The following is a 72089-nucleotide window of genomic DNA, read 5'->3' on the forward strand; positions in this document are numbered from 1 at the left end:
AGTGCTTTATGCCAAATTGATGGCTGAATCTAGTTAGTTCCTTACATCAAGTATCCCTGTTAATTCTAACTCTTCATAAAACTGATGCCATAACACTTAGTTCGCTGTACCTTATTATAACAAAGATCCATACAAAATTTCAGACGAATTGGTTCACTAGTTTTTGAGAAAAAGTGGAACAGACAGACAGATAGACTCAAAGATATATATATATATATATATATATATATATATATATATATATATATATATATATAAGGAACTTTGTGTGTATGTGCATGTGTGCGTGTGAGAGAGAGAGAGTTCCCTATGAACACTTAAAAGGCTGAGTTGAATTTTTTTTAAATTTCACATAGATGTACTTTATGTGCCTGGCAGTGTTCTTATACAGGTTTTGTATCAAAATGTCTTCAATAAATATTGATATGTCGCAAAGATTGAAGTTGATGAACGTTCACATTCAGTATTTATAACATTACCAAAATGTATATCGCTATTATTATATAAAAGGAACTGTGTGTGTGTGTGTGTGTGTGAGTTTGTTCCCTATGGACTCGAAAACGGCTGGGTCAATTTTTATGAAATTTCACACAAAGGTACTTTATGTGCCTGCAGTGTTCTTAGATAAGCTTTGTATCAGAATGTCTCCAGTAAGTACTGATAATTGATAATCAAAATAATCCATTGAAAGAAGGAACAGGCGATTTTGACTAAATTTAACGCCTTATGCAGTCTAACACGACAAGTGCATTTGAGAACTTTTATTACCACATAAGCAGAAAGGCACAGCATATGAAATAAACTGTAAGTTCTTCGATATGACAGGGGCATATTTATAGGAATCACGGCGGAGTCACCACTTATAGGATGTGAGATCGGTAGAATAACCAATTTATAATCGGGATTTATCAATTTTTAGGACCGTGGTTGCATGTGTTGCAATCTATTGAAATCAAAAGTAGGAGTGTATCAGCGGGATCACTAAAGGTAAATTTAACAGGATCACCAATTAATAGAAAGGATTTACCAATCCACATCCTTACATAAAAATAAAAATTAAATCCGGAAAATGACAACACTCGACAAAGAACACAAAATCACATTATTAACACAAAATAAAGATTATTAACACAAAATAAACATTATTAACACGAAATAAACATTATTAACACAAAATAAAGATTATTAACACAAAATCACATTATTAACACGAAATAAACATTATTAACACGAAATCACATTATTAACACGAAATTACATTATTAACATAAAATAAACATCATTAACACAAAATCACATTATTAACACGAAATAAGCATTATTAACCCGAAATAAACATTGTTGACACAAAATCACAGTATTAACACAAAATCACAGTATTAACACAAAATCATATCATTAACACAAAATCACATTATTAACACGAAATCACATTATTGACACGAAATAAACATTATTAACCCGAAATCACATTATTAACACAAAATAAACATTATTAACACAAAATCACATTATTAACCCGAAATAAACATTATTAACACAAAATCACATTATTAACACAAAATCACATTAATAACACGAAATAAACTTTATTAACACAAAATCACATTATTAACACGAAATCACACTATTAACACGAAATAAACGACATTTATTTACGTGTTAGGAATATTAGAAATTAATTTAAATTGTTTCAACATAAATGTTTTCTTGTGTTGAATGTTCATAATGAAGGATTAATGAAGTGAGGATTTTGTGAGATTAGCACGAGGCTTGAAATGACTGTTTTTTTATGATAAGAGTGCCGTATGAGGGCTTAAAATTCACACGATTATTTTTGACAAACACAGTCCATAAATCCATATAAGCGAATATGTGTGTGTGTGTTTGTATCATTAGAACAGTAATTTGAAATAAGATTGTTTAAAAGGAGATTTAAATCTTCGCTCAATGTGGTAAATTTCCATATTGGATATTAAAGATTATGCCTATCGCGCATAAAATCATGATGAGGGTTTACTTAAACACGTGTTGAACTTGTGAAATTGAAGACAAAAACTGATTTGATTTTGGCAGGTGAAACCTTATATCCAGGGTTTCTCGAACGTTCCCACCTGTTTACTGTATTCATACACGAGAGAGCATAACATAGTTCCTTTTCTTTTATGTGTGCGGTGGTTACATCACAACATCATGTTCCTACACGTTTTTTATACGTGTGGGTGTTTCAAAGCAATAATCACTGTGAAAGGTTTCGGACGGGCATAGCCGGTTCTACATCACTCCCCTCCTAGATGAGAAGTCGATAATAAAGAGAAAGAATAAAAATATTACAAATATTTCACTGGGTGTATGAGGTTTGAAATTACTGATTATTTTATGATCAAAATGTCACATGTGGCTTAAAGTTAATGTGGTTATTTTCTGAGAATAACATAAATCATATAAGTGAATGCGTGTGCATGTGTGTGTGTGTGCGCATGTGTGTGTGTATGCGTATCATGAAAACACTTTTGGAAATAAAATTGGTTAAAGGAAGATTTAAATTCTCGTTCAATGTGGTAACTTTCCATGATGGGAATTAAAGAACATGTGCATTGCGTGCAAATTCAGGATGGGGAATTTTAACATCTCCCAGTGAAGGAGTTATTCTAAACATGCGCGGTTCTTGAGAAATCAAGAGGAAAAACTGATTTGATTTTTCGTGGGCAAATCTTTATATGCAGGCCTTCTCGAACGTTCGAACCTGTTTACTCTGTTTCTACGTGAGGAAGCGTAACATAGTTCCTTTTGCTTTATGTGTGCGGTGGTCGCATCAAGACATTGTGTTCTGTCAGAATTTTATTTTTTATCAACGTAGTTGTAGTCGCCTTTAGCGGTGCAAAGGGAAGTTGAGGGGGAAGCATTTTTGGTTAACCTATAGCATTCATCTTACCCCGTCCCTTCTCATCTTGCCCCGTTGTACAGCAGTCATATGTACAGAGAGACCTTTTCAGCTCTCTCTCTCTCTCTCTCTCTCTCTCTCTCTCTCTCTTTCTCTCTCCCTTTTTGTCATATAAGTTCTCACGGACATTGCTTTTTCTCTCTCTCTTTGTTTAGTGTCTTTCCTTTTTCTTAGTAGTATCGATCATCATTATTTAATGGTGATTGGCTGCTGTGAAAACAATCCCAGATATCCCTTTCTTGCGCCCTTTTTCAAATCAGTTCCAGAAAAGATTTATTGAGAGAAAGACTCATTTTTCGGGCTCTGTCAACGAACCGATGTAAATTGGAGTGGTTGGAAAGTGGTGTTCTAAAATACACCATTTATTTGAAAAGAAAGAGTGGCAGAGCCTGTCACCATTCTTATTTCAAGCTGTTGACTGAGAGACTCGGCAACATTGATTCATTTTCTTCGTCCCCTTTCAAGCAAATGAATATTTCAAGAAAAGGAATATTATTTCTGGAGAAAGAAGAAGAAGAAGAAGAAAATGAAGAAGAAGAAGAAGTAGAAGAAGAAGAAGAAACCTGATAACCTTTTCTGAGAAAAGGAATTTTATTTCAGACATTCTATTCTTCGAAGAATAAAGAAGAAAAAACAGAAGATGAAGAAGACTACCCTTTTCTGAGAAAATTAATTATATTTTGGACACTCCATACTACAAAGAGAGAGAGAGAGAGAGAGAGAGAGAGAGAGAGAGAGAGAGAGAGAGAGAGAGAGAGAGAGAAACTTTTACAGAAACCCTTTTAAGGTTTCGTTAGTTTCAAGAAAGAAAAAAAAAAGGAACAGGACAGAAGAAGGAAAAAAAAAAAAATTTAAAAGAACTTTGCAACTCAGCCTTGCATATTTTCTTTCCTGAAAAAATAAAATAAAAGACCTTTTGTTGAAAGACTGAATTTAAAGACTTGAAAGAACTATTTTCTGTTTTTTTTTTCTTTTTCTTTCAGCGTTTCTTTCAAGTAAGAATTGTTGCTTTCCTATATTTATTTATTTTTATTTCATATGTTACCTTAAGGGTTTTTTGGGGGTTTTTTTTAACCCAAGCTTTGCAAAATAAAAGCAATCATAACGTTTTCTTTTGCTTCCCATTCCCGGAAAATTTGCTTTACATGTTTATTTTTTCTCTTTTAATTTGCCCCCCCCCCCCCAAAAAAACGGATTTTGGTGACAACAAAATTCTGTCAGTTCTTACGCGTTCTTCATACACGTGGGCATGAAGCGGTGATTGTTATGAAATGTTCCTGCCAAGGATTTGTTTCTGTCGAACACAGCAGTTGCTGCTACACGTTCGAAATGAATGTTACTAAAGGCAAAATATGTTACTTTTCTATGTACCGTGAAAGGTTTTTAGTGTTTCAACTTATTTTAAAGCATTTATTTTGTTTGAAACACAAGTAGTGGCGAGTTGCTAAGTTAGAACGACAGCAAGGTGGCGTAAGCTGTAATCTTTGAAATTTCGATAATTGCTCAAAAATCAAAAATCAAATAAAATATTGATGGAAATCCACGCAGTAAAGCTCACGGTGACATCTTGTTGGCATTCTAACTTAAGCACTCGCCACTACTTTTGTTTCGAACTTAATAAACTTCTTAAAATAAGTTAAAACAATAAACATCAATGGCTTATCCAGGTAGATAGAAGAGTAACTTATCTGGCCTTTGGTAATATTTATTTACCTCTTCACCACTTTTTCGGTTTGTTGTCTCTATTAATAAATGTTCGAAAAAATACAGAATGTTGAATAGATAACTAGACACGATATTGCGCTTTTATTTTACAACGAGGCATCATAAATAAATAAAAGAAATTAATGGTATTCTTTACATAAGGAACAATATAATTCTTACACCGTTCGGTGATTGTCTATTTTTGGTTCTTCTTGTAATCAAACGATAACTTATAACTGTTTCGATTTTGATATTCCTTAGAAACTGGACGAAGTCGGTAGAAATTGTTTAGATTGATTGAGAAAAGCTAAAAAAAAAAAAAAATGTGAGAAAACATTTTGGACTTAAACTTAAACAAAAAAGGTTTTCCCTTTTCGTTTTTTTTTTTCAAGGAATATCTTGGTACTAATTTTTTTTTTCAGGAATACAAAAAAAAATAAAAATAATAATAAGGTAAGTTAAAATGTTTTAAATATTTTATTTATTTTTTTTTTGACAAAAAAACATTCAATACAACTTAAATTGACTTTTAATGGTCCTGTAAACGATAACTTAATGGTCTCATTAGTAATGGCTGTAATGAGACTCATTACAGCCATATCGTGTGCAACTTTTCAATTAAAAAAAAAAAATTTTGTATACCTATGCAGGAAGGCATCGTACTATTCTTTAAGTGCTTATTAAGATTGGCACTTATGGCGGCAATTAAAAGCAAAGAAAATACAGAAAAAAAAGAAAAAAAAGAAAAAAAAGCGTGAACTCGAATTAGTAGAAAAAAAAAATATTTTTCTTGTAGATTTCGGTGTGTTGAAAAAGAATCTGAAAACTGTATCCGTCGCAAATTAAGAGTTCTGGAGATATTAATATTTATCTAAGGGATTATTTTCTTTGTATAATCAGCTATACTAGCGTAAGTCGGCTGACTGCACATGTGCACAGACCGAAGAGAGATCATAATTTTCTTTTTAACAATTAGCATTTTATTAGTTTCCGTAATTCAAAAGTAAATAAAACAATGCATCATTTTATTTCGGTAATATTTTCTGATCTGGTGCGTTTGCGTGCGCACGGGCGTAGTAAAGTGACTTGTCAGATCGCGGAGGAATCTTTAGTGGGCATTTGAAATAACAAGAAATTTTTGTGTGTTACATAATTTTTAATGCTTTTTAATTGATCTAAATAATTAAGTTTTCAAGTTTTCATGAGCGGTTTCCAAAAACATTTCTATGTTTTTCGTTCTTTTTTTTTTTGTGTGTGTGTGGGGGGGGGTATTCAATTATTGAACTTGTATAGCTGAACAAGAGCTTCTGCAGTTTAATTAACCATTTATTCGTAAGTAACGCGTGAACATTTATTGAGCAGGGTACTGTTTAACATTTCACAAAATTCTGTTTAAATTTGGGGGGGGGGGCCTCTGCCACAACACTGCCACCAAATGTAAACAATTTTTGTGAAATGTTAAACAGTGCTCTGCTTGATAAATGTTGGCGCGTTACTTGCGGAAAAATGGTTAATTAAACTGCAGAAGCACCTGTTAAGCTATACATGTTCTTTAATTGAATACCCCCCCCAAAAAAAACAATGAAAAACATAAAATATGTTTATGTAAACCACTTGTTTTCATGAGCAAAGATTGAACGTTTACCATCTCTGATGATTGCGACATATCATGAGCATCAATTGGTGGGATAGAATCACCAACGAAGAGGTGGTAAGACATGCCGGCAGCTGCTCCTTGTTCCAGACACTCAAGATCCGATGATCGAGTTGGCTTGGACACCTGCGCAGAATGCTCGATGACCGTCTCCCTACAGCAAACTGGCAAATGGAACAAGAAGCCGTGGTCGCCTGGTGCTGCACTTTAAAGACGTGGCCAAACGGGATCTGATCACTCTTGGCATCGATGTGAATGTGTGGGAGGAGCTAGCTGAAGATGACCAGCATGGAGTCGTGCCTTGAGTAAGGGTGGTGAAGGACTTGAGAACGTTTGGTTCGAGAGGCTGGCGCAGAGAAGACAAAACTAGTGACTACGTTTACTGTTGCTTGCATTAATCTTTCGTAGATTGCTTGCCATTATAAACCGCTTGTTAAAACTTAATTATTTAGATCAATTAAAAAGCATTAAAAACTGTCATACACACAAAAAAATTAACATCTTTTTCATAACTTTCTTATTTCAAATTTCTGCTAAAAATTCCTCCGTGATGTGACAAGTCATTTTACTATGCTCGTGCGCATGTGAACGCATAATGTAAGAAAATATTACCACACATTCGTGTGTAGCGTAAACAAAGGCAGTGAAATGGCAGAATATAGTCCCAGGATTCAGGGGTTAATACCACACAAATGATAAATTTGTGACAGAAACAGTTATTATTCTTTTTAAGCACACCGAAATCTAAAAGAAAAATATATTTTTTTCTACTAGTTCGCGATCACGCTTTTTCTAAAATAATACCGAAAAGTCTATGGTATATGTACTTGTTACAGAACGAAGATGTCATATTCCAAAAATTACATAAATTGATCAAGTGTTTTTATTTAACACTAAGAGAATCAAACTTTACGATTTTTAGCGATTTTACTACGACACTGCATTAGGCCCTATTGCAGTTTAGATAAACAAAAATATGAGGGAAATACTGGGACATATTTTGGGATACACCCTCTGTAAAAATGCAATTTGATTGATGCAGAATTTTTTATTAAATGATTTTTTAAATACAGAAACAGACAAATAAACATAATGCAAAAAAAATATAAGAGGGGTGATGCTTACATTGGATGAGTCCATCCATCAGGGGATAAAGAAACCAACATATGCAAACTTTTCTTACTATTACTAGACCCGGTTGGGGGTGTCGCTAAAAGAGTATTTAGTTTTTGTAACCCTGACGTTTGCCTGCTCGCCTTGGAGTGTCGCCCTTTGGCCCATTTTTTTTCCGACATTAGAAATTACATTGTTTTTTGATAGAAATTAACATACAAGGATGTTGCATATGTTGCATTTTCGATTTTTTTTTAATTATTTATTAAATCGATATTTAATGAGAGATACTGAATTTTTCTAACTTTAAATTAAATTAAAATGTTTAATTTTCAATAGACAGTTAAATTGCATTACTTAAATATGACTTTTTAAAAACTTTTTCAAAATTTAAAATAAAAATTATATTTTTATAATAATATTTATTAAATAATTAATAATTAAACAATAACTGAATTCTTTTACAATAATTTAAATTAAAAAAAATTGTTTGACAATAATTATGTAAATTTCAATAGCCAATCAAATTGCATCCTTATAGGTGGTGTCCCAGTACTTGCCTCATATTTTTGTTTATCTAAATTGCAAGAGAGCCCTGCATTGAATGTAAGGCTGAGTTTTCACCTCTCGACTTTGATTTAAATTATCTCCCCTTTTTTATTTCATTGGATGAAATCATGACTGATGAAAACACTATGACTCTTTTAGTCGTAAAACTTGATTGTCTTGAATAAAAACAATAAACTACTTCATCAAATTATATGATTTTTCGAGTATTTCATCTTTGTTCCGTGACTGGTACATACATCATACAGACTTTTCTGTATTTTCTTTACTTTTAATTGCCGTCATAAGTGCCAATCTAAATAAGTACTGTATTTTTAAGTTAAATTCAAGTTTTACGGTATCTTATGTTTAATAAATTGTTAGGTGAAAGTACAGAATAGTAATAAAGCACCCTCCTTCCCCATGTGAGGAATGAGTTTCTAAATAACGACCTTCTCTGTATAAGTACCTTTAGCAGACGTTTTTCTTTTTCTTTTTTCACGTTAATCTGATTGATTACAAACTTTCAGATTAAAAAAAAAAAATTGAAGAAATATATCTTTTATGAATTTTATCGTCGGGGATCAATTTTCAATTATAACGTTGTATTAAATTGAACACATTGTGACCATCACTGGTGTTTATTCCCGTCTAAAAAAGCAAGGGGGGTGGGGTAGAGTAAATTTTTACTTTCTTTCCAACGATGACGACTTTCACAGGTTTTCGAGTATGCTGTAAATGGATATCACATTAATGTCCTATTTTTGCATTGGAAAAAATTTCCAAAAATATTCAATTCAAACGAAATTGGATATAATGTTTAATTGTATAAAAATAAAACACATTTTTGGGGTATAGAAATAAAAACATCTGACAATTCAATGGGTCTAACTTTACTGTAACACATTTTCTGTAAAATTTTGCAAAAGGTCCATTCATGGAATGCGCATTTTCTTATAGTTGAGATTCTTTCAAGCAAGACGACGCAGATGAAATAGATGAGAGAGTGGGGGTTGGTAGAAGGGTTAAGCAAGTTCCCTTCCAAATCCTTCCCTTTTTTAGACGGGAATAAGCAGTCGCAATATTTTTCTCGGTGATGATCACAAAGTATGTGTTCAATTTAGTAGAACGTTATAAATGAAAACTGATCTCCGATGATAAGCTATATATATTTTTTGTAATCTATGCGATTAACGTGAAAAAAGAAAAAATGTGTAAATTGTGGAATTTATAGGTGGGGGTCAATTTCCTAAATGTCCGCCGTACCTTTTATTTATTTATTTATTTATTTATTTTGGCACAAGTGTAGTTTAGCATACCTAGACAAAATATTTAGTTCCATTCGAGATAAAGGAAGAAAATCACAGAATTTATTAAAGTTATTTTGGCACAAGTTCAGAATTGGACCTAATTTAAAAAATCAAAATACAGAAAAATCATTATGATGTATGACACCCATCACAGACTGAAACTGTCATGTTCCCCAAATCACCTAAATTGATCAAGTAGTCTTTTTTTATTTATTGAAAATTAATTTTTTACAAGTTTTAGTGACCTTTAGTGGCGCAATGGTTAGAGTACTTAGAAAAATCAAGTGTAAAAGGTTGAAGGTTCAATCCTCAGTGTGGGCAATTGAAAAATACAATTGCGAATTACTTAGGACCTCTATCCAGTCACGGCTGACATAACAAGAGCACACTTCCCAGTAAAGTAAATAAAGGGTTCTGATCAAAATTCCCGAGTTCGACAAGATACACCTGAAGAAGGTCAGAGGTTACATCGACTGAAATGTTGTGAAAAATCATACTCAAGATGAGAACAGTAGTCCGATGAATTCAAATAATACGAATAACCAATCCTCATCTCAAAAATTCAGAAACAATGCATTTCAGGTGAAAACATTACATAATTACATGTCATGGTGAAATTAGTATAAATTATGAAAGTGATTTAGTATAAAATTAAAAACAGAATTTATCATATATTTTAATGTATAAAATTTGTGTGACCAATTCAGTATGACAAAAAGGGAGATAATCCTTGGCTTAAATAAGTGTCTGCTATTTTTAAACCAACATATTCCAGAATGTAATTGTGGATGATTTTTATTTAAAATACTTCTAGAATTTTTTAATCATTTTTTTCATTTTCATAATTACTGGATCATTTTTTCATAGTTTTTGGAATTTATACTAACTTTGCCATGACACATAAATGCTTAATAATTTATAATGTGTTGGCTTAAAAGATCACCCATGTAAACAAGCACTGTCAGTTTGTATAGTCATAAGGTCTGCACTTTTAATTAAAATCGTTTAATAAAACTTATTGCAGAATATTTTTTACTTTATTATTTTAAAAATATGCAATAGTTTGACTTCATTCATGTAGTTTAACAAAAGAATATAACAAAAGAAATTAGCATGAGATAAAAATCTTTATTACAATATAATGAAAATGAAATGGCCAGATACACGTGTCTGTGACATTCTAAACTTTTGATCAGTGTATTGAATGCATATGGCCAGTGCATTGCATATTTGACATTCTTGTTGTTCAGCATTAAATAAACTGAAAAAAATTGATATGCCATAAAACAAATCAACCAAACTTTTTAAAATGATGAATAAAAGAATTAAATTCAAAGAAAAAAGAAAGAATGTTATGTCTAACAGCTCTTATCTACATAATAATAATAATAATAAACCAATTTCATTGTAGGATCACTAGAAATATTCCTAAAAACATGACTAAAATACTAGGAGTTAAGAGTTGAAATTGATGTTTTAAATTGGTGAATATCGTTTTGTGCACAAAAAAGTTTGTTCTTTTTTTCACACTGATGCGTGAAAAAATAACTTGAGTGAGCAAAGCAATCTTCTCTTCCTGTCTACTCTCTTCTTCTTCACAAAATCACAATTACATTTCATTGCTCTCACAAAAAAACCCGTCCTTATGTGTAGACTTTAAATGGTTCTTGTGCACATCCTATTTTGTAACCTCAGTAGAACCAACAGAGTGTTGTTCAGTTCTGCTACAAGGAGAAATCAGAATCAAAGGAAAGACTGAAACTATACAACAGAGAGCATTGCTGAAAACAGCTGAAATCTTAAGGAAAGCACTTGAATGTGGAAACTAACACACATGAAGTACAAATGCTAACTGGCCATATGGAAACTGTAACAGAAGTAAAACAAAAAGATAGTGGAACCTACATAGAACCAGGAAAGTTAAAACTGGAAAATTGTAAGTTTACTACAACTCCCCCCCCCCCAAAAAAAAATTGTAGTGTCAGCACTGACTGGTGCTACACCAAATAGTTGTAAACGATCAAGGAGCAAGGAGGATGGAAAGAACAAGGAGAGAAAGCACTAATCACACCTCTGCTAGATGACTGTGTAAAGAACTGGGACATTGGGGGGTGCCATTCAAATTCAAGTAAAGTCAATGATCATTGCCTTCAAGCAGTCAATGATAAATTGCTGTTGTGATAATGCAAATTTATTTGCCAAGGTTATCAAAAAAGGGTGGAGCAAATTGAAAATCTGGAGAGACTTATTGTCACTTAGACTCCAGAAAAGACCACGGTTATTGTCAGTAATCTCTGATGATGATCTGTGTAAGAACTAGTGAGTATAAATAATAATAATAATAAAAATAATAATAATAAAAATAATAATAATATAAATAATAATAATATAAATAATAATAATAATAATAATATAAATAATAATAATAATATAAATAATAATAATAATAATAATAATAATATAAATAATAATAATAATATAAATAATAATAATAATATAAATAATAATAATAATAAAAATAATAATAATATAAATAATAATAATAATATAAATAATAATAATATAAATAATAATAATAATAATAATATAAATAATAATAATAATAATATAAATAATAATAATATAAATAATAATAATAATATAAATAATAATAATAATAATATAAATAATAATAATAATATAAATAATAATAATATAAATAATAATAATAATATAAATAATAATATAAATAATATAAATAATAATAATATAAATAATAATAATAATAATAATAATAATAATAATAATATGAAAAATTCAGTTTTTAAAAAGTTTTATTTTATATTTTCAGATTCTCCAGCTGGAAAAAATGAATTCCAATTAAGTTTTGAATTTTAATGGATCTTCACTTTTTTTCATCACATAACAAAAAGATGTGAAAAGTATCAGAACATTTTTAATGCAAGTAACTCTAACTTGGAAATTTTCTAAGGAGAGAAATTCTATTATTGGAAACTGCAAATCTTCTTTGGCATCGAGTATAATTTGCTGAAAACTTATTCTTCTAGTTTCAGTTCTGCTTGGCAGAAATTGACAACGAAAACAAAATTATGACTACTTACTAGACACCCCCTCTGGTGTCTTCAGTCTCTCTGTACAGTGGTTTGTCAGAACACCCTCACCTTTAGATTGCCTCTTTTGCTTTTATCAAATCGTCACAATTTTATAATTTTTTTTAGAAATATAACTCTATGCTTTGTGTAAATTCATCCAACAACATAACTAAAGATGCTACTACACAATTCCAAATTTCATCAGAACTTAAAACCACAATTATCTGATCAGATGGCCCAATTGCTATAACATGATCATCAATATAACTGACATCAAACTTATTAATTCTATTGAACATCTTAGACTTTCTCATGTACTAATAAGTTACCATATATCAAGACATAAAGTCTACTCGAGGATAAAGGTTAATAAGATTTTCAGGTGGATAGTTTTACCACACTGTGAGGATTGGTAGTGAGGGTTGAAACTGAGCAAAACTTTATTATTTAAGAGGAATACCTAAAAAGAATTTGTTTACATCGGACTTGAAAATGGCCATTAAGTTCTGCCCAGTAAAAATTGAAAAAAGAAAAACTTTGAATACCCACTAGACATTACTTTCTAGTCTTCGATCTCTCTATACAGGGGTTTGTTATTTAAAAAAAATAACAGATTATTCGAAGCTCAAGTAAAATTCTTTCAGTAGGGCAATTCACTGTCTTATTCTAAGGAATAGTTCAAAGTCCAAGACAAATAAACTGTAACATTGAGTTAGGAAAGAAAATCTCTCGTTTTATTCAAGGTTTAAGAAATATAAAGGATTATTAAATGAACATGCAGATATCTGTGTGATGGTATAATTACGTTGAGACATCAGTTCTCATTGGACCACCAATTTTAAGCAACATTGAGTCTGGTCGGTACAAGATGGGTGACCATTTCGAAATACCAGGCGCTGTATGTAGAAGGATGTTGACAGCTCTCTACAAGAGCTGCAATAACCTAATGTCTAACAGAGCTGTGTATGCAACTGAGGACCACTTGTGAATTTAATACTACCATGAAACTTCCTCTTTTAGAGGAAATGAGTCAATTTGCCTAGGGTGAGTACTGCTTCAGTAAAGTACATAAAGAAATAAAATGTTAGTCCCAGAAAGGGAGCTGTTGATTTATGAGAACTAACTGAACCAAAATAAAAATAAACTAATTTGTTAGGATTTTTATATAAAACTTCATTTCTAAGTTATAATTGTACAAACGCAATAATGATAACTTATTACTTCAAGAAAAATTATATAGAAATCAGTTTTAAGGAAATACATGCTTTTGAACAAATATATAATGTGTTCCTCTATTGTATTTAGGTATGTCTTTATAAATACTTAATGAACTGGAATTGGGTAATTTGAATGCTTCAAAATTTTGAAACTGATATGATGGAAAACTGCGCAGAATAAATTTTGGGTAAAAAATTTTCTGAGAGTTTAGTTTAAAAAAAAAACAGAACTCCAAAACTCATTTTTATACAAAATTTAATTTCTCAGTTATATTTATACAAACGCAATAAATTAACTTATATATGTTCCTGTATAGTATATATATTAATAAATACTCCATGTTCTAACTATATGTATATGTATTAATAAATACTTAATTAACTGGAATTGGGTAATTTGAATGCTTCAAAACTGTATAACGAACAAATATGGAAAACTGCACAGAAAAAATTTCGGAGCCAGAATTTTGTCGGAGTTCAGTTTTGAAAAAGAACTCTAAGACTCTCACAGGAAAGAAGTCTAATCCTTGTGAAGTATGTGGATGTTTGTTGTCGGTGAACAATCGGACGCATCACATGAGAATACACACTCGACGGAAGCCATATTCCTGTGAAGTATGTGGTGCTTGTTTTTCTAGGAACTCCCATGTGGTGGAACACATGAGAACTCACACTGGAGAAAAACCATATTCTTGTGAAATATGTGGATCTACTTTCTCAAAGAGGTCATCCGTCACTGTGCATATGCGGAACCACACAGGAGAGAAACCATATTCTTGTGAAGTGTGTGGCTCTTCTTTCTCGCAGAAATCAGCGTTGACCGAACATATCAGAACACACACTGGAGAGAAGCCATTTTCCTGCGATCTCTGCGATTCATCTTTTCCAAAAAAATTTTCACTTGTGGCACACATGCGAACACATACTGGAGAGAAACCATATTCTTGTGAAATATGTAGCCGTTCTTTCACATCGAAAGCAAGCATGTTGAACCACACCAAAAGACACAAAATGAAAACCTAAATAAACTTTTAAAGTCTATTGCTTTTTTATTACCATGAAATAAAGGCATTCCAGCATATATCTCGACACATTTTGTTCTTGCATTACTTCCTGTTTTCTAGATGGTCTTAGCTGATTTGTCATCCCCAACGAAAAATCTTCCAACAGATATTTTAACTGAAGAAATTTATCACATTCTTAGACCAATTATTAGTATTAGTAAGAATGATACTTCTCTGTAAAAAGCTTTACTTTTAGAATATTTCATGTAAGAAAAGAAAGTTAACAGTTACAACAAATAAATATAACACATTTTTTAAATAGAAGTAAGAATTGTTAACATTAAAATATTAATAATAAATTATAAAAAGTAATATTATATTACTTATATAGTATAATACATAACATCTACTGGAAGATGTATTTTCAGGGACGGCCAATTGTCTATCACGTTTAGAAAATGGGAAGTAATGCAAAACTTAAATATCTCGAGATATATGCCAAAATGCCAAAATAAATATGCCATGAAAAAAAAACATTTGCTTTAACAATAGCGTGCTTTTAGATATACCATCTAAATTCATGTTTAACAATTCTTATGCAGAATATGACCCTTGCTATTGTCGAAATTTTCAGGGCAGTTTACATAAAATGCTGGAAAGTGTTGAAGGACTGAACCAATGAAATTGAAATAGCAAATATTTTCTTTTATTTTCATTTGTTTATTATTAAAATTTGAACAAGAGAAATTTTTTTTTAAAAGTCAAAAGATTTTGTTTGCTATCATTTGTTATTCAAAGAATAAGTAGTAGTTTATGAAATTTACTTTACAATAAGTGTTTTTTCTTGATTTGAATTTTATTTTTGAAGTTTTGTAAAAATTGTCCAATTATTGTATTTTCTTCATAACAGCAAAATAATTTTTTTATTTGTTTATTATTTGTTCATTGAATTATCTTTGTTATAACAGAACTAATAAATTTTCATTTAAAAAATTTGCCAGCATTAGCGTGAAATAAAATCAGGAAATTTCATTCAACGCCTTCAGGCATTTTATGTATAGAAAATTTTGATGATAGCACAATTATTTTGCAAACTTGTAAAGTGTTTTGCTTTTCTCCCACCATAAAATGAGATATTACCTGGCATAAATGTTTTTAGATGTGTCATAGACTGAACAATGAAGATACATCTAAACTAAGATTGTATCACTATTTTCTATTCTAATTTTAAAGAATATATTTACTTATTTTATTCTGTTAAATTATTTACGATTTATGAAGTAAATATCCTCCAAACCAATAAAGTCACTTATGGAAATGTTATTTAAATTTGTAAATCTGTTTTAATCGACAGGACGATAGAATTTAATTTTGAAACAAGTTATTTTTAAATGGGTGAAGTCGAAATTGTTTAACTTAGTGACAGTAGATCAATCACCATTTTTTATCTCATTTTTAAGCATGCAACAAGAGATAGCATGCCTACAAACATGAAATACCTTAACGTCTTATTAGGTTGGTGTAAGAATAGTTGTCGTTTTTGATGTTGAAATTCAAAAGATCATAACTCCTTTCATAATAAACTTTATTAACTGAAATAAGAATCATTAGAATGATACAGCTTTGCCAACGAGAAACAAGTTTATTTATCTCATTAGCATAAAAATCTGGAAGTTTGGGAGCGATAAACTCATTGAAGGCCAATTCAGCATCATCTTGGTTTTTGAAACATTTTTTATGCAGGAAGTTGTCGAGATGCTTGAAAAAAGTGATAATCGGTGGTTGAGAGGTCCGGTGAATATGGTGGATGAGGCAGAGTCTCATAGTCCAATTCGTACAGCTTCTGCAGGGTCAGTTAAACAACATGTGAGTGAGCATTGTCATGGAGGAGAATTGGTCGTTTCATATTGACCAATCTCGGGCACATATGTTGGAGCTGCTGGTGTATTTCATCAATTTATCAGAAGTACTTCTCCGCCGTAATCGTTTCACCCGGATTCAAGAAGCTGTGACGGATAAGACCGACCGCAAACCACCAAACAGTCACCATAACCTTTTTTTGGTGCAATTTCGACTTCGGGAAGTGTTGTGGAGCTTCTCCAGCATCTGACCACTGTGTCGAACGTCGCTGGTTGTCATAGAAGATCCACTTCTCATCATATGTAATAATCCACTCGAGAAATGGGTTGTTTTTGTTGTGCCGAAAGAGCATAGAAGACATTTCAAAATGATTTTTTGATTATTGTGCAGTTCATGTGGCACCCATTTTATCCAACATTTTTTACATCCCTATTTGCTATGACGAACGACTATTGAGTTGTCAACCTCGAGTTCAACAGCAACTTCTCGTGTGGTTTTGTGAGAATCGGCTTCAATTAAGGCTTTCAAATGTTCGCTATCAACTGCAATCGGCCGGCCGCGACCATCTTTATCTTTGAGGCTCTTGTCACCATTGTGAAATTTCTTGAACCACCGTTGTGTCACACATTCATTAGTAGTTCCTGTGCTAAATACATCATTGATATCACGAGCTGTCTGGGCAGCTTTTCGGCCTAGTTTGAACTGAAACAAGAAAATCGTACGGATTTGAATTTTGTCCATGCTGTCAAAAAGCCTGGAAAAAAATGAATGTAGAGATTAAGAATGGTAACGAATAACACGATTCAATAGAGCAAAAAATTCGCTTCAAAATGATGTATAACATGACTATTAATTCATTGATATCAATGAATTAATTCAGAAATCATATGTAAAAGTAACATGGGAGAAAACGATATTGTTTTTGCATCAACCTAATAGATAGAGGCCACAAGTCACTGTTAATGAGCTGTGTGAAAACTCCTACTAAGTTGTTGATAACTAGCTGAACCATATCGCAAGGTGCTTACTGTATTAATGTGTAATTTACTTTTAATAAAAATATTCTTTTTGAGATAATGACTTTCAGTGTTAATACTATTAGAAAAATATGACTTCTTCTGTAAAAATAATTGTCTTTGTCAGCTAAATATTATCTAAATAAATAAAACGAATACGTATCTTCCCCATTTATTTAAATTTCGAAGGAATTATTTTTAAAACTATAAATATTCTGTCTTCTTACCGTAAATAGAATTTTCAGCTAAATGTTATAAAATCAATAAAACAAATGTCACTTTTGAAAATGCATTTTAAAAATTGTACGAGTTGGGTTGACAGGACAACATAAATTGATTTGGGAACAATTCATTTTAAAAGTCGGAATTGTTTAGCTTAGCGGCATCAGATAAATCAATCACAACCTCATTTTTTTGTTAAGTGTGCCTGAAAACTGATAATGTATGTACGAACCTGAAGTTGTTTACTTCTTTCCCACTGCATTCCTCGGTAAGGGCGCCTCAGGCGATTAGCAATAAACTAACCTCTAATCAAAGAGAGAAGGCAATGCCTGAGAGGGTGGGCCTCCTAGAACTGCACAGAACTAAACTCCTACTGCAAAATCAATAGGGACCGGATCATTACAGGAATGGTCTAATCTGTGTTGATTTTGGAGGGCCAAGGATAAAAAAATCCCTATGTACAAACCTGAAATGCTTTAACATTATATAGATTATTATGAAATTGTAATAGTATCGTTAGATGTAAGGATGATGTTAGTGATGATAGTGATGGAAAGAAAACATTGTTAGGAAAGGTTGTTATGGTGCCAATTTAATACAAGCACACACTTATTTGTGGATATTGATAAAAATCTGTTTTCTTTCATGATAATTTCTGTTGACATAAATGCCCATTAAAAAGAACACTGGCTAAAAATGTGACACTCCAAAATAAAGATATCTAAAAAAAAAAAAAAAAAAAAATGTCATAAATAGCAGTTTGACACGTTCATCTGAATGAGCCACCCCTGTGAAGAAAAGCACTCAACTAAATTCTGAGTGGTCAAAAATTATTATTGGGTCAACCGAAATATAGGTCGGATGTTATGAGTTTCTTTGAAAAAGGAAAAACAAGATGGATGATACAAAGTTAAGTGTCTATTAATTATTATCTGGGGAATTTGATCACCTCCTTCATTCTCTATTGGGTCTCTACCTTTACTTATGGAGAGCGAAAGCAATGAACCCTCCTGTTGGGAGTGGCAGTCAGGAATATAAATTAAAAAGAAGAAAAGGAAAAAAATTTTTAAAGCTTGAAAATTTCAAAAACTGCCTGAGATAGGTTTTCTGAAAATTGGGAAATGATATTCTGGGAATTGGAGGCGAGGTTAAGCCCACCTGATCCTCAATATAATAAAAAGCAAAAAATACCCTCGAGAACACACTCTGCCAACTACCTAGGGCTTTCATACTAGTCCAAGAGAAACTCCTGACTTAAGTCTCACCATATTCTAAGTCTCTGAATCTACACGGTGAAAAGACAAGCCCGACTTTACCAATAAAAGCTGCCAGTCCCAGAGAATTTGTATTTAGTCACAACTTATGAACGATCAGTTTTGTAATTTTAAGTGAATATTTAGTTTTTTTATTTATTTATTTTTTATTTATTTATTTTTTATTTATTTATTTTTTATTTATTTATTTTTTTAATTTTATCGCAGACTATTATCCTCATCTTTTCACGACGTTTCGGCCAACTATTCCTCTGGCCTTCGTCAGGTGGTAACCGCGACGGGATAGGAAGTCTGAATCTCCTGACTGCATTCACTGCAATTACTGCTTTCCGTAGTTGTTGTCTCACAACATTTTGGCAAGTAGGCCTCTATCCAGCTTTGGGTAGGATTGAAACCGCTATCTTCAGATAATTCTCACCTGGAACCTTAGAGATTCAATCTCTCTATCCACTGCGCCACAGGCCCCAAAGGGCGATCATGGTTGAATTTTTTGGTCTTATAAATTCATGTTTATTTATTATCTGATCTTCCATGGTCAGGTTCATACCGAATGGTATATATATATAAAATAAAATTAATAAATAATAATCATCTCAATAATGAATTCAAATTAAATAATTATATAATTGTTTTTTTTGTTTATAAAGAAAAATGACCTCTGGTTTTTCTTTATTTGTTGATTGACTGTTGAATTGAAGGTGCCGTTGATTTCAGATCTACCCTAACGCCCAGACAGTTGTAGGGGAATAAATAAGAGCACCGGATTACCGGTGTAGGGTAAGGAGTGAGGTCCCTTGAGAAAAGAAGAGGAGAGTCCGTACACATGAGGCACGGACGCAAAAAGTTCTCCTAAAAGACAATGTTGGACAGGCAGAGTACAACTCTAGAATACAGTCCTCACTCCTCCCGTAAACCCCACTATTGAAGTGAGTAATCTTTTTACCTTAATGTTCTGAATTGCAGTGTTGTCATGTTTTCATGTTTGTTAATAAATTCTTGTCGTTTATGCTTGTTGTACGTTTAGTAATTATTAAAGCTGGTCGGTAGTTTTGGGACTTGGAAGAACCTAAACCCGTACCAACAGTGGTGACCCCAACTAGCAACATAGAATACGCAAAGCAACGTTTTTTTTATGTTTTAATAACAAAAGGAAAATGCGTAAAATTAAAGTTTATTTTTAAATAAAAATAATCCATAACATGAATCCCGGCATCAGAGTAGTTAAAAATAAATAAACAAAACATTTACGTACGTAAGTTAAAAATAAAAAAATAAAAAAATAATGACTAGTTACGTTTTTGTGCCGAGATTTATTTTATACAAGTATCGTTACCCTTTCATCGGGATATTCACATTTTTCTCGCACAACAAATATGGCCGACCGCGTCTTCTTCAATTTGCACGCGGCGCCAGTCTCGTGATTGGCTGATGTGAACACTACGTCACACTTCGTCTTCCTCTTGCTCTGTCCCTACTATTACTACTATACAGTGTCATCTAGCTAACTGTCGCTATAAATAAATAAATAAGATAAAAATAAATAATAATAATAATAAAAATCATAAATAAATGTGAAATGGCGTCGCCCACATTCAGTCTGATTCTAACGGATGTACGGAATGACCCTGCTTTGTTTTTCGCACAGCTAGATTTATATTTTCGGCAGAAAACGATATCAGGACAGACTGAAAAGTTTTGCCATGTGGCGACTATATTACCTCAGGATGTTATCGTCGAGGTGAGAGACCTAATTATATCTCCTCCCACGGAAAAACTATATGACACTCTACGAGAAAGAGTGACAACTGCTGTGTCAGTTTCAGCACACAGGCGAATCTCACAATTATTAGAACAGGAAACGATGGGGGATAGCACGCTGTCACAGTTTCTAAAGCGCCTGCAGAAGTTGGCTGAAGGGACAATGGACAATAATATTGTCAAACACATCTTCCTACAGCGCATACCAACCGAGTATAAGGTGGTAATAGCTGCACAAGATGAATCTATGCCAGTGGAACGAGTGGCTGAGATAGCCGACCATATTGCCGATATAATGTCGACACGGTCGTCAACGGTGGCTGGCATTCAGACATCGGAGAAAGACGAGCTACTCTCCAAACTAATGGAGGGACAGACCAGATTGGAAGCTCGCATGAACAAAATGGCGGAGGACATCGCGAGACTTACACTCGAGAATAAGCAAAGGCTGGGGGGGGGTGCGCGCAGCCACTCCAGAGAATGGAGGCAGGATAGGACCATTTGCTGGAAGCCTATTGTATGTGGTGGACAAAAACTCAGGTACGTCCTTTTTGGTGGACAGCGGGGCACAGGTGTCTCTCATTCCTGCGACTGCAGCCGACAAGAAATCCCCTCCCTGTAAATTCACACTACGAGCTGTGAATGGCTCGTTAATACACACATATGGGGAGAAGTGTATGGACCTTAATTTAGGCCTGCATAGAACATTTACCCACATTTTTATAGTGGCGGATGTAGACAGTGCTATTTTAGGTACCGATTTTTTACAGGCGTTCGGTTTGGTGGTGGATATAACAGGCCAGTGTCTGAAAGATCCAGAAACGCATCTCATAGCATGTGGGGCAGTTAGGACTGGTACTCCATTGTGTCCAGCAGTGGCACATGCAAACCAGGATAACTATTTTCTGAGTCTCTTGAAGGAATACCCTTCAATTTCAGTGCCTTCTTTCCATAGGGACGTTTTGCCACACTCCACCACACACTATATCGAAACAAAGGGTCCGCCCGTTCATAGCAAAGCTAGGCGCTTAGCACCAGAAAAGGTAACAGCGGCCAAGGCTGAATTTCAGCAAATGATGAAGTTAGGCATAGTTCGCCCTTCAAAGAGCGAGTGGGCTTCACCTCTTCATCTTGTCAATAAAGGTGTTAACACATGGCGGGCATGTGGGGACTACAGAGCACTGAATGCAGTCACTAAACCAGATAGATACCCAGTACAACATGTCCAGGACGTGACAGCAGTGGCTCAAAATAACCGTTTTTTACAAAATTGGATTTAATTCGAGCATATCACCAAATACCAGTGGAGCCCGAACACATTCCTAAAACGGCTATCATCACCCCATTCGGGATGTTCGAGTTCATGCGAGTTCCTTTTGGGTTGCGAAATGCAGCACAAACATTCCAACGGTTCATAGACCAGGTATTGTCAGATTTTCCATTCATCTGTGCATATATTGACGATGCACTTATTGCTAGCCAAACTAGAAAGGAACACATCGGTCATGTGCGACAGGTCTTCGAACGTTTGAAGCAATATGGGATAGTCCTAAACCCATTAAAATGTGCTTTTGGTCAATCTGAAGTAATTTTTTTAGGACACCATATTTCAGAGGGGGGAATATCCCCATCACCAGAGATGGTCAAGTCCATTCAAAATTTCCCTATCCCTGCCACAATGAGGCAGCCAGCTGCGTCAATTCTTGGGGCTGATAAACTTTTATCGTAGGTTCTTACCTCACTGTGCACAAGTACTTTTACCATTGACAAGTTTGTTGACAAATGTGAGGAAGTGTGACATTGTATTTTCAGAGCACGCGGTAGAAGCATTCAACAAGATCAAGGCTATGTTGCAGGAGACTGCAAAATTGTCTCACATCCAACCCAACCAGGAGCTGTGCCTAGCAGTGGATGCATCCGCAATTGGAATTGGAGCGGTCCTACAACAAAAATGTGATGCGGACTGGAAACCCATTTCCTTTTTCTCAAAAAAATTAACAGAGACTGAGAAACGTTATAGTACATTTTCCAGAGAGCTGTTAGCTGCATTCTCCGCGATACGCCATTTCCGGCAGCTCTTGGAAGGTCAGCAGTTCCATATCCTCACGGACCACAAACCCCTGTTAGGCGCTTTACAGTCTTCCTCGGACAAATATTCTCCCAGAGAGATTCGCCAGATGGATTATATCCTTCAATTGACATCGGATATCCGGCACATCAAGGGAGCAGACAACATCCCAGCAGACACCTTATCGTGGGGAATTAATTTCTTCCTGTTGCAGCTGGCAATTGAGGTCGACACCTTGTCTAAAGAACAACAGAAGGATGAACATTTACAAAATCTCCTGCAGAATAATCCAACTTCATTGAACCTAGTGACAATTACCAACCCTACCAGCCACACAAAAGTTATGTGTGACACAAGCACAAACAAACTGCGACCATACGTTCCAGCATCGCTACGCAAAGACATATTTAAGGCAGTACACGGTCTATCGCATCCAGGGGCCAATGCCTCTGTAAGGCTACTAACAGACCGATATGTCTGGCCGCGAATAAAAGCTGATACAAGAGCATGGGCGAAAACGTGTGTGGAGTGTCAAAAAGCCAAGGTCGGTCGTCACACGCGGGCTCCTCTAGGTACGTTTCCAGTTCCAGATGAGAGATTTCAGCACATTCATATCGACATCACCGGACCATTTCCGACATGTGAAGGTCAGTGCTATCTGCTGACATGTATCGACAGATTCTCACGATGGTTTGAAGTTCTACCGATGCCAGACATGATGGCATACACAACTGCCAGGACATTCCTTGCTGGCTGGGTGGCCAGATTCGGTGTACCACAAAATGTTACATCAGACAGAGGTCGACAGTTTAAGTCAGACCTTTTTCATAAACTTGCAAAACTTTTGGGCACCAAGAGTATACACACCACGGCTTATCACCCCCAGACAAACGGCATGGTCGAGCGACTACATCGCAGTCTGAAAGCCTCCTTACGGGCACAGCTTACGGACAATACAAGGTGGTTAGAACATCTGCCACTAATATTGTTGGGACTGCGGACAACGGTGAAAAGAGATATGGAGTGTTCAGCAGCGGAGGCTCTATATGGAACCACATTGCGGTTGCCAGCACAATATTTTTTTGAAGCACCAAAAAAAGTTATGGACATGACAGCGTTTGTCGACTGGCTAACAACAAGAATGGCCAAGATGGCATATTCTCCCTCAGGCTCGAATAGGAACATGGTCCCATATGTACCTAAGGGTTTAGAGACTTGCACGCACGTCTTTATCCGTGATATCAACCGCCGTATCGTGGCCCCTTTAAGGTTGTGGAGAGACCAAATAAGTTTTTCAAGGTGCTTATCAAGAATGAGGAACAAAACATTTCGTTAGACAGGTTAAAACCCGCAGCACTGGAAGAGACGTATCTGAAAGTATCACCCCCAAACGCCATGCCGGTAGATATGACGCTTCAGAAAGTAGAAAAGAAAAAGACACGGTCAGGTAGACATGTCAGATGGCCAGCACATTTAAAAAATTTTGTGATGGTTTAAATAAAATTAAAAATGTTGCCCATTTATTTCAGGTACTCCGTATTTTGGGGGGGAGTACTGTAGGGGAATAAATAAGAGCACCGGATTACTGGTGTAGGGTAAGGAGTGAGGTCCCTTGAGAAAAGAAGAGGAGAGTCCGTACACATGAGGCACGGACGCAAAAAGTTCTTCTCCGAAAAGACAATGTTGGACAGGCAGAGTACAACTCTAGAATACAGTCCTCACTCCTCCCGTAAACCCCACTATTGAAGTGAGTAATCTTTTTACCTTAATGTTCTGAATTGCAGTGTTGTCATGTTTTCATGTTTGTTAATAAATTCTTGTCGTTTATACTTGTTGTACGTTTAGTAATTATTAAAGCTGGTCGGTAGTTTTGGGACTTGGAAGAACCTAAACCCGTACCAACACGGTGAAGACACAAACCAAGCAATTGTGAGAAGAGAACTCAGCATGGAGTTGAAGCGACGTACAGCTGGCCGAAGTGAAGTGTTGCCATGCAGACTTGGGACCGTGCACATTTTGTGCGTTCCAGGCATCTGAGCGATATTTGCCAATGACCAGTGAGGGTCTGGCCACTTTTGAAGGGCCCACCACTAGACAGAGATAAAAGTGTAGCCACTGGGATTTAGAGTTAGTGCACATTTTCTTGCCAGTGTGTATGACGAGATCCTGCCCAGGGTGGTGTTAGAATTGTATTGCTACTTAATTTTTAAATTTACCAACTACTTATGTTTGGTATAAGAAGCAATCGATATTTGCTAAATATCGATTGCTACCATCATAGGATAGCAGAATGGATATTCATTAAGAAAATAAATGTTTGCTTCGTGATTTGTATATTTTTTTAGAGGCCTAAAAACAAGATGTCATCAGGGCCCACAACTCCCGTGACACTAGAGGTTAGGTATGCTTCTTTTTTTGTTAGGATATATCAACAAAACGTATTAGACTATGTAAAGAATGTTGGATTTTGCATTAAAAGTACAGTTTTTTCTTAAAAATAATTTTTTGCTCATAATTTTATTGTTTTCATTTTAAGGGTGAAGTATGGATGCTTTTCGGTAATCTCCAAAAATACCGTTAGGGCTTACAACATGGCCGCCAGAAGAGTCACGTGATCCGGTTGATCCAAAACATGAATCGTGCAAATGGAAAACGCAGCCTTGAAGGCAAACTTTGACAAACAATCACAATTTGTTTGTATTTAACTTTTTGTTGATATAATGTTGTTATAAAAATAGGCAAACTTTGAGAAACAATCTTAGGTTGTTTTTAGTTAAAACAGTGTTTATAAAAAGTATTTTATTCAGAACAAACAAGTGGTCACTCGACCACTTGTTTGTTCTGAATAAAATACTTTTTATAAACACTGTTTTAACTAAAAACAACCTAAGATTGTTTCTCAAAGTTTGCCTATTTTTATAACAACATTATATCAACAAAAAGTTAAATACAAACAAATTGTGATTGTTTGTCAAAGTTTGCCTTCAAGGCTGCGTTTTCCATTTGCACGATTCATGTTTTGGATCAACCGGATCACGTGACTCTTCTGGCGGCCATGTTGTAAGCCCTAACGGTATTTTTGGAGATTACCAGCTTTTCATATGGTTTGGTGCGTGACATTTTGGTTAAATTGAAGTTTGATTTAGCATTTGGAATCATACTAGATGTATCCACGATTCTTTGAGGTGTAACTATCATCACTATTTTTCTACTTTGATTTCATTAAAAAAATTCATAAACTAAATAAAGATCGCAGAGAACTATTTATTAAAAATAAACTTAGGCTTGTTGTATTTTCTCAATCTGCAATTAATAACAGACACAGCACCAGAAGTTCCTATAAAGAACGGGGAAGATAAGCCATTCTTTCATTTAAGTAAGTAAATATGAATGACAATACGATAAAACTGCAATTTACGATAAAATTGATTTTTACTTGTAATTAATCTTCTATCCTGTTAAGAAATTCTTCTTGCAAAACTAAAACTGATAAGTCTCTTTACTTCTATGTTGTTATTAATCATTCTATTCTTTTTCTTATGCATTAATCTTGAGCTACAACAGAGTTCACAACAATTTGATGTTCGTCTTCATTTGACACAAGATCACAAGCTTGGTTTGGATAAACGCCGGTTTTACAGACATTTTTGTGCAGGCAGGGTGTCTGCCCATTTGATCATCGGCTTTGTTTTTTCTCTCGGTTATCTTCTGGCAACATCTAATACAGAAGCAAGTTTTATGAAAGCGTTGTTGTGCAAACTGACTAGTTGGTCCACCAGTGGTCTCCATCAATTCGTTGTTTTTAGTTTTTGATAGAGTTCAAAATAGACTTCGTAGCCTCGTAGGAGATGTCCTTTTCTCTTCCTTGCAACCTCTATTTCACAGAAGAGATGTTGCGAGTTTGTCTCTGATGTATCGTTATTTTCATGGAAAGTGTTCGACTGAGCTTCAATCTATGGTCCCCCCTCGCCAAACTTTCACAAGATACACTCGTCTAGCTGTAAACACTATCAATAATTCCCCCCCACTCTTTATCTGTGCCTAAACCTAAACGTAGATTCCATGAACAAAGCTTCTTTCTTAGAACTGCACGCCTGTGGAATTGTCTTCCGTTTTCCTGCTTTCCGGCTGACTACAATATGGTTGTCTTCAAGTCTAAGGTAAATAAGTTCTTGATGAGCCGTTCCATATAAGTTATTAAATTTACCAAATTTTCATTACTAATGATTACTATATTGTCCAATTTCTACTGTACACTCTTTAACCCTTATCCTTGAGTGGCCTCTTGGCCTTGATAATGTGGTGATGCCTATGTAAAAAAAAAAAAAAAAAAATACCTCATTGTAATACAGCTTCCTATCCCAGTAGCTTCTTTCCAAGAACCGCAGACTTGTGGAACTCTCTTTTTGCTGACTGCTTCCCTCCCTTTATTTTAACCTTGGTATTTTTAAGACTAAGGTCAGTAGACATCCCCTGACTTTGCTAGAATCATCTTTCGTTCTTGTTAGATCCTTACAGTAAGTGGCCTCATGCCTTGTCTGGAGCGATTTCGATTAAAAAAAACAACAAGTGAACTGTCATTCTCTCATCTGCCTTTCAATCAGTGTGATGCTATAGCAGTTTCGAATATCCTCATTTCAGATATTTTTTTTTACAAAGTAGTCACTAATTATCAAGGCCTGGAGGCCACTCGAGGATAAGGGTTAATGAGTGTACAGTGGTCAAGGGGAACATGTCAGTCATCGCTAGTAGTGGAAATTTGGTAGATTGGATTACTTAAGGGCATGGCTCATCAAGAATTTGTTTATGTTGGACTTGAAGAAACCATATTGTAGTCAATTGGAAAGCAGAAAAATGGAACAGAGTTCTAAGAAAGAAGCTTTGTTCATGGAATCTACGTTTAGGTTTAGGCACAGATAAAGAGTGAGGGAAATTATTGATAGTGGTTTCAGTTAGACAAGTGTTTTTCATGAAAGTCAGCCATGGGGGGGGGGAACCACAGATTGGTGGTCAGACGAGCACTTGCCATGAAAATAACAATAAAGCAGAGACAGGCTCGCGACATCTCTTCTGTGGGAAAGAGGTTTCAGGAAAGAGAAAAGGGCATCCCCTACTAGGCTACAAAGTCTATTTTGAACTCTGTCAAGGCAGGATAAACTGCTTCTAGCAGCTTATCCTGCCCAGATGTGGCAACAGTTCTCCATCCTGAGACGCACTTGGCTCTTATACATGTAGAGAATTGCATCATCACTGAGATATCTACTGGAATGGTAGAACTGTACGAGCCTTTTTCAAGTCTCACACAAAAACACATTCATATTTCAAGCTGTCATATACATACGCACACACAAACATACGTGCCCACGTCCACACATGTACACATATTCACGTTCGTGTACATACACTCACATTCACGATGATATACACACACGTTTACGTATACACATGTACTCACACACGCGAACACGAACACACACATGGACGATGTCACTTCCGCTTTCTAAGGAAATACACATGCGCAAAATACACTCTGGAAACGAGTATAAAACAAGGAGACAAGCTGTTTCTAACTCTTTTTAGGACTAGCTCTCGGCTAGAGAGGTTGGGCTAACCAACCGCCTCCCCTTTGGGAGGCGCACGCTCGCGCATCGTCAACACTCCTGCGACTATGTATGGGGCACAAGCTAAAGACTGTATGTATACATTCTCACTCTTTCTCTCTCTATCTACTACTGTTTCCTAATAACACCTTCGCGTACCTGACTGCTAACTTATGTCGACTCTCATATCCACTCTTTTGTCTACACACTGGACTATCATTCTTAGTTTTCACTATGACATTTATTTCTCTTCCCACGCGCGAACAAACAATAGTGACCCAAACTTGAGATGAAAACACATTTCCTTTTCTTGCTACAACACCAGTCCTGCAACGAACATTGGTTACATACGCGCGGACATGTTATAATTAAAACATTCATTTCTTTCAACAGCAAATAAACGACGTTTATCTTATCCATTAATTGAGTCTTTGTTTCCTTCAATTCCCATTCGTTTCATTATTCTTTTGTAACGGGATTGGGGTATTTATATATCCTAGTCCCCTACAAATTTGGTGACCCGGACGTATCCCATTATTTTCCCAGTAGCCCTGGCAATGTATTTGATGTATGTGTTCCATCTCAGATCAGGAGTAAAGGTCAAGCCCATTGTTAAGTAGTGTAATTTAAGACATTATTAAGTAGTGTAATTTCAGATATCCAATGAAACATTTGGTTTCCATAATGGTGAATCTTTGCTCCACCTTCATTATTGTTATAAGCACTTACAGCTATATAAAGGCTATATAAAGTGATGAGTCTCATAACAGTACAATAATCGTCGAGGTTGAAAAATATTTAAACTTTTTTCATGTATTGTCATGTATTGCCAGATCACTGCTTCCACTTAAACAAAAGCAAACAATGGTCGGCAGAAACAGTCATGCGGCCGACATGTCATGAGCATGCGTACTAACAACTTCCTTTTGTTTTAAATACAATTGAGAGACAGAAACACTTGACTTTTCACAAATAAACAATAACAGCAGGTTTTTGATTTCGAGCTGAACTTAATATAAACAGTCAATATACATCTAAAACTCTTTTGATTCTGACAAATTCGACTGGGAATTAACTTTAGTCATTTGCTTGTTTATCTGCAGTGCTCCTGTAACTTCAACACTCTTTCATAAAGAGAGCACTTCTTCGACAAAATTTTCAACTTGGGCCCCCAACTCAGCAAGGGATCTTTATTCTGGGCTTCCAAAATCAACAGAGATTAGATCATTCGGCCCCTGTTGATTGAGTAAAGTTCTTTGCAATTCTAGGAGGTTCACCCTCCCAAGCTTTGCCTTCTCTCTTTGAGAAGGGGGTTAGTTTATTTCTAATTGCCTGAGGCGCCGCCACCTAGGAATGCCAATGGGGCTGCCGAGGCACTTTTTGCAGATCAGAATGCCCCCTCCTCTGAGGCGCCTACTTCTTAATCCCACTTTCCGAACCTGGTGTCTAAGTTGTTGCAGTGGGAGAGAACTAAATACCTTCCAACTCAGCTAGAGAGCAGGAAGCCTCTTGAAAGGCGACTTTGATGTACCCAGTTAAGTCGTTCGAGCCAATGGTCTCAGCAGCAGTAGTTTAAACGGCTCTTTTCAGGGCTAACTACAACAAATTCGAATTTTAATAAACTTTTTAAATATAAAACTTTTAAATAAATTTAAAATTTAATCTCATTATATATGTGATGAGTGGAAAATCATATAGCATGATTGAGAACGATTTGGGATTTTCCCACTATACTGTAAACCATTCACGTTAGTTTGTGTACCCTATAAGTCAAGTTCATATGCAGACATTAGAAAACTATTGGAATCATCACAAAGGGTTCTTAAATCAATGCTCGGATGTAAAAGATTTCACTTAGATTTCTATCTAAATGAATTTCTATGGCATGAAAAACACTCAGAAAATACTTTCCCTCTGCTTTCTGTCGACTTCATAATTGCTTTTGGTCATGAAAAGAAATCTAGCCAACGACTTACCAGGTACTTGTTTACACGATCCTTCCCTATGGGTGCACTGCTTGGCTTCTGTGAGTAGCTGACATTCAAAGTCTTTGATCATGGTGTCTTTGGCACTTTCTTGGAATTTATATCTCTGACCACGTCCCAAACGCCACAATCCACACCTGATTTAAGCTTCCTAGACTTGAGGAAATATTTCTTATCAGGAGGCTCTGATGGTTTGGGTGCACCCTTCATTGTCCATCAACTGGCCTTGTTCACAAGGTAATAGCATTAACACCACTACCGAAATGATGTTAGAAATGTGGTGGTCAACTGAAGACATGGCTCACAATGGTCAAAGCTGACTTGAAAGCTTTGACCGGCTCTTGTGTTTCTATTCTGTAACGATGGAATCATGAATAGCTAAATTATGCTGAGGAGTCAGCAGTAAACAAGCATGGACTGCCTTGTTTCATGATGCTGCAAATTTACTTGGAGCTGGTTCAACCTACACTGGTGAATGCCGATACAAGTACAAACATAGTGATTAATTTTTCTGAAAATATTTTAAATCTTTAAAAAAAAATTTTTTTAAATGGCCGGCTTATATTTAAAATCGCTAGTAAAATGTTTTTTTTCACTAAATGTTCAGTTCAGTCATAAGATATTTATTTTAAAGTTTACTTAAATCAATTAATGAATGTTATCATTTTGTAACTAAACTAACTGAATAAAATTATTTAACATTTAAACTGCAATAGTAGCACCATTTACTCCAATATGATCTCAAGTACAAACATAGTGATTAATTTTTCTGAAAATATTTTAAATCTTTAAAAAAAAATTTTTTTAAATGGCCGGCTTATATTTAAAATCGCTAGTAAAATGTTTTTTTTCACTAAATGTTCAGTTCAGTCATAAGATATTTATTTTAAAGTTTACTTAAATCAATTAATGAATGTTATCATTTTGTAACTAAACTAACTGAATAAAATTATTTAACATTTAAACTGCAATAGTAGCACATTTTACTCCAATATGATCTCCAAGAGATTTGTTAAATTCTGCTCTTCACAGCTAAAAACGAAAGTAATCAATAAACCTTCAAAGTCAAACCAAAGAGGATTGGATAAAAGCATGTTTATCACTGAGCAATTGATCCATCAACCAATCAGGTGGCTTGGTGTATGAATGCAGTCTTTTTAGAAGTGACACACAACTGTTTTCCCAATAACAGGTTAAATCAGATATCCTGGGCTGGTCCAATCCAAGGTACTACTTAAAATGAAGTTTGTAACTATCTGCCAGCGTTGAGGGAAAAAGTTAATGCTTCTTACCAATGTTATTGAATTTATTCAATAATCACTGTGAAAACTGAAGGAAAAAATAGATAACATTAAACAAATAAATAGACAAAATAATAAACTTAAATAGGAAATAAACAAATTTAAAAAGAGAAAGTCATATTTAGTGTGCCTCTTTTGTTTGCAGTACTGAGAATAAGAGAGAGCTAGTTTTTCTCTGATCCCATCCTCATTTCCTGTTTGAATTGAAAGGTTCGCAGTAAATAAGGGCAGCACAACCTCATAAAAAGGTCATTTTATTTACTTTGAATACACATTCAAATATAAGAAATAAAGGATGAGAACTTAGTGAAATAAAATTTTATCATCAGACCAATAAGCAAAAAGGGGGGGGCCTCTTTAGGCCATGACATTTCGAAGCCAAATGCTTCTCATCAGAAAAGAAGAAAAAGCAAGGTTTATATATCTATAAAAAGCTGACAACAACGTATATAGAAGGATGTGGATAATACAGATAGAAATATACGATAAATGAGGGTATATATTGGAGAGTAGAGAATTATAAAAGGAGAGAAAAGTAGAGAAATACAAAAATAAATATAATGAACAGGGAAAAAATATGTAAATAAAAAAAAGTAGTCCAGTAAAATCTGGGAAGAATATCCACCAAATAGAAAAATAGTGTCAAGTATATTGAGCTGATGGTAAAACAATTCATGGCGAAAACCTGGAATTGAGTTATTCTTTGCTAATGTTCGTATGCCAGCTTATTTGTTTATTGTAAATATATAAATCTAGCTTCATCTCCTCTTCTAATGAGAAGCATTTCTCTTTGAAAATGCCAAGGTTCTTTTTCCTTATTAATGTGATGACGTAAGGAGGGGGGTCGAACTCGAATCATTGAGGCGAAAGCGCAAAAAACAAAAAAAAAATGATGAATTAACTAAAAAGTGAATTAGGTCAAATATCAATTCCGCAGTGAAGTTTGTTTTGGTTCAATTTCAGTAGTCACATCACACTCGAATTCAAAATGAATGCTTTTGTTTTCCGAATTCTAAATGAATTTATTTGTTTTAACTTTAATTTAAGTGTAATGCAAGTGAAATCACGATATCGTTGCGTTGTAATTTTTGTATAAAAATAAATGTTGAGTTGAAAGTACTAATAAATAAAGGTCATAGTTAGATTTCATGGTTAGAGTCATTAAAATCGGAAGTAAAATCAGGTTAGTCTCGCAGATTGTGTCTTACACTAATGAAAAAAACCCAAAAAGAAACCAATAATAGTAATCGCATTTTCACATGTTTTTTTTTTTTTTTTTTTTTTTTTTTGTGTTTTCTATTCTATTATGGAAAAAAACAGAAAGCATAAATCAGGGGAAAAGATAAAAAAAAAAAAAAGAAACGGCATAAGTAACCTTTTTATTTTGGGCTTTTTAGAACATGATTGAGTTTTGCATAGAAAAAGAAAAAAATGATTGCGTAAATGTTTGGTGTATTTTAGGTCAGGAAGCTAATATCTTCAGACAGCCTGATCTGGTAAAACAAGCCATGGCTAAAATGGAGCTGATGACCATGGCATTGCTCATCTAATTGGTCAACCATGGAAGGATTTAATAAAATATTGCTTAAAGTGTTCTAATAATAGAATACATGTTCAATTCGAGAAATATTCTCAGATTAAATACTTATTAAAATATAATGCTTTTATGGATTTATTGTATTGATATTAAGAATTCAATTTTTATCTGTTGAAAATTATTTAATATAGTAGTCATAATACAATAACATGCTGAGCTTTTTATATTAAAACTAATAGAATACCCGTTCCAGGATGGGTGAAATTAATTCCCCAAACACAACAATATTGTACTACTTTTGTCCCTTTAGAAAGATAAAAATCAACATATAATCCTGTAATCTTGAAAGGTCAATAATAAGACAACACATGGTATATATTTTAGAAGATTTATATTTAAACAAGTATAAAATAACATGTTAAAGAAAAACTCTTCCAAAAGTTTGTCGTAATCTCCTATATATACATAGTCTGGAAGAGTCCATTTAGTCATGAATAGGGTAGCTCTTCATCACACTCTCTCTTTTTCTTTCAAGGTTTATTACAGTTAATTCTGTTATCTTACACTTCCTTTTTGATGTTCGTTGTTCAGAACCGGTTTGTGAGTTTGGTATCTTAAATGCGTCAAACACAACATCCATTATTCATGCATTCATTCTTTTTGTGGACTGTTATTCTCATCTTCATAGTTGTTGTGGTTTCATCACGTTTTGGTTAACTGGATAGAGAGATGTTAAATCTCTATGGTTCTAGGTGAGCATTATCTGAAGATAGCGGTTACAATCTTACCCAAACAGGCCAGAGGATTAGTTGACCAAAACGTGGTGAATCAACAACTACAAAAGGCAGTAATGGATACAGTTACAAGACTCAGCATTTTTATCCCATCATGGTTAATCATTTGAAGAAGGCCAGAGGATGAGTTGGCCAAAACATGGTGAAACAATAAAAACAACTATGAAGTCTCATCTCAGAGGATTCCAAAAATAAAAAAAAACATCCACTAATTTGTCCTATGGCATATTATTCTTGGGAGTCTTTGAATATCATTTTCTTTAGTGGGTAAACTTAGGTCCCTTTACCATGTATAGCATATTTCTAATTCGTTTATCCATTATTCATGTTTCCAAGAAAGATTTTTTTAGTAAACATTTGAAAGAGAACTTTTCCAACAACTTTGAAGCATCCATTAATGACATTTATTTTCATGCTCTGGTTTCCTATGGGTTGGCAATAATCTATCACTGTTTTAATCTTTCTTGCAAACATTGTCTCTGCTGGCAGCATAGAAGATGGAACATTGTTATTACGTGTCATCCAATATACCTGTAAAAATGTGTGAATAACCTTTTCGGTGGGTGTACTACTGGCTTTCTTAAGTACTCATAAACTTCTCACATGGTATGGCATGATCATGATATGCTCTATTACAAAAGTTTGACAGCATAAACTGCGTCAATCGCTTTATTACCGATTAGTAAAATATCAATATTTCACTAAATATGCATCACAACAAAATGAAAATTACATCATCAAACGACTGCTTTAAGGTTAGTTATTTCCAAAAATATTCTTCAAATTCATGCGATATTCACGAAGTTATGATATTTTATTCTATATCGTAGAATTCCCACTATCTATCGCTTTATTGTAGGTCTCTTATAATGTTGTTTTAGGGCAAAAATACAATGTCTTATCATGCAAACTTTATTTTTTCTTATATTTTTCTGCCAAAGAATAATAAGAAAAAGCACATCCTAGGTGATAAGCCTTAAATAAATGAATTATTTATCGACATATCAACCATTTTTTAAAATAACTTAAAACAACCTTCTGTCCCCCGGGGAGGTCAATTGTTTGATCTCAGAAAGGAGTTATAGCTCTAGCAATATCAACTATGTTCTCCACAAGGCATTCTTTGAAGTAAATTGCTCTCCTCCTTCATAAACTGCTCTTTTTAATATTGACCAGAGATATTCAATGGGGTTAAGGTCTGGAGAACACGGTGGTCAGGTCATGAGAGTTTCTCCAAAGAAGCCCATAGATTCAAGGAAGGCTGCAGTCGCCCTAGCAGAATAGGATGGTGCATTGTCATGCATAAAAATCATCTGAAAGCGACGTGGCAATGGTAGGTCATCTAGCCATAGTGACAAATGTTTATCCAAAAAGGCCGTGTACGCATTGCTGGTAAGTTTTACACGCTCTGGAACTCGGAATGGGCCAACCAACTTATCCCTAATGATTCCCACCCAAAATATAATGACTCCATCTCCTCGTTGGCGACTAACTCTGTAAAGGGTTGGAGTTCCAAACTTTGGCCTATCCATCAGGACCGTCAAGAGTAGCACGGGTCTCATCTGTAAATACGACACTTTAGAAATCTATTTTCATGTAATTCTGTACCCAAACTTTTCGTTTTCCCTTATGTTGTTTGCTCAATGGAGGCCTTGGAATAGTTTTGATGTTCCTTGCAATCTCATTCAACACATTACATCGGGCCTGTCTGGATCTTGGAGCTATTCTAGCTCTTGCAAAAATGGAAGCACTGATGCTGTTTGGGTTTCGGTTGACTTCCCTACGAATTTTCCGAATATCAGGATGTAAAAGGTTTCTCCTGGTGCCCTTATCCTTTCTAGATTTGGTGTTGGGATTGTTCACGAATGAAGCCAAAGTTATTGGATCCCTTTTCGAGCTCCATAGCTAAATCTTTGATTAACAATCCTTCTGTGAGTCCAGCAACAATCCTTTCCCGTTCGATAGCCGTTAATCGCCTCCTTTTTTTGCATTTTAAAAAACCTGCAATAAAGCGATGGACAGTATAAATTACTTGATAATAAATAAAATGTCATAACTTCGTAAATATCGCATGGATTTGAATAAAATTTTGGGAAACAACTAACCTTGAAACAGTCATTCGATGATGCAATTTTCATTTCTGTGTGACGTATACTTCGTGAAATATTGATATTTTACTAATCTGCAATAAAGCGATTGACACAGTTTATTTTAAATTCAGTCGATGTGATTTGTGTTCCATTGTCTGATACAGATTACCATAAAGCAAGCGAATAATTCATATAAAAAAACTAATGGTTATTTCCATAGTTAGTTTCCTCCATTTTCATATTTCTGGCTATTTTGAGAAACTGTCCACCACCATTAAATAATAGATATCATTCAGCAGGCCAACAAAATCTATGCAGATTGTAGACCACAGTTTAGTTTCCAGCTGGGGTCTAAACTGTGCTGCCAAAGCACCCTTGTTTAATATTTCAAACACATTTTTGATGTGTTTGTCACTGTTCATTCAATAGACATAACTTCTCATGTAACTTTTCATTCTCGAAACGCTTTCGTGATCGTCATGAAATTTGTTTAGTATCGTTTTCCATAATGCTGCAGGAATAATCACTAGATTGCTATACATAACTACTTCATCATTTCACTTTGGGCCAAGATCAAAGTGTAGTATCTGTTCTGATGCTACACTCCAATTTTTTGTTCTCAGTTAGTGAAAGAGAAATCCTTCATAACTGAGACAATTGTTATTTTTCTTCCTTCCTCCACATTAAAAACCGACCTTTGTGTCTAACTCTTCCCTCGTGGGGAGGCAAGTACATAGGAATTACTTCATCACAGGTTGAATATACTTCTCAGATTTAGTTTTTTTCCTTTTCTTTTTATTGGGATTTCTTTTCTTTTTTTTTGTGAGCAATTTAAATTTGAAAACCTCGACTTGAAACCTTTTTCATCGTATACAAGAACAAAGACGTTTTTTAATCTGTGCATTCAAAACCTTGTATGACATTTAACTTTTCACTCTTATCGTTGTAATTAATAATTTTTCAACAGTTCAACATTCCAGTAGTAACAATGGTTATGCTGTATCTGATGTAAGTCAAGAGTGTTCATTGCCAGCATTGTGGCCTTAGGACAACAAAGTGGTATATTTACAAGTATTTACAGAAATATAGAATAGTATGTTACATAAAAACTACTCCAAGACTACTTGAAGACTTGCAATCGCCTCTATACATCATATGTGGAAGAATCCATATTATTACGAAATAGGGTAGCTTAACATCATACCATAACATAATTTTAAATGATTTTAATTCTAGAATATGTCTAAAATAAAAGCTTAAGCTTAAAGGGACTTAAAAAATTTAAATTCAGAAAATCTTGCTTAATTGGTGTCTAATGACTATGGATTAAATTAAATGTAAATCTGAAACATTGGAGTTTTCAAATGGAGGTTGTGCCCATATTATGACTCCCCCACACACTAAAACCCTTTTAAATACTCAAAAGAAACTGAAAGTTGAACCTTTATTAATTGTGTTTAATACTTAGTTAAAATTTTATGAAAATTAGAAGCCTCAGAATTTAATGAGAATCTACCATCCTTCAATTTGCATAAAACTAAATATAGATATATCTGAACCTCTTATGTCTAACAACTGTGTTTCAAATTAATAATGATTGGTTTGGTTGTTTTGTTTTACGGCATATCAACCCTTTTCAGGTTATTTAATGCCAAATCTAGTTATTTTGGAAATAGTATTTATGTTGCATCCAGTTATTTTATAGAAGGTTTTTATTTTTCAAGCTCTTTGTATTTTCAATCGATAGTTTCTAGTGTTTGGTTTTGTTGTTTTGTAAAGAATTTTATGGTTTTTGTTCCCTTCCCTGCAGAACATGAATGAGTTTTGCAATGAGAAAGGGAAAACTATTACAGTATTAATGTTTGATACATTTTAAGTTAGGAAACCAGTCAAGAAGTGGGGGAGATAAAAAAAAGAAAGGGAAAATGGAAAGGGGGGGGAATAGTGGGTTGTTTTTGGTTTTGCTGAACATAATTAAGTTTTGCAAAAGGAAGCAGAAAATCAAAAAGCATCAATGTTAGGTGCATTTCATCTCAGGAAGCCAATAATGATTGGGTAATTATTTTAGAAGTGAATTTTGTATATACAACTTTATAAGCATACCTGATTTTATAAAGATGAATACACTCCTGATCAAAAACTTAACACCACTTGAAAATCTTTAAAAAGAAACCTTTTTTTTAAGGATAAATTTTAAACTCCTGTTTGCAGTAGTGATAACCTTAAGTGGGAAGAGTTTAAAATCTATCTTTAAAAAAAGGTTTCTTTTAAAGATTTCAAATGGTCTTAAATTTTTGATCAAGAGGGCGTTACAGATGTAAGAATTTTTTAAATTGATTTAAAAATTGTTTTTCTCTTTTTTTTCTTTTCGTTTTGTTTTTACTGAGGATGTCAGATATTTTAGAGACTCCAATCGAAATCCTTTTAGGATTGTACCTGTCATTTTAAGTGAAATTGTCTATATCTCCTTTGCAGTTGCACTTGGTTCACTGTGTATATTCACCAGGTAGTTTTTAAGTTATTTTTCTATAATCAGTGGCAACTATGATTACTGGAATGAGGGAGATCTTCCTAAGATTCCAGTTTCTTTTCATATCATATACATAGCTTTGGTATTGAGTGTTCTTTTCCCTCTCTGCTCTGTTTAAGGCAACATTGTTAGGGTTGTTAACTTCAACTAGGGTTGCTACTCTACTCTCTTTTGTTCTATATCATTATGTTAGGTTTAAGAAGCTGCATTTTCTAAGTCTGTAGTTATATATCGTGCATGTGAATTTATGTGCATTTCAACTGGAAATTTGGTGACAATGCAGATCCACATATGGCAGAAATACAAATCATTTCCACATCTGCATGAAGTTGCAGGTCCTATACAAAGCGAATTCAAGAGACTTACACACTGTATGGTAAAATGATTAATATGCTATGAGTGTTTGTGTAACGTGGCTGTTATGTTCGAACTGTGTTCATTACTGTTCAAACCTCTCGTGATACCTCCACGCCGTCTGATACCGTTGAAAAGGAACAACCAAACAAAAATAAACAAATTTGACTCGACTTTTCTGTTTTAGTAAAAGACATTTATTACTATTATTTTTCAAGCAATGTTTTTTTCTAACTGTTCATTTCGTCTGCCAGGCAGATTAACTAAACCTTGCTATCTCGACACCAGCTTGACAGTTTCTCGCTACCACTGTGGGGCCACATGTCCATCTCACCTGGTGTGCGTTTTTCTCTCTGCTCCAATACACGTTGGCTGTAGCCAGCCGTTTCACATTTTCAAATTTACACATTCATCTATTTTTGATACACACTGCTTCTCTCAATCATGTTGTGTCCTTTTTTTTCTTGTCGCACACTCTTCCTAATTTGCATAGGTGTTTTTTTTTGGCTACTGCTGCTAACATCTTCACAAGTCAGCTATCTTACAGCTCCTGCTGATATTTTCCCATGCGCTCATACATGCTGTTACATTTATATGTCTAAATCCATACTCTTTATGTAACTATGGTTTCTTCCTTTTCATATATGTATACTAGAAGAGGCTTTAACATTAATAAGTGTCCGGTTATATAAGTCTGTCCATTTGATTCCATATTCGAAACAATTAGATAAAATGTTCCTTTGAATCACTGGAGATCAACGGAAAATACCTTTTGTTTTTGTTTTGGCTGCGCTGCAAAAAGCATTAAAAACAGCTAAGAGTCAATTTTCACAAAAGAGAACACAATCATCTTTACTGGTGAATTGGAAGAATAACAAAAGTTCCACTGAGTTAAAACCAAAAAAATGCCAGATTGCAGGGTGCTGGAAATAATGCAACAAATTGTATTCCTGCCAAGGCATCTAATTGGTCGATGGACTAATTACACAGTGTGCCTGTCTATTTGCATTAAGATAACACAGTGCATCAAAATATGTGACAGCTACACTTTATTCTTCATTCAAGGCGAAGTAATCTTCTCTAAAACTGGCATTTGATTCATATTAGCTTGCTCTTTTCATACTGGAAAACTTTATTTTGTAACAGATTGTTATTTTATAACATTTTGTAGATTGCATAAAGTCTCAAGATATTTTTTAAAGTTTTTCTTAATCATTTTACTCACAACTAAGAAAATGGTTATGCTGCGTGCATAAATGCATATATTTTATAATATATGGCGTATTGTTGTCATATGTGGGTGAATAAATCTCAGTCTCATTTGAGGGTTCTTGATAAGGTGCAAAAATGTATCTGCTATTTAATTGGCTCCACTTTTCTTCTTTGCAACCTCTCTCTCAAAGTTATGGTGTTAGTCTCAGTCTTTTTTTTTATATAAACGCTATTATGGTACGTGTTCTTCAGAATTGTCTGATTTAGTCCCTGATTTCTTTTGCTCCAGTTCCTTTTACTCTTTGATTTCAATTTGCTGTTTTGATACCTTATTGTAAAACAGCTTTCTATTCCAGTAGCTTCTTTCCAAAAAACCCCCAAAAAACTTCAAGTTTGTGGAGCTCTCTTCCTGCTGACTGTTTTCCTCCAACCTTGGTATTTTCAATAGATATCTCCTGTGTTTGTGATAATTGTCTTTCACTCTTATTAGCTCTTTATATCAAGTGGCTTCATACCTTGTCTGGTGCGATTTCCATGAAAAAATTAATTTAATTTTCTATTCCGACCCACATAAATTTGCCCCATATTCAAGTGCTCTTTACAGAATATTTGAGAACCGTTACCTTTATTTTGTAACAGGTTGGCTGATTGCATAAAATCTCAATATTGAAATATTGTTTAAGGTTTTCCTTAATCATCTTAGCTATAACTGATACACTATTGATTTCTTTTAATGACTATATGTTTTTAAAGCTATTTGTTAGGATTGGCTGTAAAGATGTTTTCACACTCAACTCTAGTGGGACTTTAATATTTCTTATATTTTTCAAATTTTTAAAGAAAATTACAACATACCTATTATACGGGTAAATACTTTCCCTATGCATATGAAACCAACATCATTCAAAGTGAAAGTTTGCCATTTATGTTATGTTATGGCAATGCACTGGCTTCAATGCAGAACAGTTATTTCTAGCTGCAATCGTTTTAGCATTTCTGTGATCAAATTCGACAATGCACATCCTGGTCCACATCAAAATCTGAAATATACGCTCCAGTTGCTTGCAAATTCCTTGGATTGACTGCAAATGAATGTAATAGCATTATCTGCCAATACTTCATAAATACAAAATTATCTTCAGCTGACAAAAGACGCTGACCATGCATTCCTGTCAAGTGGCCACCATATTGCTAAATGGGAGGAGCTGCAATTGATAAATATTAGATGGCCACCGTCATAATGGATCCCTCTATTTGTTTGTATGTTTGCATGCATGTGTGTATGTGTATGTGTGTATGTTTGTTTATTGTTTTGTGTGTATGTGTATATATGTATTTTGTTGTGTATGTGTATGTATGTTCGTTGTTTTGTATGTGTATATGTTTGTTTTGTATGTGTATGTTTGTTTGTTGTTTTGTATGTGTATGTTTGTTTGTTATTTTTTATGTGTGTATGTGTATGTATGTTTGTTGTTTTGTATGTGTATGTATGTTTGTTGTTTTGTATGTGTATATGTTTGTTGTTTTGTATGTGTATGTTTGTTTGTTGTTTTGTATGTATGTATGTGTATGTATGTTTGTTGTTTTGTATGTGTATATATGTTTGTTGTTTTGTATGTGTGTATGTTTGCTGGTTTGCTGTTTTGTATGTGTGTATGTTTGCTGTTTTGTATGTGTGTATGTTTGCTGTTTTGTATGTGTGTATGTTTGCTGTTTTGTATGTGCATGTGTGTATGTGTATGTTTGTTGTTTTTATGTGTATGTGTATGTCGTTTTGTGTGTATGTTTGTTGTTTTGTATGTGTGTATGTGTATGTTTGTATATATATATATATATGGCATAATCACATTGACACTGATTCTCGTCAGATCACTGAAGTTAAGCAATGTTGAGCCTGGTCAGTACTAAACTGGGTGATCATTTGGGGATATCAGGCACTAACTCCTCCCTGCAAAAATCTGATGTTGGCATCTCCTTTGTTTGGAATATGCATGCGACTGTTTGTGAATTTGATATTCCCATAAAACTTCCTTCTTTGGAGGAATGCTGCTGGCTTTTTTATTCTTCAGGGCTAGCTAACACTTGTTTTCTTTATGAGTTACATAAACATCCAACTGTTCATAAAAGTAAAGCAGTGAAGAATAATTTTAATGTACATTTTTACAATTTAATTCACTTGAAAATGCATAGAAAAAACAATTAAGGAAAATGATTTCTCTTTTTCCCATGTTTCTTATCTTTTTGGTTTTACTCAATATCAGGCATTTACCCATTATTCCAGAGACTCCAACAAAGAGATCTTTTTAGGATGTTTTAGTCATTTTTTTCTCTCTTGTATGCATATTTTATTTATTTGCAAACAATAATTGTTTAGATTTCCAACATTCCAACCGAGAGATCTTATTGTTTGCAAATAAATCAAATAGGTGTACAAGAGAGAGAAAATATGTATTCAGTGAACCAAATGCAAGAGAGATTCAGACAATTGCACTTAAAGATTAAAATCTTAAAATCTTTAAGTGCAATTGTCTGAATTTCTCTTGCATTTGGTTCACTGAATACATATTTTCTCTCTCTTGTACACCTATTTGATTTATTTGCAAACAATAATTTAGATTTTCAACATTCTAACCAAGAGATCTTTTTAAGATTTAAACTTTTAAGTGCAATTCTTTGAATCTCTCTTGCACTTGGTTCACAGTAAATATTGTTTTATCTCTTGTATGCATATTTGATTTATTTGTTAAGATTTTATAGATTCCGACCGAGAGATCTTTTTTAAGATTTTAATCATCAAGTGTAATTGTTTGAATTTCTCTTGCACTTGGTTCATCCGGTATGTATTATCATTTTTTCTCTCTTGTATGTATACGCATATGTACGGTAAAATTTGATTTGTTTGCAAACGACAATCCACACATTGAACAGCAAAATGGCTTTTCACCCGTATGAACACGGATGTGAATGGTCAAATTGGATTTGTTCGAAAATGCAGATGTACAAAATGCACACGAATATGGTTTCTCCCCGCTGTGAACGCGCAGGTGTCCTTTCAGATGCGACGGCTGTGAAAATTTCGATCCGCAAATTTTGCACGGAAAGGGTTTCTCCCCAGTGTGTATTCGGATGTGCCCCTTCAGGTGTGACTGGCGGGAGAAGGCGGACCCACACACCTGGCATAGAAACGGTTTCTCTCCCGAATGAATATTCATGTGTCGTTTCAAGTTCGATTCATCGGAAAACGTTGCTTCACATATCTTGCAAGAGAGCGGCTTTTCACGTGTGTGTATTCTCATATGTCTCTTCAAGCTGCACTTTGCAGAAAATGCAGACGTACACAATTTGCACCCAAATGGCTTCTCCCCTTTGTGTGTCCTTGCATGCGCCTGCAGGTTTGATTCTTGCAAGAATCTATGGCCGCATGTTTCGCAACGGAACGGCTTGTCTCCTTCGTGTATGCGCATATGCGTTTTCAAGGCTGACTGCGTAGAAAACTCTGCGCTGCACGTTTTGCAGTAAAACGGTTTCTCACCTGTATGCATACGCATGTGTGTTGCTAGCGTCGACTTGGCTGAAAAGACAGACTCGCAGATTGTGCACGAAAATGACTCCTCCCCTGCGTGTCGTTGCATGTGAACCTTCAAAGTTGATTTGTACAAAAACGAAGACGGACAAACCTCACATGAAAATGGTTTCTTGCCGGTGTGTTTGCACATGTGTCGCTTTAAAGTTGTTTCTGATGAAAATAAATCTCCACACACTTCGCATGAAAACGATTTTTCTACGTTTTTAGACATCTCTTTTTGTGTTGTTATTAAAATCCAATGAAGAGTTGATACATGAAATCACTTTCTCTGGGTTTTGATAAATAGCTTTTTGACTCCTAAGTGATCATTAAAATTCAATAATGAGTTGATATTTCACCTTGCCTGTATTGTCCTATTTAATATTCTTGGTCGCAACAATTTTATCAGCTTTGCCTTTATTATCCTGTTATTAAAATGCTATGAAGAGTTGATACATCACGATATTATTGTAAAACCTGTTCAACATCTTTGTCCAGTTCTATGGTAGAAATTTTTTTTAAAAAAGTAATATAATCCATTTGTATCATTCATATTTTTTTGTAAAATTTTAATGTTGAGCTATTTCAAAACCTTAAAAGGTCATGATCCATTAAACCAACTGACTCCACAATTTTAGTGTTTGTAAGTGAAATGGGATTTGGAGTCGCTCATCATAATGTTTATGTCAGTTTTAGCTTATAGGGTTCATATTGTGTAGTTTCACGTGACCAGATGATTTATTGGTCTGGGTCTCTCCGACTGCCTATCTTGATCAAATTTTCAACCAAAGTGATGTATTTGAGCTTAAGAAATATGCTTTACTTGTATAATCTTGTCAAATTTTAGCAATATTTTTTTATCACGATGACTTGTATTTGCAAATAAAGAAAATATGTATTGATACCTCACGATGTTATTGAAAATCTTTTCACCATCTTTGTCGAGTTCTATGGGTGGAAAAGTTTTTGGAAAAATGTAATCTATATAAATGTGAAACAATTTGAGTGCATTTGTGCGCAGGTTTAGAAAATCATATCTTGTCAAGTTCTACGCATCAAAATTATGCTGGAAAATAGTTTTGTTCCTGTGTGTATGCCTGTTTATTCAAATCCAATTTGTAAAAAAAAAACAAAAAAAAAAACTACACAAAATTGAAAAATAATGTCTGCTTTGCCTATATTATCCTGCGTGATTTTCTTGTCAAATTTTAACAATATTTTTTGTTACAATAATTTGTGTTTATAAACAAAGACATTTTTATTTGTGATTATTTTCAAATTCTTTGCGTCCCATGAAAATGAATTTCCACGTATTTCACATGAAGTCAATTTCTGTCTTTAGCTTTTTGACTCTTAAGTGATGATTAAAATGCAATGAAAAGTTGATGCTTCACCTTGCCTGTATTATCCCATGTAATTTGCCTGTATTATCCCATGTAATTTTACAAGTCAAATTTTAGCAATATTCTTGGTCACAATAATTTAGATCTGCTTTGCCTTTATTAGCCTGTGTATTTTCACTCGTCAAATTTCAGCAATATTGTGTGCATGCAGGTCTTTTTGAATCCAACCAATGAGAAAATACAAACGCACACACCTTACATGAAAAATTGTATCTGTCTTGCCTCTATTATCCTGTGTAATTTGCACTTGTCAATTTTTCTTCTTGATTACAATAATTTGTATCTGTAAATAGAGAAAATGTATATTTGTGATTATTTACTATTTTCTATTAAAATAATTAAATCTAATTTACAATCAACTAGCAATTTGTATTTTATGAAATAAATGGAAAAAATATCCATATTAATGTTTAAGAGATTAAAATTTGTCTGCATAAAAATATTTTAAAGACAATTTTACAAATGCTTCTAGATTCACTGCAGGAAGTGTAGAAGAAAATTGGAAGAAGCCAAAGGATACACTGTTGAAGGTAACATACCAAACTTACAGATGTGCAAAAGGCCCCTCTATTAAGGCAGGCATGTCGGACTCAAAGTCTCCTCAGGGCTATAAGAGTTGATTTGTACTGTATTGAGGGCTGCAAACTTTGAACAAATGAAATATAAGTTGTAGCTATTGTATATTTTAACGTATAAGGCGACCGTCAGATAACACAAGGTGCAAAATTGGAGCAAATTTTAATTTATCATATATGTTGTATAAGATGACTGCTAAATCATGAAACTATGTTTGTTTAGCCTAGGCTAGAGATTGCAACACCCGATATCTTATGAAATATTCGTTTTTAAAGATAATTTTTTAACTTTAAGGGCTGTCCTCTATGCTAAAATATGCAGTATTTTTTTTCAATTTAGAAACATACAGGCAAATTCAATAATGTACATGTAGTTCAACAAAATATAATGAAAATTTTGATGATCTTCATTTATTTCAATACAATAGCAAACAATGCATCATACATAAATTCAAAACTGATATTCATCAACAAGAATTCAAAGACTATAACTGTTTTGCCCCGATGTTTGACATCTTTTTGTTGACAATATTCTCCCACTTCTACTATGCCAAAACATACCAAACTCCTGCCAATGAGTTGTGGAGAGATGAAAGATAATTTATGCAGGCCGCAAGCGCGTCTACAAGGAGCCGCATGCGGCCTGCTGGTGCGTATTTGACATGTCTGCTTTAAGGGATATGGTGACATGATAGCAGAATGAAGAAGTGTATCAAAGAAAAGCAAAATTGAGTCAGTGGACGGTTTAGTGAACAAGGATGAGTATCTAGTGGAAAAGACTGAAAAGCAAGAAGAGCAATATACAAAATCATGAGGAAGGCTGAGCAAGTCAGGTATCTAGATATGCTACAAAGGAATGACAAAAACAATAAAAATTCAGGATAGGTAACAGATGACAAAGACAAACATAGATATATTATATATAGACATATAGATCATCATAGCATAAGATAACATGGTCGTGGAATGAAGAAGTTGAGAAATGTATCAAAGAAACACGGAAATGAAGGAATAAGTGGATAAAAGTTGTAATGAATAAATGTAGAAGTTGCAAGAGGCAATACCTTGTAAAATTAGTTAACATCTGTACACTTTGCCATATCAACATTTTAAGGTATTTGAGAATGAAATCCAAATTATACTGCACAGTTAGGGATTAAACTCACTACATTCAGATTATTAAACTGATGCTTTTAATAGACAATCCTGTTGATTGGAATCGTTCTGTATAACAGAACCGCTAGTGTTGGATTAGCAGCAGTTGTATGACAGCTAACACATGCAAATGACCAAGTCAGTTATGCAAAGTGATGTGATAGCAGAAGAAGAGAAGGAAAAGAAAAAGACAATAAAAAGACACATGTGGATTGAAAAACTTGTGTTCAAGATATGGCTGGAAAATGTCAGCGAGCTAACCACGTGGGCGAAGAAAGCATCTTAAAAAGACATGGCAGACGATATAAATTAAACTGCTTAAAACAAGACCCAATGCATTGTTGGAAATATCAAGAATAAATTCCTTATTAAACTGAAAAAAATGTGGAGTCGAATCGCTTTCCTCTTCCTTTCCTTTGTTATTGCGACAAACTCTATATGTTAACATGTAAAGTTAGAGTTCCACCAGTTAAACGATATGAGAACGAAATTAGTTTATTTTCAAGCATAATTCTTGCTTATTTCCAGGAAAATATTTTACAATTAATCAACTGAGAGAGAAAGTGGTGAAACACAATAACAATCACTTAATCCAATTAATCTTTTACAAATAACTGAAATTAGCTATAACATGATTGGTTAGGTAGGACAACAAATAATAGCACCTACTTTGAGAGCCAAGCAATGATTATTTAGTGGATATAATGATTTGCTTCTCTCGTGATCCATACTAGGTGTACAACAACAGCATTAAATACTGACATCAACTCTTGAAGAAAATAAACATGTCTAGTGATCTACATATTAACACTTTAAATAAGGAAATAAGCATAGCACTTTGGTAACAGTTTATCAATAACATTGTAATTATGTTAGTACAAACCATAATTATGCTTTCAGTAACAATAAGGAGCCAAACATTATAGCTCCCCAATGATACTGGATTAAACAGAGAGGGAGAGAGAGAGAGAGAGAGAAAGAAAGAGAGAGACAGACAGACAGAAAAGATAACAAAATTCCAAGGTCTTATGTACGACATGAAAAGAAACTAGAATCTAAGGAAGATTTCCATTATGTCAGTAATTATAGGAACAACAGGACTCATGAAGTAGAATTTCAAAAGCTACCTGCCAAATATATCTGATGAACCAAGTGCAAGAAAGATTCAAACAATTTCACTTAAAAGGGCAGTTAGAATCTTAAAAAGATCTCTCAGTTGGAAATGTTTGAGATAGCGGGTGAATGTCTAGCATCCGGTAGGATATCCCATCCCCAGCTAGAATAAAATAAGAAAATTGAAATAAAAAACAAATACATTTATAAAGTCTGGTTTCTAATAGTAATTTCCCTTGTTCTTGCTGTTGTTATAATGGTGTTAACCTTGGTCAGGTTCAGCTGCATTTTAATTAAGCCTAAAATCTCAACCCTTGCATTCAATGCATGACGGTCTTGAACAAAGTTGAATGATTTATGTTTCTGAACTTCTTTTTTTTTTTCTAGATTATTTGGATTATTCGGATTACTGTTACTCAACTTGAATGTTATTCTGACACAATGTTTCTAATTATGTAATCTCTGACCTTTTACAAGTGTATCTTGTTAAACTCTGGAATCTTTCTGTTTGTGCATAATAAAGTACCAAGCAAAATTCAGTTCTAAATGATACTCTTTCGGAGGTTGAATTTTCAATAATCAGTGCAAGGTGATACTAAGAATTACTTCAGACTTCTATTCAGTCACGGCTGACAAAATGAGACCATACTACCCTCATAGATTGAATAAAGGGTCCCATTTGAAATTACGTGCAGATTTCAGAGTTCGACAAGAGACACCTGAAGAAGGGGGGGGGTTACATTAACTGAAATGTTGTGAAAATAACACTATTGATGAGAACAGTAGCTGGATGATCGAAATAATGCAAGCTAGCTCCCTAATCATGATCCTACCTGTGGACTTGAGATCTCAGCCAAGTCCTCCTATGGTTGTCACCCAGGTTGTAAACTGTTGACTAATACACATGCTACCCAGGTAGAACATAAATGTAACATGTGGCGACAGCTGAGATTGAACTCACTACACAAGTTTGTAGTGTAATTCAAATCTTATCCGTAGTTGAATACCTGATGCTTCGCCAAGGCTATCAAGGGTATTTTTTATCGTGACGCCATCACTAGATGGGTTGCCTACCACGGCTTAAGAGAGGCCCATCTACCCTCGAGAGAAGGATAGACTGCGCCAGTTTCCCAACCTGATATTTTACCTTGCAGTACATACAGTCACCCATGGTCACCCATCTGGTACTGGCCAGGCTCAACATTGCTTAACTTCGGTGATCTGGTGAGAACCGGTGTATCAACATGATTGTACCACAAATAGAAAGGTAGTGAGTAAAATTGCAAATTAATTTTCTGTCCATGCATGCCAAGTTGTATGCTCAAAAGATTGAAGGAACCACTGCAACAAAACAAACAACAGAGACTTCAAGCTGACGTGTTTACAGAAAGCAGCAGTTGGACCGTTGGCATTGCAAAATTCAGCAGAAACTGTCATTGTCAAAAACATCAAACTTCTATGAGCCGACCACCCTCAAAGCCATGTCTTGCAGTCATAGAGGAGGATCGAATGAATGACAGATTGAGAGATATGCTGCTTGGTTTATATCGATATTAATATTAGGAATAGTGTTTTCATTAATGAAAGGTGGGTCTTCTTTTTTTACCTTTAGAAAAAACAAAATAAAGACAATTTTTTTCAACAAAGAAACAATGTACTTGGGTTTTTTAACCAAAAAGATGAAAAATATAAATTCTTTGGTTATATTGAAATGATTAGCTTCCAAAAGTGCTGTCAAAATTTATTGAATAGTACTGTGTTTTAAAATGATGAGAGGGTAAACCCTATTGAATTTCTGAAGATTTCTTTTTTTTTGTTTACTTTACAAACAATGATTTTTTTTCTGAATTTTACAGATTTCTTTTTTTTTAGGCATTTACAAATATTAATGAACAAATAATAAAATGAAACAGTAGTTATTTAAAATTAAATTGAAATATAGGTATTGTTGTATATTAACAACACCCCCCTCTAAACCACCATTCCAAAAAATGAGATTTTACATTTTTTTTTTTTTTTTTGATTACAGGTGAACACCTTGAAAAATTTGTTGGAAAGAAGAAAAGAAAAACAATTGTTTTAGAATTCAAAGTGATGGATCTGTTCTACATATAAATTTAACATAAAATAATCCTTCATTTAGAGGCCATCCTAGTGTTAATCATTTTTTTAATGGGAGATAAATTCGTGGAGGGGGGGGGAGCTACATTTTTAGGCGATTACATGTGGTGCTATGACTTTGCTTGGACTTAGTGGTAAAATAAAATTTAACTAATCTAAACAGCAAGAATAACCTGAAAAATAAAATCTGTACACATATTCTTCACCGCACATTCTAAAAGGTGCATATTTGAAATAAGAACAAAAATTGAAAATTTTAATTTCTATTAAAAAACAATGTTATCTACTTAATTTTCGTGAAAAAATTAGTAACATGACATCATTACATAAAACATGTACTTTCACGATTTCATGATCCACTGATCCGCCATTATTACATTTTTAAATGCAACTTACACAAGAGAAGTAACTCATAGTTTGCTGTTTATTATTTAAGTACAACTTGCAATTACTTCAAAAACTATTTTCGTTAATAATTAATTTTCTACTACCCAGCCCCACCCCTCTCCAATGTAAACAGAATTTTTGTGAAATGTTAAACAGTACTCTACTCGGTAAATGTTGGCAGGTTACTTACAGAAAAACAGTTAATTAAATTGCAGAAGCACCCGTTAAACTTCACAAGTTCTATAATTGAATACCCCCCCCACCCGAAAAAATGAAAAACAAAAAAATATGTTTGGTGCTTATGTTTTTGTAAACCACTCGTGAAAACTTTATTTTTTTTTTAGACCAATTAAGAAGCAGGTGCTAATGCAGAGAGTGATCCGCGTTATTTTTTAAATCGTATTTCCATGTTTGATTAAAGTTTTATTATATGCTTTTTTTTATTATTATTATTATTCAATTGTAAGGTTAAAGTACAGAATAGGTACAAAACACCCTCCCCTCCCCATGTTAAGAATGGTTTTTTTAGCACGGATCACTCTCTGCAATGAGTACCAAAAAGCATTAAAAACTACGTAAGACAAAAAAAAAAAAAAAAATGAACCACATATATATTATTATTTTTTTTTAAAACTTTCTTATTTCAAAAGATTCCTCCGCGATGTGATAAGACACTTTCACTACGCCCGTTTGCACGCGAATGAATCATGTAAGAAAAACACTACCGGAGGTGGTGACTGGTGATATGACACAAAATAGTCCCAAGGTCCAGGGGTTCATACCATGCAAACGGGAAATTTGCGATGGGTTTAATTATCAGATTCGTTGTCACCGACCTTAAATACCCCCCCCCCAAAAAAAAACAAATAAAAAAACAAATAAGAGTGGTCAGGGTTCTGTTGTAACGTAAGGTAACATTTACCGTAGACGGTAAGAATCTACACAAAGGAACATGATTTGGAAAGAATATTTGAGATTACTTGTTCACGGCTGCAATATTTGTTGTCTATAGCGATAAACTTATTTTTTCACTAAAAACACAATACAGTTGTTCTACTCGGTGGATGTTTGTCATTTTTGGATACATTACTATTTTCGACATGACAAATACGTAATATTGTTTTTGCTTAAAATGACATATTTTAAAAATCGATAACAAGCGCCATAAATTTTTTTTTAACGAAGAAAAAGAAACCAGCGAAAAAGCAAATAGGGCAAATTAATAACGCCGTATTAATTTGCCCTCTTACAATTTTGAACGTCAATTTTGGCAGCCCTTTTGGAAGATAACTATTTCATTTTTAATATGCACGTGTGTGCGTATTAGCTAATGACTTATTTTATGCACCAATGCCCAAAGGCTGGCAAGAAGTATATTTAAAGTTTAACTATATGAGCGCAATTTGTATTAGACAAAAAATATTTCCAACTACAGATATGAAAAGATCAAAGTGTAGTACCTGTAAGATGCTATTGCTACACTTCACTTTTTTTTGTTCCGATTAGTGGTGGAGAAATCCTTCACGACTGAGACAATTTTTAGTTTTGTCCCTTTTTTCACATTAAAAAACGACCTTGGTGTCTAACTCTGACCTCGTGGGGAGGCAAAATAATTACGAACATGAAAAGTAAAATGATGCTACATGAGTCTATGAATAATGTTAACCATTGGAATAATCACAGGCATTCTATATAAAACAAATATACTTAGAGATAAAATAAACAATATATATAAGAGTGTACGTACCAGCGAAGAAGCTATATTTTCAGAGATTGTTTTAATTTTGAGGGGGAAAAAAAGAGAAGATCGTCGTCGAGCGCGGTTAGATGGGTAAAAAAAATGAAACAACGTTTATTTTGTCATTTCCGGCAAAACAGGAAGTAATTAAAAGCGGTCCTTACCTTAAAATGTCCCGAATAAAAAAAAAAAAAATACCATTTAATTGAACGAACGAAATTGAAGATGACATTTTTGGTGAAAGGAGTTTCCCAGCCCCACTTTAAGAACCGTGTTTAATTCTGCTCTTGTAGTGTGAGTGAGGGAAATAAATAGGGTCGATGGGTGACATGAAAACTCTGCCCTAAAAGTAATCGATGCTTCTTCTTCTTCTTCTTCTTCATCATCATCATCATTCTTCGAAATTTGAAAATCGACATATTGAATTTCAAATGAAACTAATAGTATTTACTTACTTGCCATGTTACAATAATGAAAATATCCAAAAATTAAGAAAAACGATAAGGTAGAAAATTAATTATTAATGAAAACAATTTTCGAAGATGATTAGCGAAATTTGAGTTTTGCTAAATTGGTTTAAGATTTCAGAAAATACTTACCTCCCTTATTGTGAGTCAAACTCTCCAGTTTCTTTTGGCTTTTAAAGCAAAACTTAGTTTTTGCTTCTTGCCTTCAAAAACTATTTTCATTAATAATTAATTTTCTACCTTATTTTCTTTCGCAAATTTTTGAATATGTTCATTCATTACTGTGAACAATCAAGTAGATATCATTATTTTACTTGAAATTAAATCTTCTGATTTTCGAATTTCGCTCTAATAAAGAAGTCTCAATGGTTCAAAAAGCGCTCAGACTAAAATTGCTCTCCAAATAGAAAAAAAAAAAAAAAAAAAAAACATCGGTAATCATCAAGTTCCGCGTGTTTCTGTTTACTTTTATTTTCAGCTTATCATTCTGCTTCACAATTAATGCCCTAGAAAAGTCTCAATGCTTACTAAGAATTACACTTATTTAAAAAAATAATGACAGAAAAAATCTTTCTGATGTACATACTAGAACGAAGATGCCATCATCAAAAAATCATGTAAATTTGTAGCAGTTAACAAACTATTTACTATAAGCAGATGATCAATGCCCGCTGCCAAAGTGATTCGGCCACATTGACCGATCGGTTGGCAGGGCGCATTGATTTGAGCTGTCCCCTTAAGGACTATTTTTAGCCCTTTGGGATCTCAGCTGCGATCGCCAGAGATGCCAGCAAGCGACCTATACAGACCTCTCTCACTCACCCCTCCCACTGCTACTTGTTGACGACTGCAGCCTGATGGCAGACGACACCTTCAAACAGACATTTACACTTTCTATCTTTCTCTCCAGTCTGAGATACAATCTCGCCTTTTCTAAATAAACCCTTTATTATTGTTTTGTTAAAAGCAATGCTGTTTGGCCTTGTATTTATTTAAGTAATTATTAGGAGGGAAATGCACAACATTTACTTCCTATAAATTCACCCAGAAGTATTTTTTCTAAGAAAATCAAATTTTATGACTAAGCGAGACGTAATGAGTTGATTGTCCATAATGTATAAAGGGGGGAAATAACTCAATTCGAATTATTGAGATCAAAATCAGTGGTGCTTGTTAAGATAGAGTCGACGGATCGATTTTTTTTTTTTTTGTGTTTGTATTACAATCCACAGAGGTATGAAAAAGTTATCAAAAATAAATATATAACAAATAAATGTTATCAATGCAAAATAAGTTACTTGTTGTAGTGTAATTAAAACAAAAATAAGATCTTATCAAGGCATTATTTAACTGACTTGTACATAATTTAACTGACTTGTACATAATTTAACTGACTTGTACATCATTTAACTGACTTGTACATAATTTAACTGACTTGTACATAATTTAATTGACTTGTACATCATTTAACTGACTTGTACATCATTTAACTAACTTGTACATAATTTAACTGACTTGTACATAATTTAACTGACTTGTACATAATTTAACTGACTTGTACATAATTTAATTGACTTGTACATCATTTAATTGACTTGTACATCATTTAACTGACTTGTACATCATTTAACTAACTTGTACATCATTTAACTGACTTGTACATAATTTAACTGACTTGTACATAATTTAATTGACTTGTACATCATTTAATTGACTTGTACATCATTTAACTGACTTGTACATAATTTAACTGACTTGTACATAATTTAATTGAGGCAGGAGGCCAAAAGTACATATACAAGAATAAAAAGGGCATATTTAAATTAAGAAGATTATGTAATCATGTGAGCAAGAATTATAACCATTTTTTTTGTTTGCTATTTTTTTTTTTTAATGAAACTATAACACTTTCCCCAACTTTCATAAATCCAGCTGCTGAAGTGGTTTGTGCATTCTGTTAGATCAATGGGGAAGTAGCTCATCACTGGAAGTGTCAGAATAAATTTCAGATTTTGAGTAGAATGAATGATTTACCACATCTCCTGTAGAATTTACATTTTCTGTAGAACTTACATCACTTACATCGGGTGGAACATTGTCAGCAGAATCTTTAGGTAAATCCGGGCATGGAAAGCGTACCAAATATCTCAGTGCTACTGAATCTTTCTGCCCATCACGATGTTGAATTCTTGCATGTGTAGAGTTGGCTTTGAGGAGTTCCTCTACTTCAGTGATTGGATCATACTTCTGCCACCAAATTGTTTTAATAAAACTCCCCTAGGCTTACAGAGTCAAGCTGGTAATGCAGTACCAGTTGGAGAGCACCTTTCAAAATTGAACATGCACTCGTGAAGAGTTTTTGCATATTACATCTGACTCCAACACGTTTTTGGCAACACAAAGACATGCCTTAATTTACTTTGTCCGATTCTACCTCTTTGACTTAACATGTTGTATAGTTATTTCTAATATAATGGACAAATCTTCACATACCTAGAATCGCATCTAAATAGCAATATGTATTCTTTTTAACTTTTAATTACTACATTCGATTCTTGCATTCTCGTTTAGTAAATATTATTTTTTATCCTAATTACTTTGTTTCTTCAATTACCGGGAGCTATCCCCTTCAATATATAAGAGTGCATTGGTGATGCTGCATAGTAGAGAACTAATAGCATGTAAAACATCCTGCCAAGTGTTAATGGGTAACTGTCGGGATTCCAAAACTGATAAAATGGTGTTTGATATAAAGCCATTATAGCATTCACATTGAGTTATAAGCAGTAGTGTTGCTAGATCCAATTCCAAGCTGCAGCAGAAATTGTTTGAATTCCTCTGACATAAACAAAGTCCCTTGGTTGAAATGGATAAATGAGGAAATCTGGAAATAGAAAAAATAGTTACCAAGCTCCGGATCGCAGTGTGAGAGGAGCAATCACTACAATGGAAAGCAAAAGGAAATCAATTGTATTTGTTGATGAGAGTAACTATGTAACAGCACCCTGATGAAGTTGCTGGGAGAGGTCCTTTGTAATCAATAGAAAAATGCCAGACTTCATCGACTGAATGCAGCATATTTTGTGATGTAATAAATAGAAAAATGCTGAAACAGAGCAGTAGAACTGATAAGAATATTATTAGGAGAATTAAAGAACTGAGGTTTGATTTTTGCGCAAGTAGTACATTCGGATATCACACGCCAGACTTCATCGATTGAATGCAGCATATTTTGTGATTTTACAAAATGCCAAAAGCATTGCACTCCAGGATGTATCAAAGAGTTATGGAGTGATTTTAGTGTCTCCAAGGAAGAAGCAGCGCCATCACATGTTCGGATAACATATCAGCAATAACATTTTCATTCCCAGGACGGTGTTTTATATCATATGAACAGGAAAGAAGCTCCGTTTTCCATCATACAATTTTATCGTTTTTAATTTTTCCACGATTAGCATGGTTTAAACATGAAAGATGCGTAATGATAGAAAAGAGGTCTTTCCATTTACGAATACATTTGACAACAGCATACACTTCTTTTTTGACTGTATGAAGTCACGTTTCACAAAGCTTTAATGACCGAGAAAAGAATACAAGTCTCCCAGCTTATAAAAGAGTCCCTCCAATTGCCCTGAAGCATCGGTTTCAATAACAAACGTTAATTCATCATCAATAACTTTTACAGAAGATTCGGCAATGTCATTCTTGAGTTTTTCGAAAGGGTTTACAACCATCGAAAGGGTTTGCAACCATTGGAAATTGTTTATTTTTAACCAGTGGACGAATTTTGGATGAATAATTAGGTATACATTTGGCATACCAAGGAACCTTTTTAGAGATTTGGAATCAGATAGGGAAGGCATTTGTAAAAGAGGTTTCAAATATTCAGGGTCTAGTTGAAGAGTTTCATTACAAATTCTATAACCAAACATGCTAATAGAACAAAGTGAGAACTTTGATTTTTTTTTTCCTGGTTTATTTTGAGGTTGTATGCCAATGCAGCCTTTCAGAAACACTCCAAGCTAACATCCTGGTTTTTACTGCAAATAGTTATGTTATCTAAACACAAAAATGTTCCAGATAATTTGTTATCGGAGATGAATTCATAAAACATTGAAATGCAGAAACACTGTTTGTGACACCTAAATTGATATAAGCGATTTCGAGCTTAAAAAGGGAGACCTTCGGGGGCAAATTTATATCTGTAGTATGCTTTAGATAAGTCAATTATTCTAAAGATATGATACTTATTTGATTTACAAGATCTTCAATTTGGGGTGATGGGTATGCGTTAAGAAAGGTGAAATGGTTAATAATTTCAAAGAAATCAACTACCAATCATTTCATTTTAGTAGGTGAAGAATATTAGAAACTCTTAGATTCTTTTTTTAAATTAGTAACTGAAGAATATTTTTATCGACGTTTATTGAAAACTCTAAACTCTGTATTTTTTGTAGTTTTTAATTTGAAATCATTTGATGGCATTTCATTTTCTTTTAACTGTGAAGAATAATTAGAAAAAGGATAACATGTTTATATATATATATATATATATATATATATATATATATATATATATATATATATATATATAGTGTTATAATGGAATAATTCCAGGGGGAAATCCGGGTATGAGAGCTCAATGTGGTAAACAGAGCAATAACATAAAAATATAACACGGAAATTACATAATTGTCGATGCAATAATTTATTTCAACCTTATGGTATTTTCAAGCATCTAAACTAGACAATTACATTTTTGATACTGAAATAAAGAAAGAAAAAGAATCGGGCCTCCACTGTCAAAAAACCAGAGGGGGTGGTAGTAGCAATCCACTTAATACATTTTATAGAGAGGGTGGGAGGGATTTAAAAAAAAAAAAAAAAAGTGTCGTAATGTTTTTTTTTAAAGGCCGATTTTTATATATATATATATATATATATATATATATATATATATATATATATATATGTCGTATCTAAGAGGGGTGGTCCGGGTGACAGCAAAGGAGGAGTGACACAATGTCAGTGGGGTGACATTTGAGTGGTCCGCCCCGGATGATGTTTCCTTTAGTTACGCCACTGAACGGACGAAGTCGAATGTGAAGGTGTTGTTTTAGTAGAATGGCAAATGTTAACAAAATGGCCAAACTTGCCACATTTTTTACATATTTTATCATGGGCAGCACAATAGCGATGATTATCCTTAGGGTAACGTTTCTCTACACAACTGTAGCATCAATCATGAATAGAAAGTCAGCCGAATCTTACAGAGTCACACTCCATACACAGTTCAGCGTTTTTAGTAATAGTAGTGGTAGCAGATCCAATCAGAGAGGCATACGACTCAGCATGAAGGTGAGCTTGTTCCAAAGCTTGTACATTGTGTAGTCTCCTGGACAGTTGCCATATCATTTTCAAGCAGTTGGGCACATAGCACAGAAGACATATAATCACATCATGGACAGATTCATCCCTGTAAATATCTGCAATAACATTCTTGAAGCAACAGTCAGTGGCAAGGTGATTTAATACCTGAAGGTACTGGTCGGTGGATTAATTTTCTAGTTGTAAAGGCATAGAAAGTAGGTGTCTTGCATGAATAATGTTTAGAGGTTTATTGTAAATGGTTTTTAACAATTCAATAGCATGTTCAAACCCAGAACAATATCAGCAACAGTAGCACTAATGTTAAAGTTAAGGACCTCGAGTTTTTCTGGATTTAAATGCTCAATGGTAGACAAATAATGAGTAAAGTTTCAGTACCATAGTTTCCAAAGTTTACAAGCCTGATGGTCAGCAGAAGATATGTTGAATTTGTTCAATCGGATAACCTTCTCCATGAAGAAATGAGCAAAAAAAAAAAAAGAAAGAAAAAAAGTAAGTTGAATAAATTGTAGTGTATTGTGGTATAATTAAAACAAAAAGAAGAAAGACCTTATCAAGGCTTTATTCAACTGACTCATACATAATTTAACTGAGGCAAGAGGTCAAAAGAATATATACAAGAATAAAAAGGGTGTATTTAAATAAAGAAGATCATGCTGTGTTGTGCATGAATGTGTAATAATGAGACTTGGAACACGTGTGTCTGGTTGGTGAGAAAGGAACTGAATAATGGTGTCCCGCTTTAATAGTAGATTGCTATGCGCATGCGTGAGTGCATACAAAAGTTAGATTAGGAAACCGGGACGAAAGAGTCTATATAAAAGTTATTGAAACAAAAGAGCAGCAATATCATTACATCTCCCTTTCTCTGAAAACAAAGATGACTTAGGCATGTAAAACAAAACAAAGAAAATGGAAAAAACTGGTTCAGGGTAGACTGCCTGAACAGCTGCAGCGAAGCAGGTGATTATTCTGCCCCATGAGATGCTTGCTGGGAGGTTATGAGTGTGTGCTCATCATAAGTTCATTTTTGATGGTGGTCGTACCACCCTACCACTACGGGTACATTTTTTGAGTGTCATTTGACATGTTTGGAGTTGCAACCACAAGTGGATCCATAGACGTTGTACATTTTTGTGGAGCTCTGTTGGAGAGGTCTTGCGCCATTTTTGGGATAGGCGTCACTGGAATACTTCTTATGTGTTGTCAGTTTCTTTGCAGCACATGCCCATTGACATTCTCCAGGAGATAGGAGCGATGACCATATGCCTGGGATACTATAATCGCTGGGTCCCAGCTTCCAGACACAGGATTCTGTAGCCTTACCTGTTGGCCACGATATAGGGGTGGTAGATCTTTCTGGAGTGCATGTCGGTCAAAATACCTCTTTTGGTTCTGCTGACGTTGTTGGAATGCGCTGTATATCTGATCCTGATCATGGTTCTCATTTCTGACTTTGGTGATCAGTGGAAATTGAATTCGTCTACCCAGTTGTGCAGGGTTGGTATGACACTTGAAATTGGGGTGCAGTGCAAGTGCAATCTCAGGAGTTGTTCCCGACTGTTTGGCTTTCTTGAGAATGGTCTTGATAGTCCTTATCTGACATTCTATGAAGCCATTCCCTTGTGGTCTCTGGGTTGATGTGGTCTCATAATGGAAACCCCATTCTTTGGCGAATTCACAGTAGAGATGACTTGATAAGTGTAGTCCGTTATCGCTGATTATCTTTGATGGTATGCCAAACTCTGAGAAGATTTGGCATGTGATGTTCACTATGACACTGCTTGGTGAGTGACCAGGTAGGCGTTTGACTATAGGATACTTTGAGTAATAGTCAGCTATGATCAACCATTGACTTCCATGGAGTTCAAACAGATCTGTGCCAACTATGTCCCATGGTTTTGTTGGGATGTCATGTTGCATAAGTGGTTCTTGCATTTGGGAGGGCTGATGTTGTTGACAGATACTGCATGACTTTGTAAACTGTTCAATGTCTTGTTTATATTTACCCAATAAATAGTGTCCTTGGCAAGGAGTTTTGTTTTCTTCTGTCCTAAATGAGCAGCATGAAGTGTCTGGGGGATGACAATTTGTTGTCCTTTGAGGATAAGACCATCATCAATTGAGAGCTGATCTCTTAGACTCCAGAACACTGATGTCTGATGTCAGTGGGAAGCTGCTTGATTGTCTCTGGCCATCCCATGATGATGGTCTCTCTCAGCTAGTTAAGCAGAGGATCCGCTGTTATACACTGTATCAGCTGTTCGATGCGATCAGTGGAAAAACGAACTGTATCAACCCGGACATCAAACTTGATAGGGTCCATATTACAAGGTGGTGGTATGCGCGATAGTCCGTGAGCCAAGATGTTGTCAGATCCCTTGTTATATGTGAGCCTGAAGTTATATCCTTGGAATTTTATTAACATTCTTTGCAGATGTGCCAGGGCTGAGGTGAGCGGTTTGTCAATGATCATAGTGAGGGGTTTGTGGTCGGTGACGACTTGGAAATGGTGACCATAGAGGTATGTGTGGAACCTCTGTGTGCTAAATACGATGGCTAGTAGCTCATGTTCGATACATGTGTATCTTTGTTCTGTCTGTGTGAGGCCCTTGCTAACATATGTGATAGGCGATAAATTGCCATCCTCATCTGGTTGTAGCAGAGCTGCACCGATTCCATGTAAACTCGCATCACAGTGCATGTATATCGGTTTTTTAGGGTCGAAATAGTGAAGCAGAGACGTTTCAGATATTTCACTTTTTATCTTTTTCAAAGCTCCCTGATGAAGCAGTTGACATTATGTGGCCTTTCAAAAATCCAGAAATAGTCTAATAAGCAAATTGGGTATATTAAAAATAGTTTGCTCTTGATTATAATTTTGGCAAACACCATTTTGCACAACAGTCAAGCGCTCTTATCTTTTAATACACACCTTAAAGCTACCTAAAACAGGTATGCATTAACCTGATGTTTGTTCTTAAAACTTATGTTGCGAGTTGCATTATCAGCAAAAAAGATTAGGAATAAACAAATTCAAAAGAGGAAATATATGACACATGTGGACGGATACAGAAAAGACGTTTCAATTATACCAGTCATCATAGGAGCAACTGGGCTTATGAAAAAGAACTTTAAAAAGTACATAGCAAGCATACCCGGTGAACCAATTGCAAGTGAAATACAAACGATTGCACTGAAAGGGACGGCTAGAATCCTGAAAAGATCTCTTGGTTGGACTCACTAAAATAGGGGTAAATGTCAGACATCTGGTTGGATGTCCCATCCCCTAGAAGAAAAAGTTTAAGAAAAATGAAAAAAAAAAGAAATTTTTATTAAACACAAGCAAAGGATTATAGGATGTTTACAAGATGCCCACAACCCAATCCTTTCTTTTTTGTCCCTGGCTACTCTAATAAACAATCTTGAAGAAACTTCATATATCCCCCCACCCAACCCCAATTTCCTTGATCCTATCTAGAATTTCAGGCCCATATAGAGAACGACTTGCTTGTTTTCAGCCAACACCAAGCCGGAAAACAGTGGCCATTCTACCACCTAGAGAAGGTTGGAAGGGTTTTACTAACATTTTTTAAAATATTTTTTGGACATTTTTCCCCCATCCCAAGCCAATGAAATAAAATTAAACAAACGAATTTTTATAAAATTTTATGTTTGCCCAATTTATTTTATTGTTTACTAGTCTGGGTGCCTGGCGTTGCTCGAGTGTTTGGAGGTGTGTGTTGAGAAAATAAAAAAAATGGTAGTAGGCAGGCAGGCTTGAACCCGTGATGCGAAGGCGTAAAAGAAAGTGAAAAAAAAATCTGGCGTCTTACCCCTAATCATGACACAACCGGAAGTTCAGAACATTAAAATTAGGCAAAGTCAATCCAACCAATATGATGACTTGCAAAAATGGCTCACAAAAAATCGACCCCTCCTTGTAGAAAATTGCTCAGTTGAGGACGAAGGAATTAATGTTTTTTTGCCAATTTTTTTAATATTTGTCGTCTGAGACGTCGAGCTTTAAAATGCTATTGATCTCATGAAAATCTGTCGTCTCTGTCGAAAATTTTAGGTGGACATACATACATACATACATATGTACATACGTACATACGTACATACATACATACATACAGGTGAGATTTATTTTATAGATTATAAAGCAAAACACACACACACACAAACACACACACACACACACACACATGATATGATTTGGGAATCTTAGGTAGAATGACCCCCAGGTGTGCTTGTGTCAATGAGAACTTTAGCTAGGATCAAGCACAGCAAGCAAGGGTACAGTGACGAAGACGACCATAGACCCCCCCCCATTTTTGAGTGGCTTTGTGCCTAATTTTTTGTTTATTTCTGTTTTTGCTGTGAACTTTCAGAGTGAATAAAAAATATATAACTTAAAAGTTCCTACCTATTCACCCATCTACAAAGGCAGAGCCAGACATGATGTTGGTCCTAATGTGGGATAAAATCCAGCTCCTAAAAAAGTGCACACTAGATTAGGGCAAAGCATAAATTATCTCGGAAAGATTTTCCCCCACTGATTGAAAACAGAAAGATAGTTTGGTGCAACTTTACTATAGTGTGTCGTCTGATCTAATTGTACATTTTCGGACAAAGGCATTTCAGGGAAACTATTAAGTGTCATGCCGAAATAAGGGCACTTCTACACTATTGGAGCGCGATTTTATAGTATATAAATGGAATTTTCAGATAAAAAAAAAAAACAATGGTTTCAACTGATTTTTTTGTCAATTGTAATGAGTTACAATGGTAGCTTCTAAATTATGCAATCGAAATTACCTGAATATTACTGAATTATTTAAAAAAAAAAAAATTTTAATAGTGGTTGTGGGTGAAAAATTGCCACCATCTTGCTTAAATCGAAATGGAAAATTACTCCCCCCTTTTGAACTCTTCTGTGTCTTACGATCGTTTTCATCAAATTCTATTTTTTTATTTTCTTTAATAATTTTCTACCTTATCGATTTTCATAATTTTTGGATATAATCATCTTAAAATACGAGGAATACGTGGATATCACTGTTTTCATGTGAAATTCAGTCTTACGATTTTCGAAATCTCGTCACAATAATGTAGAAGCGCCGAAATTAGTATAAATTCAAAAATATTTACGAAAAATGGTCCAATAGAAGATGTGCTAGAGCTGATTTGCAGAAAAATGTGTGCAGTATGAAGAGAAGAAGCAAAATGGCCAACCTGAAAGATAGTGTCACCAGATACACGATTAAAACCAGATCTTCAACTTCCAATGTGGACCCTCACTACTATGTCTCCTTCCCCAACATCAGAGGTCTACGTTCCAACCTTCCAGAGGTTTAAACCCAATTACAGGATGCTAAACCAGACCTATTATTCCTAAGATAAACTGGCATTGGACTGACGACTTTCCTAGATGAGTTCATAATTAAAGGATACTCTAACTTAACATCGAAATCTGACCCTCAAGATCCTCTTCGGCATGGAATATGTGCCTACATTAAAGATGGCTTTCCATGTGGTAGAGACATCTCGAGAGAGGACCCTAAATTACTCTACATGTGCTTCCGAGTTGCTCACATTCCTGCATTTATATTTGCCCTCTATCACCCCCACAATATCGAAATTACTATCTTTAAGAGCATATCTGAGAAAATGCCCACATCCTCTCTGCTCATCCTTCGGCTAACATTCACGTCTGTAGAGACTTCATTGTTCACAATGTGGAATGGTTAACCCACTCAAACAAGACAGATGATGAGGGGAGGATGTGTCATGATTATTCCATTGCTTATGACCTCACTCAGATTGTTCACAAACCCACCCATGTGCCTGACACTGACGGTCAGTATGCAAGTCTTATCTTGTCTTGACAGAGTTCATAATAGACTTTGTAGCCTCGTTGGGGATTCCCTTTTCTCTTCCCTGCAACCTCTTTCTACAGAAGAGATGTTGCCAGCCTGTCTCTGCTTTATTATTATTTTCATGGCAAGTGTTCGTCTGAGCTCCAATCTATGACCCCCCTATGCCCAAATTTCATGAGAAACACTCGTCTAGCTGAAAACAACATCATCAATAACTTCCCCCACTCTTTATCTGTGCCTAAATCTAAATGTAGATTCCATGAACAAAACTTCTTTCTTAGAACTGCACATCTGTCGAACTGTCTTCTGTTTGCCTGCTTTCCAGCTGACTGCAATATGGTCGTCTTCAAGTCCAATGTAAACAAGTTCTTGATAAGTCGTTCCCCTTAAGTAATCCAATCTACCAAATTTACACTACTAACGATTACTATGATATTGTCCCATTGACTACTGTACACTCTTTAACCCTTTTCCTTGAGTGGCCTCTGGGCCTTGATCAGTGGCGACTCCTATGTAAAAAAGAAACAATTCTGTGCAAAACAACGTAAATGGTAGAATACAGTTATCTCTCCTTGTTTTCGATCTTCTAAAGGGTTAATTTACCGGGAAAATGGCAACTTCAAAAAATTGTTTTTATTTATTTTTCTACTTTTGTAACTTTTGGAATTTATACTAATTTCAACGTGACACGTAAGTACATGATAATGTTTTTCTCTGAAATGCATTTTTTCAAAGACACACTATAGTAAAGTTGCACTAATATTTCCTCCACTGACTGAGGGCAGAAGGATTTTTCGCCTGAAGAATAGAAAGATAAAATCTTATTCTAACATATAAAACAACTTTATTAATAATCTTTGTTAAGATATAAAATAAGAATAGAAAGGTGAAAAGTGGGTTGGTAATAGAATAAGTCCATAGATATGAATGAAGACAGAAAGGTTAGGAAATCCTGATTGGGGAGAAAAGTTTATGGAGTGTATCATCATACACGGGTGTCAAGTCAGGGGCTGGCAGCAGCTATGATGGATTATATATTTTTTCATCAAAGTTAAACCCAGGGCCAAAGTCCCGGGGGGGGGGGAGAAGAAGGCAGAGGTTCCTTTGCGCCCAAAGAGAGAAGGTTGGTCCGAGCCATGTTGTTGGTACCATGCACTGACCAAAGAAAACAGGAAGTGACTGTGTGTTAACTTCTTTTATCAACTCTGTCATATGCTCAGCTCGCCTAAGAGATGGCCTCTGATTTGGCAAGCCAGAAGGGAAGTTGAATGCTTGCGCTAATCAACACAGAGCTTATAATGAGACAGACTCGACGTGCAGTAAACTGCAAGCTGAATGCGCACAACGGAATCCGAGAAAAGAGGGGAGGGGGAACGACATGCATAGAAAAAAAAAACAGTTGTGAACAGAAGAGAAATAGCAGACGACCGAGAAAAGAGGGGGGGGGGCGAACGACAAACATAGAAAGAAGACCAGTTGTGAAAAAAAAGAGAAAAAAAAGAAATAAAAGGAAAAGAAATGTAGATGGGCAAGAATGCGGGGGATACTTCTTTTGATCAAGAAAGCAGTAAACACTAATTGCCCATGACAGCCCGCTGAGCGCGTGGGTGGCGGAAGATACCAATGAAATCCCAATTAACAAAGCGACCATTGTCGACTGCCCTGGGCGGTAAAGTGACCCCTATTGGAGGGACACGTGGCCTTTGTGGAATTGGATTCAGCGGTTTTTATGTTCTCTCAGAAATAATTAAGTGAGACATTTCTGTTTTTACGACATGTCAAGTTCCATTAGGCCCGCGCCGGCCGAGATTGAGAACGCCCGAATGCCAACAAAGGAAGAAAGATAGCTCCTTTTTTGGGTATAGGCCGCCTGGCGAAGATTTGAGTGACAGCGGTTCCAGCATCCTGATTGGCTAAAGGGCCGAATGAGAGAAAAAGAAGAAGATTTAGCTCCCGCCCCCACAATATAAGCAGCGAGTTTTGAGAGACTGGGACACACGGAGACCGACAGACACGGAGTGACATCTGCTCCCCTGAGCTCGAACGAGCGAAAAAGCACCTCATCGATTGACCTGCCATGTATTTTAGTCTTTATCGAAAACGAAAGAACTTTGCAGTTAACAAACGGCCAGTCCCTAACTTAACAGCGAATTACAATTGTACCCGTAATTGAAATACAAGGAATTTTGAAAAAAAGAAAACAACTATTGACTTGGTCTTTTCAATTGTTTTGCATGACAAGTCTCTTTCAGGTACCGGCCGCTGACATTCTCATCAGAAGACACGAGGAACAATCGGGGTACATCCACCACTAGGCGACACGCGGGTGACGTAAGTGTCACAATAAACCAAAGGCAGATTCGAACTCGTAAACTGCAAGATTCCACTGCTGCTGTTATTGTGGTTGTTTGTAATCTTGGCTGTTAGGCATTCACTAACTTGGGATTTTTTTTTTTTTACATGGGGGTCACCACTTATGAAGGCCCGAAGGCCACTCAGGGATAAGGGTTATTGCATGTACAGTAATCAGTGAGATAGTATTGTAGTAATCATTAGTATTGGGTTTTGATAGAGTGTCTTACTTAAGAGGGTGGTTTGTCAGGAGTTTGTTCATGTTGGACTTGAAGACGTCCAAGTTGTAGTCAGGTGGAAAACAGGCAAGTGGCAAAGAGTTCCACTGGTGTGCAGTTCTAAGAAAGAAGCTTTGCTCATGGAATCTACGTTTGGATTTAGGCACAGATAAAGAGTGTTGAAAATTATTGACAGTAGTTTCAGCCAGACGGGTGTTTCTCGTGAAAGATTGGCGAGGGGGGACGAGGGATTGGACCTCAGACGAGCACCTGCCATGGAAATAACAATGAAACAAAGACAGGTTCGCAACGTCTCTTCTGTGGGAGAGAGGTTGCAGGGAAACCACAAAATCTATTTTGTACTCTGTCAAGGCAGGATAGGCTGTTTTTAGCAGAGGTAAAAGTGCATTTTAGGCACGTAAATTAAAATTGGTGGCATTAGTGGCCAGTGGAGACTGAGTGGTCATTGAAATTTATGAATCAAAGTACTTTCTCAGAAAATATTACAGGAGACAGTGGAGAGATGGCAATTGGGTCTTTGGAGGTGTAGGACATAACATAGGAAAGTGCTTTCCTATTGAGGTACCTGACCACCCAGCGAGTACACTAAAGCCACTCATTTGTCATCCTATCTTGCTTGGTTCCCATATAATATCCGATGATTGGCCAGCATATGCAAACATCGATCAAATTGGAGGCGGAATCTACCTTCACTTATTTGTTATCCATCTTTGTGGATCCAGTCGATCCAGAGATCCACACCAAACACATTGAGAACACGTGGATGCGCGCTAAATGTAAATTATGCAGACAGTTTGACACATCCCAGTATCTTTTTCCATCCTATCTCGATGAATTTACTTTTCACAAGAGGTTTCGTAATTAGAACTTGTTTCTTGTTATGCTAAGGATTTGTAGCTGACACTTTCCCCCTCTAATATTGCGCTCTTGTTGTATATTCGTGATGTGAATAATAATGTGAACTACAAAATAAAATAATAGTTTGTTTTTATAGCTTTATTCAAGTCTTAATTTATGAACCTAAAATGCTCTTTATTTATCCTTTAAAAAAAAATTACAAGATCTTTCCAAAGATGTGGCACGAGGCTAAAGTGGTTATAGGGTGAGGGAGTTGAGGGTCGTCCACTTAGTCTATTCCCTTTCGCATTCACTCCATGGACCAAAACTACTTAAAATATCCCCAGATGGTATAATGTATTTACAATATGCATAATTTTTTCCCCTTATCTATTATATCTATAAAAGTGAGAATGTGTGTCCATGAGGACCACTCTCAACCTATATACTCAACAAATTTTTGATCTACAGACTTGAAATTTGGTATATAGGGTATTCAGACATGTGGAAAACATTTTTAATCCGGAAAAATGGCTGCTAAGAAGTCAAAATTAAAAAATTGATACCTGGGGGTTATAAAATTTTTATATTTTTCAACTGTTTCATGACTGCGTATGCGCGAATCGTTCACATGACAGTTTCCTTATGTTAAGAATAAGTAGGTTTTAAAACACTTTTTAAAAATGTGGCAAACTGGCCTTATGGTTATCGTACTAAACTCACTGTTTTGGGGGTTTAGTTTCGATCTCAGCTCGAATATCATTTATTTATTTATTTATTTTACTTACAAGAAGTACCAGTTTTAAAAAATGCATACTACTCGCATGCACATCATTTTTTTTTAATTTTTTTAAGGAATTTAACGTTATGTTGAATACCGGGCAACGCCGGGTACATCTGCTAGTATACATATAAAATTAAAAATATAAAACAGTAAATGTTCTTTGGTTATAACTTTAAAAGTTCTTTGGAAGAAAATCAGTTCTTGAAAATGCTAACATGCATTTTTACCGAAAAGTAAAGCTTAAAACCTCGCATAGAAGGCAAGAAAATGTCTCGTGTAAAATAATTTAAATCTCCAACTGCAAATTAGCCGGTTGGAGGGGGGGGGAGAAGGAAATATTTAAAATAAAACAAAACATTTTTTTTTTCTTCTTAAAACAGTCCAATGCAAACAGGAGGAAATAAAGCAACAATTGACAAATAAATTTCTCGTTAATTTCAAAGCATATATTAAGGGCAGGGGGTTCTTAACATAAGGAACTATATAATATGATCACCGGTTTGCGGTGACTCGTTCCCCTGTAAACTTTGTGATCAAACACGAAATATAATTTCATGTTTATATCGCTCGTTTCCCTACCATTTTGATCTCTTGTTTTTTGGACTAATTTTAGAAGAAAAAAAAAATTGAACAAAAGAAAAACCCTTTTTATCATTCGTGGATTTTTTTTCTTTTCTTTTCTTTTTTTTTTTTGCAAAAGGTAAGTTGGGAAAACGATAACAGAAGTTATTTTTGTTTGCTTAAATTATTTGGCTATGAGCATCAAAACATTATGCAATAAGAAAATTTAGGGAGCTTCTTCGTTATAATAGCGAAATTTGAAAGTCGAAAAAATGAGTTTCCATCAAAAAGCAATGTTATCTACTTAATTGCCGTGTCGCAATTAGTTTAATATTACTTCATTATTACATAAACCATGTGCTTTGAAATTTTCGTCAATCACAGTCCGCCATTACTTGCAACAAGACGGACTGGGTTACTTCCCCAGACTTCATTCTGTTTATTTATGTATAAATTTGAAATTTATTTCGAAAACTATTTTCATAATTAATTTTCTATCTATTATTTTTCGTAATTTTGGGAAATGCTACTAAAGTCGAGGTGGCAATTAAGTAGATACCATTGGTTTGGCAAATGTGTAGTTTAGCGGCGTAAATTATTTGACTGACAAAAAATTATAAATATTATTTATCTTTTTATATAAAACACATTATTAGACCCTAAGACTGAAATAAAGCTCGAAAATTTTTTTTAATTTTTGATTATTTTTTCATCATTTTTTAATAGACTAAATATACAATAATCGAGGCCATAGCAGTGTCAGAAACCGATTTTAAGAATGCCTGAAAAACAAATTGAATAATTCGACCTCCTATTTCTACAAGCTTATAACTACTTGACAAATGTAATTCAAACCCTCATTTTTTTTTCAATTAAAGGAGCAAAGACCAACTTTAAAATAAAATAACAGGTTTAATAGCAAATTATGCAATACTTGTTTTTAAATCGGCTTTCTTTAAAAAAGATTTGAAGAAAACCACAAACTTTTTCTTCCTTCGAGTATAAAAAAATCAATATAAATTCCAAGAAATCACTTATGTAAAAAAACAAAAAACAATTCAGTGTGTAGTCCCATTCTTCATTAAGAATTTATTCATATCTATATTTTAAATTCCATTTATTTTTTAAATAAAAGAATTTTTTAAACTACTATTTGAAAAACGCGCTATCATGGAAGCATTTTTTGAAAAACCGGAAGTAATCTTTCTCCTTGTTTTGAACAAAAGGACATAAAAACAACATATTCGCGTTAGGCATGTAGCCTTGTACCTGGAGAAATATGTGTTCCCATAGTTTAAAAATAGTCAAATTTTACTCATATGATTATTCCTTTAAAAAAAAAAAACACTCCAGGAATTTTTTGTTTTCTTTTCTCAAAGAAATACATAAATTTTTGATTTATTATAGTTTCATTCTTTTTTGTCGAGTGAATTTTTTTTTTTTAATATCTAAAAAAAAAAAAAAAATATTGAATGAAATGGAAAAAAAATTGTTGTTATCGTCCATTACTTACTGGACAATATAAGCAGAACATAGGCTTCTAATTAATTAAAAAAAAAAATAATAATCAACGTGGCTTAAAAAAAGAGGGTTTTACACTTTAGACTTTAGGTAAATTTCCAAAAAATACTTTTTTTTGTTTTAATTTACAATATATTATTTATTGATCTTTTATCTTCAATTTGTGATATATAAAACTTTGGTACATTAATTAATTATTTAAATTTAAATAGACATTTCAAAATGGGGGGGGATTTAAAAAAACGTTTGTCTAAAATATTATATTCAGTTTATTGGAAAGAGCATAAAATTTCACATTGACCCTGAAAATATCGTAAAAATTGAATCAATAGAAAAATTTTGATAGATTTTTGAAGTTTAAAAATTGAAAATATTTAACTCGTAAAATTCAATTGATTTCATTGCATAAAAAAAAATGGCTGCATGAAAGCGCGCCGGCACTTTGTAAACTCTGTTTTTTAAAAAATAAAAAATATTTCTATTATTTTTTATACAACTTTAATAGTTTATTTTGGAAGTATATTCCATAAAGAAAATAAACAACTCACGTATAAAAGAGAAATTACAAGTTTTTTATATCTTATTCGCAGTTTTGTGTTAGGAGTGTCAAAAATTACCCCAAAATTCTGATACTCCTATCGAGGCCACCATATCGTTTTTAAAATTTGGCCTTTCTCAGGTTTTACAGATTGGCCTTTTTAAGGCTAAATTTGGCCTTTTTTATGTTCTTTCATGAACTATTTTTTTGGCTGCCATATTTTTTGTAATGAAAGAGCATAAAAAAGGCCAAATTTGGCCTTAAAAAGTCCAATCTGTCAAACCTTAGAAAAGCCAAATTTTTAGTCTCATAAAAAATGATGAAAAATAATAAAAATAATTTTTTTTCTGCTTTTAATCCAGCCTTTGGGTCCAATAATGTGTCTTATATAAAAAATAGTTTTTATAAATTTTTATCAAATAATTTACGCCGCTAAACTATACATTTACCATTGGTTTTCCATGAAATGCAATATTCCCATTGTCAAATTTTGCTATTATAACGAAGAAGGCGATAAAAATGGTTTTATCTTTGAACTATGAATGTTTTGAAGTTAAAACCAATGTATTATTATATAGTGTTGTAAAAAAAAAAAAAAAAAAAAAAAAAGTTAACACTGTACATAACTGGCTTGAAGAAGTGAGGTTGTGAAAAAAAATTACTTCCTTCGCGACCCTCTTTTCGGGTCTCTTAACTACAAGTAACAAATAAAAAAAAAAGTTTTGGTAGGTGAGTATGAGGATCGAACCCAAACCCTTGAGGCAAAATTGGAAATTAAAGTGTGAGAAAAAATTGTGCGACGTTAACTATTGGGCCACCACGACATACGACGGAAACACGTTTGAATTTATTTATTTAAGTATTGACATGTGGCCTAATTAATGAGGTCAAATAGAAGTCACGCAGTTAACTTGCGTTTGTTTACCCAACTTTGACTGGTTTTTTCCCCACCAGATGTTGGGGAGGGGGAAAGCAGCTCCCCGTTGTCCAGATTGATTAGCAATTGTCTGATATGAGAGAAGTTTGTCCCCACATTGATCAAAGCTGATTGCTTCTGGATGTTTCCTGGCACGATGTCGAGAACACATAGTTTGAATTTTTAGTTTCACTTTATTTATACTAAAAAGCAGGAAAAACAGTCGACAGAGCAAAATAGCGCAAATCTCATAAAAGTCGACGTAAATAAATGTAGAGGCAACTCACGTTCCCAAATCCTAGATATTATTATCTAGCGGGTATATAAATAGTTGTAAGCGATCGTAACCCCCCCCCCCC

The 72089-nt window shown here is 34.5% G+C and overlaps 1 protein-coding gene and 1 long non-coding RNA gene across 3 annotated transcripts in view; one reads left to right on the forward strand and one right to left on the reverse strand.

Moving 5' to 3' along the window:
• Positions 1-33579: 33579 nt before the first annotated feature.
• On the reverse strand, positions 33580-52383 carry LOC145252599 (uncharacterized). 2 transcript variants are annotated; one of them, XR_013863627.1, is made up of 3 exons: positions 52252-52383; positions 36105-45436; positions 33580-36000 (listed from the first exon to the last, which is right to left on the reverse strand). XR_013863627.1 is itself a non-coding variant. In XM_080112293.1 (2 exons), the coding sequence occupies exon 2, from the start codon at positions 43980-43982 to the stop codon at positions 43032-43034; it is 951 nt and encodes a 316-aa protein (XP_079968419.1). In that variant the 5' UTR covers positions 43983-45436; positions 52252-52383; the 3' UTR covers positions 33580-43031. The 2 variants fall into 2 exon arrangements, 1 of the variants encoding a protein (XP_079968419.1); XM_080112293.1 differs by having other exon boundaries at positions 33580-45436.
• A 16318-nt stretch (positions 52384-68701) lies between these two features.
• The window catches only part of LOC145252600 (uncharacterized), an 11079-nt gene continuing 7691 nt past the window's right edge, over positions 68702-72089 (forward strand). Inside the window, exon 1 of the long non-coding RNA XR_013863628.1 lies at positions 68702-68894. This is a non-coding gene — a long non-coding RNA (uncharacterized LOC145252600). The remainder of the gene's footprint in view (positions 68895-72089) is intronic.

Source organism: Euprymna scolopes, chromosome 29 (genome assembly GCF_053919585.1).
Source record: "Euprymna scolopes isolate OS-2025 chromosome 29, ASM5391958v1, whole genome shotgun sequence".
Taxonomy (NCBI): domain Eukaryota; kingdom Metazoa; phylum Mollusca; class Cephalopoda; order Sepiida; family Sepiolidae; genus Euprymna; species Euprymna scolopes.

What these genes read in the sequence shown, in the direction of transcription:
- LOC145252599 (XM_080112293.1), bottom strand. Translation starts at nt 43,982, where the DNA reads ATGTCTAAAAACGTAGAAAAATCGTTTTCATGCGAAGTGTGTGGAGAT.